The sequence below is a fragment of the Falco peregrinus genome, chromosome 4 (genome assembly GCF_023634155.1).
Source record: "Falco peregrinus isolate bFalPer1 chromosome 4, bFalPer1.pri, whole genome shotgun sequence".
Classification (NCBI taxonomy): domain Eukaryota; kingdom Metazoa; phylum Chordata; class Aves; order Falconiformes; family Falconidae; genus Falco; species Falco peregrinus.
The window spans coordinates 88849546-88921634 of NC_073724.1; the positions used below are offsets into that span (position 1 = coordinate 88849546).

General features: G+C 41.6%; 1 protein-coding gene across 2 annotated transcripts; it reads left to right on the forward strand.

Annotated features, from left to right (window-relative positions):
- The first annotated feature begins 5312 nt into the window (after window positions 1-5312).
- On the forward strand, window positions 5313-30613 carry TNFSF11 (TNF superfamily member 11). 2 transcript variants are annotated; one of them, XM_055802771.1, is made up of 5 exons: window positions 5313-5701; window positions 13804-13971; window positions 20600-20645; window positions 20725-20823; window positions 28210-30613. In XM_055802771.1, the coding sequence occupies exons 1-5, from the start codon at window positions 5480-5482 to the stop codon at window positions 28629-28631; spliced, it is 957 nt and encodes a 318-aa protein (XP_055658746.1). In that variant the 5' UTR covers window positions 5313-5479; the 3' UTR covers window positions 28632-30613. The 2 variants fall into 2 exon arrangements, with proteins under 2 accessions (XP_055658746.1, XP_055658747.1); XM_055802772.1 differs by lacking the exon at window positions 5313-5701 and adding an exon at window positions 9250-9435.
- The last annotated feature ends 41476 nt before the right edge of the window (window positions 30614-72089 follow it).

Below are 72089 nucleotides of genomic sequence, written 5' to 3' on the forward strand. Positions count from 1 at the left end.
CTGATCCAAAACCTATTAGAGTCCTGAAGTCTTTGAGCTTTTTAACAGGCTCTGAGGACTTTAACTACTGACAAGCAATGTGAGGGTTTTTTTTGGTTTTACCAAATGTGGACAGAAAGAACTGTTCTTCCTTATTGCCCAGAATTTTCCCCACCACCCTGTTGCTGACTTCAGCTCTAAAATAATGTAAGAGCACTCCTGCAATTTCATTGCAAGCATTTTCTTCCTGAACACAGAAATAGCTATTTCTACTACCTTAACGTAAGAGTTTTTACATAATCATAAAAGACTTTAATATACTAATTATTTCTGTTGAGATTTCAAAATCAGCTTCATCGCTTTGACCTTTGTCATACTCACTAGACTAGAAAGGAGCAGAATGGCAATTCACTGGGAAATTTAAATGACATTTTAATGCATTTTTCCACTGTTTTCAAATATAGCAATTATTTCCTGGTATATCAATTGCTGTTTCCCAGCATTTTCTAGAATGCTATTTTAAATAAAAGCATAAATTTTCAGTAAGGCGTTCTGTTTTATTGGACATATTTTGCCCCCTTTCTTCTTAAACTTACACATTTACTTATATTAATCACTGTATAGCATGTGGAGAAGTGAAAAAAATGCTTAAGTCCATTTCATGACATTTTTAGAGGTTATAGAATTTCATTTCCTCCTAACATACATGGAAAGCACCTCTCTCTATATTTTCACTACTTGCATCAAAATGTCCCTATTCACACTCAGTAGATTAAAGTTTCAGTATAGGATTCTCTTTACATCCTCCAAAGAGTTTATTACATTCCCTGGAAACCTTACTGTCCAAAACATGCTCAAAATTGATACATCTCAATTAAACATTTGTGCCAGGTCCGAAACAACCTTTTGTTGATGAAGTAATTTTGCCAACAATATTCCAACCAATAGTTACAGCAGAGAAGTTAGTTATGAGCATCTCTCCACAGAAATTGACGGTGTAAGAATATAACATTTGTTTAACAATGCTTGTTTAGACAATGATGCGGCTGAATGGATGCACTTACTGCTTTACTGAAATGTAATATTTCAGCAGCATAATCTCTCCTGAGTTAATAATGCTGCCTCATTTGAAGGATAAGCTGGGAGAAGAACTTTTAGTGATTCTCCCTATGTTGAAGGAGAACAAATGAAAATAATAAAAAGGATTTCTTTTTCTAACATTTTACTTTGACCTGCAGGCTTGCTGCTCTTTGACATTTTCAGATTTTTCAAGTTTTCGACTTTGCAATGAGAATTGACTTTGCAATGAGAACCTACTTTCAAAGCAGCCTTTTATGTAAACATTATGTTTCCTGTTTTGCTTCAAAGCAAAATGATGAAAAAATCCTAGCAGTTATGCAGTCTTATCACAACAGGTAGTATATTCACAATTTGTGTCTGCAACACTAGCATTCTACAGATGATAGCAAAGAGCTGTATTCTGCTCAGGGGCCAAGAGTTCACATTATAGAGCCAGGACCTGGTGCACAGGAACTGTTACTGATGTCATTATTCCACACAATACAATGCAAGCCACATTTTTGAAGAAAATATGTTTTATTATGCCAACAGATACAGCTGGATAAAGCAGATATTAGATAAAGCAGATTCATTTTCATGTAGATCAACTACTCAGGGAGTCCAAAACAGAGACTGAATATGAAGGTATTTGTAGTTAATTACCCTGAAGTACACCTAATTGTTTTAAGCAGCTGGACATTTGAGAGAAAAGTGTTTGCTATTTTGGGAGCAGAGGGTGATCCTGACCCTGCTAAGAGTATAAGTGGTGACAGAAACTAAATGATCAGAGGCAACAGTAATTCCCATCAAAGAGCAGCAAGACTCGAGATGTGGGGAAACTCAGAGGTCTGTCTCGAATCCATCTCATGTGATGTCTGGTACCTGACAGAGTTATACATTTTAGTTCTCTGGCCCATCTTTGATCTTGCAGTGTCAAAACTGCAAGGTTAGAGATGGAGTAGTTGTTTTGGAAAGACAGTTTTCCAGCTGGTAACTGGATGTTGCTATTCTTTCCTAATTAGGTAGCACATGGTGGTTGTTTGGTTTTACCCATAGAATTCCTTAAGAGCAGTGAACACATGATGTGATGCTTATGACATTTCAGGATGCACAGTGTAGGATCTGTGGATTTTGATGGTTCTGGTGTAGCAGGTGTTTATCATGAGGGTGGTGGCAAGATATGAATCTGATTTTCTTGAGCTATCTGGTTTTAGCCAGCATATGCCGGTCTGCTGGGAATTTGCTTTCAGTGATGTAGCTAATGAGGACGACTGCCATTTCGAGGGAAGGTGGGGTGTTTCTAGGAGAAATCATTTCAAGGTATGATTTGCTTCCAACATAGGCTGCAATTTGCTAACATTTTCCAGTATACTTTTCTTGCATACTGTGGTATGAGTGATACTCAGTACAGGATTTTCTCTCTGTATTGTTGTTCAGATGGCTTCAAATATGTGGTCCTAGAAGAGTGTCACTGTTGGATGAACATCATCTGTAGCTCTGTGAGGGTGTGTCATGAATGTTCTCAGAGCAAATGAGGTGATGTCTGTGGGTTGGTTGTATATCAGTTTTTCTACTGTGTTTTGGATAGCTGATGGTTTGTGGAAGGAGGTGTGTTGGTCTGTGGATTTTCTGCATATGGTAGTTTGAAGGTTGCTATTTTTTATGTTGACCTTGGTGTCTAGAAAGTTGATGCTGATGTAAGTTTTCCAGAGATAGTTTGATGCAAAATTCTGGTTTCTGAATTTGTGGTAGAAATCAATGAGGGAATCCAAGTTTTCAGTACAGATGTCATTATGTATCCCTGAGTATCCTAGGAACTCACACTGGTTTGCTGGGAAGGTTAAAGTCTTTTTCTTGAGGTGACTCCTGAAGTCAGATATTCTGGTGATTGCATACAAGTACCTCGGTGCTTGTACTTGCATCTGTGATTTGGTGAGGATGAAATTGTTGTGAAGATGAAATAGATGGCCTTGATATATATAAGATACCAGCTGGAAGACTGGTATCACTTAGGCATGCAGGTCAGGTGTAATGCTTCCCTGGTGTAGCATAGTGATGATAATATGAAAGATGGTGCTAGTAAGAAGATAGTTTATGAAGCAGTGATCCTGGAGGAAGCATGCTTTTCTGAAGAGGATGCTTTCATCTATAACAAAGTATTTAAAGATGTTGTCTGCAGGCAGATCCTCATAGCTCTTCAGTGAAGTCTCCTTGGGTTTCCTTCTGTAAGAATATAAAAGAGCATATTAAAGTTTTAAGGTGGCAAAAGAAGAGTTTACACAATTTTTTCCTTCCTCCTGAGGAAGAGATTTGTGCTCCAAGGTGAAAAAAGCAGAGGTATTTCTTGAGTTCTTCTCATATGAAAGCATCAAAAATCATCTGCTAGCATCACCGATGTTATCTGAACTTCTCCTTTATAAATTCTTTAATAGCTAAGTGGTGACTGGATTTCAAAAAAACTTTTAAAAAACCCAGTTGTATCTTTCAAAAAATTATTCCACTGTTATTCCTCTCCTGAAAAAATTGTTATTGTAGACCAATGTAACATTAATTCAGGGGTGTCCAGCTCAGTATAACGTGAGATTGTTTTCATGGTTATTTTACAGGGGATGGTGACTAGTTTACCTTCATTTTGTTTTCAGAAAGGTTGAGACACACTTAGAAAAACAACTCCTCCAGTTCTCTACAGACCACAATGCTACCAAGCATAAATGTAAGCATTTGGAAAGAAGACATAGGCGTAGCCATTCCACGTTGGGGAATTGCTCCATGACTTCCTGATGGGTGATGCTGGGAAGCAGGTGCTCTCACCATCATTTCTCAGACATGTCTCATTGTTGGTGAAGTAATTGTTATTGCCCTATTTGGGTCTAGTGTTAAATGCTATCAGCTTATTTTGATAGTAATTTGTTGCATGGTGGTTTGGTGTATTTCAGAGAGTTCTCTTTAATTTGCTGGAGCACGTAATCATGTCTTGTTCAGTTAGCCTCTTTGGGGGGTAAAGTTTCTCAGTTTCTTAGCTTGGGCTGACCTAAACAGGATATTCTGTCACGTATCGAGTCAAAAATTAGACTGTTTTTCTACAGTCAAAATGACCTACATGGATCTGTGTTATTCTCCCATGTTCTTCAAAGCCTGAGCTGGACTTCCAACTCACTTGCTTTTATGTCTGAGCCATTTCCCCACTGAAGTTTACAGGGCTGCAGACCTAACATACCTGCACTGCCTTTGCAACAAGCACTTTCATAGGGTTTAGGAGAATGTTTTCTATGAAGTGGGCTAATTAGACACATAAGATGGATCTATCAAAGAGACAGCTGTATCTCCAACGGTGTAGATAAACTGATGAGTGAAGGTCCAGGGGGAGGAAAGACTACATGGAGGCAGGAAAGACTGTAAATAGACAAACTGTAAATAGACAAACTCTAAATGAGCAAGTATGGGAAGGGGAGACTCGACCTTAATGGCACCCCCACAAGAAAGACCATGAGAAAGATCCTACAGACTGTAGCACGACTTGACAAGGAAGAGTTTTCAGTATTGAATGCAAGCTGAGGAGGTGTGGGGAGCGCAGGAAGATGTTGTTCCCAACCAAGCATTTGGAAACGCCGCTGCAGCAGACAGGCTGTGTGTGCGGAGATGGGGAGGCTCTCAGCTGGTCCCAGCGGCAGCCGGTTGCCAGCACTTTCCTGCCATTTCTTTAACCCAGCCCTTCAGAAGGACTCTGAACTGTGCTGCCTGGACAGCACAAGCCAACACCATTGGTGCTCATTTTAGCCTGGCCTAAGTGAGGGGGCTGACAGGCCTTTGGTCCCCTGAGGAGCTGGTCCCACCAAAGGGGCCAAGGGATGACCGAGGGGGCCACCCGGGGTGCGTGCTGCCTGCAGGTACCCAGGGGTTTGGGGGGAAAGGACCCTCCTGACGCGACCACGGGCTCAGAGAGGCCTCGGCTGCATCGCAAACCTGAGGGGGGCAAGAGTGAGGAGGGGGCCGAGGGGGCGGCGGGCAACAGCTGGCCAAGGGAGGCAGCCCTGCCCGCGCTCGGTTCGCTCATGGTGGCGGGAGGCGAAGAGCTGCGCTCCGCGGGGAGGAGCAGAGCCGACCGCGAGCTGGGCGACCGGCCTGGCGGTGGAGCCCGGGGCGCCGGGGGCAGGGGCGGGCCCGACCCGACCCGACCCGACCCGGCCCGGCCCGGCCCTCCCGCCGCCGGCCGGCGCGGGCCGTTCCCTGCTCGGGGAGGGGAGGCGAGGAGGGGGCGGTGGCGATGTGTGCGGCGGCGGGGAGGGGGGGCAGAGGCACGCTGCCTGGGGCTGATTGGCCGCCCACTTTATAAGAGGTGCCCGGCCGGGGCGGCGGGGCTGTTCGTGGAGGTTGGGGAGCTCGGCGGAGCCGCTGGCCGCCTGTGGAGCCGTCCGAGCGGAGCGCAGCTGCCCGCGCCGCGATGCGACGCGCCAGCCGAGACTACACCAAGTACTTGCGCGGCTCGGAGGAGCTGGGCAGCGGCGCCGCCCACGAGAGCGCCCCGCCGCCGCCGCCACCGCCGCCGCTGCCGGCCCATCCGCACCCGCCGCCCGCCTCCCGCTCCCTCCTCGCCGCCCTCGTCCTCCTGGGGCTGGGGCAGGTGGTCTGCAGCGTCGCCCTCTTTCTCTACTTCCGAGCTCAGGTAAGCGGCGCCTCTGCCGGCGCCCGGAGGCGGCGGCGGGGTGAGGGGGCCGGCGCGGCCCCTTCCCGCCTTCTCGGCGGGCGTTGGGCGCCGGCAGCCGCGCCGTGAGGGAGCGGCAGGGCAGGGCGGCAGCGACCGCCTCGCACCTTTCAGAAGGGGCTGAAGTTCCTCGCGTCGGGTGGGATTGAGGCGATTAATTAAAAAAAAAGTCAGAGAACGCCCTTATCTGGCTATGCGGTTGGCCCAGCTTTGGGAGGCTGTCGGGCTGGAGGGCTGCCCGTACCCTGCCCGGCTTGTGCTGATCCCCTGGTCTCTGGAGCTGCTTAGCCTGAGGCGCACTAGGTAGCGTGCCGGCCTGGGGTGCACGCTGGCGGACAGGGTTTCTTAGCCAGGTCGAACATGAGGAGACCCTGAGCTGGGAAGCAGCTTAATGAGCCGTCGTCTGAAGTCTTGTGGGCTTTGGTAATTCACCGGAGAGGGGTTTGACACGGCTTGGCTGCCATTTGTGTTTCACCAGTGGGAGAAATGTCTTTAAGGAGAAAAAAGAAACACAACAAACCACCACACAACGCCGCTTGGGATCGTTTGCCCTTTGGTCTGTGCAGGGCACTGGGGAGCAGGGTCTGTGTGTTAGCGGGCATCGGCTGGGGGATGCCTGCGGCGTGCAGCTCAGGAGCTGGTCTCAGAGCCAGGCCACAGGCCTGCCGGGGGGACACTTCAGGAGAGGCAGTGGTGCGTGCAGAAGGGAGCTCTGAGAGGTATTGCTGTGGGGGCAGATGAGGTGATGAGCGGTTAGGCTTTCGGAGAGATGAGGAGTCTGTTTCTTGGAAATGGGTCAGCTGGCTGCCTGGATTCACTCTGCTGTGCCTCTTACCCGACGGGCAGAGCCCTCTCAGAGGAAGTGGGGGCCTGCTGGCTGGTTGCTTCTTGGGTTGGGTGTTAGCTTTTTGCTTGGCTTTTTCGTTGGATGCTAATTAGTTCTGTTAATAGGGGCCTCGCTGCCTTCATGGAAGTGGTACGTCTGCTGTGTGTACCTTTCATTTGAAGTCAGCAGTGAGTGGAAACCCATTTCTTTCGGTTTACTTTCTAGGTAGATGCGCTTGATCTTGATGTAGCAGACTGGATTTCTTAACAGAGTGCACTCTGAAAATATGTTGCACAAATGTATGCCCACTTAAACAGATAAATAACTATCAAACATACAGTAATGCTGCTGATCACTTATTATGCAGACCATATTTTCTTACTGACAATGGCTTTGTGTTTGCCATTTTTACAAAATAAAATGGAATGGCAGTACAGTACTTAGTTATATCCTGCATGCTTCAGAAGAGTGTCATTTAATTTCTGGGACTCATTGTAAGGTAGCTTAAAGCTTGTGTGACAGTGAAATAAATTAGTGCCTGTTTCAGCTTGTGGCAGAGAAATGGTTTTCACTCCAGATCTGCACAAACTTTAAAAGACATCATTGTCAAAACATATCGCTTAGAAATGCATAGCTATACATTGATTAGTAGGCTAGAGAGCCATTGCAATCAAAACAACTAATCGAAGTACACTTTTTGAAAACCCTAGTTCTCAGTTCTCTTTACCTTCCCCCTCTGTTGTTAAGATCTCTTCCTGATCATGTCAGTGCATCACACTGCCTAACAAAGGGTACAAAGAGCTTTCTTACCATAATGGCTATTTTTCTTCTGCTTTCCTAATTTGAAAAATTATGTAATGGGTGTAATTCTGCATTTGGCAGCTTAATTCTCTTGCTGGTTTCTTGTTCCTGTAGATCTGGATTAATGCTATTGGATAGAGTCCTTTGTAAACTTGAACTTCTGAAATATCTAAAAGAGATGATGTAGCTAGATGTAGACTTGACTGAAGTCATTGCCTGAAAATTCTAATGGAGAAAATGTCTTCTTTGCCATCACTGAAAAATAGAATAATAAGTATACTTCTGATGTAAGTATTTAATTCGCAATAATAAGATATGGTAATCCATATTTATTCACCATTTTTTAAATTGTGAAATAAGTCTTACTTAAATGTCTTGCAGATTGTTTTATTGACATGGGACATGATCTGACCTTTTCAAAAGATTGCTGTCAAATTTAGTTGTATTAAGCTATCTCAATTTATACTTTTCAGTATAAATTTCAGCTATCTAAATTTGTACTTTAACAGAACTTAAGTATTGTGGTGTATTTTGTTAAAATAATGAGAAGTTAATAATGGAAGCTGTGCATCAAAAGACTGGAATTGTTTGGTTGGTGAATTAGAAAGATTTGACTGTGTAGGCTGATAATAAGAAATTGTTTTACAAGCTCTTTAAAACTGTACTTAAGAGGCTGAGTAAACTCTGACTCAGTTTTACCATACACATTTTCTCTGTATTTGCATAAAGTTATTTGGGCTGGATCATGACACAATATGAGCTGAGACAATAGTAGAGGTTTTGGGTTTTCCTTAGTTTTGTTTATTTTGTGGCTTGAGCATTTGGAATTTCACAAGACACATAACTAAAACTGACACTAGATTTTCACGGGTAAACACATGTTCATGGCTAAGAAATAATGCAGCACAATGCAAATGAGACAATAGTTGATACATCAAAAAAAAGATAAAATTCAGTTCTTCACTTTTTCTGATCTCTCGTCGTAGTGTTTTGAAATATAAAAACATAAAAATGTTTTGGCTTTTCTTTTTGGACTGTCTTGTGCAGTGTGCTGAATCCAAGAAATCAAACACTAACAAAATGTATTTGTCATAAGTGTTCACTTTGCTTATACTTCATGAAGAACACTTGCTCAAGATCAATGAAAATGCCATGAATATATAGTTAGATACTTGGAGCAGCTGGAGATCATCATGTAATAGTCTCATGCACAGCACAAGGTGAGAGACCAAAGTATTTAGTTTAACTGGTACATGCTAGAGTATAGTCCCCAAAAGCTTTCCTTTTAAACTTTTCTTTCTGGCTCACTTCCTCAACGTACTTAGGTCATAAACTGATAGGAGTTTGGTCTAGCACTGACTGGACTGGAGGGCAGTAGAACAAGCTGGATGCACTCAAAACCAAATGTGGGGACTGGATGTCTAACTCCCATATTTTAACCTAGAACTCCAAGCCTATCCATTTTTCCCATTAGAAAAAAGGTCTGTATTGTATCATATTGAAGAACTCACACTTGGATAAATGAGGACCTGGAAGTCAGATCTTTGTTGGTACTTTGTGGGTCTGTGGAACTCTGACTTTCATTACAGTATGCTTTTAAACAATTGCCTTTCAGATTTCATCTGAAGTTTCATGAGCAGCAGCTAACAGAAAGCAGCCTTCTGGGGGTCATTAGCACTTTTTAGAAGCTTGGTGGTTACACTCATGGAGTACAAAGTGATATTTGATAATCTGGAAATTTGTTTAAGTTTGAAATTAAGTGCAAATATAAAGGCTAGATATTTATTGTAAGGAGTAAATAGACTGTGGTACTGTAAAATCTCATAATTGAGGCAAAATTTAATAGGTAAAAGTGTCTGGAATGTATTGTATCATTTAAAATGAAACTGAATCCTTTTAACATCGGACAACTGGTACTTAATTCTGTCAATTCATTTGGTCTCACCCTCAGTGCTGGAGTTCATTTTGGCTGCCCTGAGTCAGGTGAAAAGAGCCCAGAATTGCAACTAGAATGATGAGAGATGCTGAAAATCAAGGGACACCAACAGAGATATGGTGTCAGACCAAGGTCAGACATGATTCATGTGTACACAGCAGTAACATAGGAAAAATAAGCTAGACGCTCCTCTCTTTTAAATAAGGTAATTCCTCTGGGGTATTTAGCTTGCTTAGGGTGTTACAAAGCTTTCTCCAATATTTTTTGCTGCATCTTGGTATTTCTTCCAGGTATTAAATGTTTAGGACTTCATGCTGAAGGTCTCTGCCTTGCAAGCTTCTTCCTGTAGAACATTCCAGTATTTCATCTGGCTCTTCGGAAGTTCTTCTCAAAACACTTCCTTGAAAGTTTTTTCTGTGCATCGCTTCTTGCCCACAGTTTTGGTCTCCGTGTTTGGTAATGTTTGTTTACAGCTATGGCAGTTCAGTACATGGTCTTTATGAGGATACAAGATGTGGGATTTCTGAGAATGCCTTTTCAGACAAGTGAGCCAATTTTCATGGTTGAAGGTGGTGAAGTCTAGGTGTTCTTTGAAAAAGATAAGGGCAGTCAGGTAGATTAGCTAGTCTAAATTCAGAGCTTCAGTTTTCAAGCACTACATCTCTAGAGACTTACAGTTTGTCAGGGTGGGATGCATAGCTTTAAGTTGTTGAAGCTATCATTTACAGTGTTTCCATTAAGACTTACAGCTGTATGTGCAGAGATTCTGCTTTTCTGTCTTAAGCATTCAGCAGATAAACTATAATCCTAGTAAGTGCTTCTGTACAATCTGCTGTTACTGTTCTGGCACAGTGTTGTGTGACACATTTGGCTGACTGCTGATGGGTGATAGCTGTAAGTCTACGCTGTGCATTGAGAGGATAGATTTAGATTAGATATTAGGAAAAAATTCTTTACTGTGGGGGTGGTGAGACACTGGAACAGGTTGCCCAGAGAAGCTGTGGATGCCCCATCCCTGGAAGTGCTCAAGGACAGGTTGGATGGGGCTTTGAGCAACCTGGTCTTACTGGGTGTCCCTGCCCATGGCAGGGGGTTTGGAACTAGATGATCTTTAAGGTCCCTTTCAACTCAAACCATTCTATGATTGTATGATTTCTCATGCTGGATAATCAGGCCTTTTCAAATTTCATGATCTTCGTGTTGTAAAACGTAGTTTTCTTGTCTGCTTTTCAGAAGATGTGTTTAAATAAATCCAAAACTGTGATAGTAGTCTCTCACTAGTAGAATTACTGATAAAAATATCTACTGACAGTTATTTGCTGTGGCTTCTATCTTCTGTGAAGTGCGTGGAGGGGAGAATACAGACACCCAGATCCTGCTGAAGACACTTAATTCCCTCAGGTTCTCTAACAACCCCAACATAAGAGGCTGTATCTGGAATAACAGGTCCTATTTGGGGTCCCTCAGTACCAGAGGTGTATCAATGAACTGGAGAGTCCAGCAGAAAACCACTGTGAGAGGTAGGGACTGTAGTGTGTCAGAAATGGAAAACTGGATTCTTTAAACCTAAGGAAGAACATACTAACATGAGGGAGGCTAATAACTGTTTTTAGCTGCCTAAAGATGGAGCCAGCCTCTTCAGAAGTGCACAGCAAAAACAGGCAGTCATAAATTGCAGCAGGGAGAACTCTAGCTGGACATCAAAACCAGTGTTTTTAGACAGAGTGGTTAAATTGTAGAACAGTTTGCCCAGAGAGGTGGAAAGTCTCCATCAATGGAGATTACACAAAGCTTGTCTAGACAAGGCCTTGACCAACCTGACCTAAGTTACAAGTTGGCCCTGCTTCAAGCAGGGGGCTGGACTAGAGACCTCCAGAGGTACCTTCTAGCCCAGTTAATTCAGTATTAACTGCCTTTTAGCAGCTGTTGGTGAACATTTTGTGCCTTTTTTTTTCTTTCTGTTTACAGTCGATATTTCTGAGTTCTGGATACTAGTAGAACATACTGGGAGAGATGAGTTGAGGGTGCAGTTCTGCAGTTGTTTCTTCTGTTGCTGCTTTCCTGCTCTTTCATTCCTATGCCTGTCCCTGTATGGGCCATGATGCTTGTGTGATACCTGGAGTGGGTTGGTTTCAGGATGCTATTATTTCAGCAAATTAGACCAGCAGTAATTCCTCCCAGGTTATTGATTTAGAAGAGGAAGCTGAGAACCAGGAATGAAATTTTATGGAGAAGAAGGGTGACAGCACAGAGGTGCTGGTTTAGATCTGCTTAAACAATTAATGGGGCTGCACTGCACTAGCTGACTTCAGAAGTCATTAGGGTAGTTTTTGGTGATTAATTCATAGATTTTATTTTAGGTTCAGCTGTGTCAGTCCATCTCAGGAAGATGTTAGTGTCTCCAAGCCATTCTGTAACTAATCTCTACCCCTCTGCTCAAAGCTGTGGCATCTGCAGGGATAACAGAGATGGCTAAACCAGGGCACAGGGGCTGATGATCTGGATGAATCCGGCAAACGTCTCTGGTCTGGAGACTTCAGCAGAAGGGTGGTGATGGAGGAAGCAGCATTTGGTGTTGCCATCTGTGCAACAAATGTTTCTCTGCTGTGTGTGTCTGTTGGATGGCTGCCTGACTGGCATACATTTAAATTCACCTCTGTAATCTTACCCTTGTGCTTTTAAATTAACTTGGTTCTTTTTGGGTGTTAGGGAGTCAGTTTTATGTTTGTGTGAACAAATGATATGTGTTTGATTCACTCTTGCTGTTTTGTTGTTGTTTTGTTCAGTGCTATGTTAAAGGAAACTGAACACTTGTCAAGCGCTATCCATAATGTCTTGGCGTTCCCTTATTGTAATGACAAATAATGTATTATTACCTTTTGTAATTCTCAGATAAAATTGTTCCTTCCTCCTGATGCAGAGAGAAGTAAATGTTCTTAATTAGACCAGCTGATACAGTTAGAGAACTTAGACAAGGTTTTGAGTGCCCAAATCCTTCAAGCCTTAAGTAAAAGTGGCTTAAATACAAGTTGATAGTAACTGCTGAGAGTCTTAGGCTATCTCTGAAAGATATTGGTTAGTATCTCTTGAGTGTAAAGTATATGGAGTGTGGAAATAGAGGGTGAGGTGGTTTAAATAACATTTATGCAATTAAATTCTGCCAAGGCATAATCCTAATCCTTGGAATGTCCTTCTGGTTTATCTAACTAATAGAATTCAGGAGTATTCTAAACTTACAGTTTAAAATTATAATTGATTCAATCAGAAAGGCTGATGGCTAAGAATATCTTGCAGATATTCTGAATTTACCAGTCTTTGTCCCATGAAGCGGAATTGTTTTGTGGTACAGTTTTATCATCCTTTCGTCTTTCTGAATTTGTGCCATCTTACTTGGTGACTGTTTAATGCAGCAGTATCTCTTGCCCACTGCATTGGTTTAACCCTGGCCAGCAACTAAGGACCACACAGCCACCTGCTTACTCCACCCCGCTGTGGGAGAGAGACTTGGAAGAGTAAAAGTGAAAAAACTCGTGGTTGAGATAGACAGTTTAGTAGGTAAAGTAAAAGCTGTGCACGCACAAGCAAAGCAAGGAATTAATTCACCACTTCCCATTAGCAGGCAGGTGTTCACCTGTCCCCAGGAAAGCAGGGCTCCATCATGTGTAATGGTTACTGGGGAAGACAAATGCCATCACTCCAAATGTCCCCTGCTTCCTCCTCCTTCCCCCTGCTTATTTGCTGAGCATGATGGCATGTGGTATGGTGTATCCCTTGGGTCAGCTAGGATGAGCTGTCCTGGCTGTGTCTTCTCCCAAAGTCCTGTGCTTCCGCAGCCTACTCGCTGGTGGTGTGGTGTGAGAAGCAGAAAAGGCCTTGGCTCTCTGTAAACACTGCTCAGCAGTAACAAAAACATCCCTGAATTATCAACACTGTTTCCAGCACAAATCTAGAACATAGTCCTACACTAGCTACTATGAAGAAAATTTAACTCTATCCCAGCCCAAACCAGCACACCTACAAAATAATTTGTGATAACTGGCTTCTGCTCTTCTGTTTTTCCTTTTGAAAATGATGTGCTAGATATTGTACATACTTTCCCAAAGTTTGACATTTGCTTGCCACCTTGCAAACTATAGTTTTTACAGGCAAGGTGACAGTGTATGTTGCCAGCGAAAATAATTGTGATACTGCACTAAGTGGTTGAAAAATGGAATTCAGGATTATGTATTTTACCGTAAGACTGGGATTTATCATTAACTTTTGAACACCACGCATCTAAACTAACGAACTAGGCAGCTCAAGAAGTTAAATAATTCTTCTGTCACATGCTTCTTGAATGAAATAAACCACCTTCTCTCAATTTTTTACAGTAAAAATTTAGATAATAAACTTAGCTAGGTGTCAGACTTCTTGGTGGTTGAAAATTCTTCCTGAATGAAATGCTTTTAATGTCTCTTGAACAGAGCCTTAAAACTGGTTGTACTTATAATTTTGTTTCAGATGGACCCTACTAGAATTTCAAAAGAACATGCACACTGTGTCAGAACACTTTTTGGACATCAAGAAAATACAGATTTGCATGATACATCCTTTGAAAATCAAGAAGCAAAGTTGATACCAGAATCATGTAGAAGTATGAAGCAGGCTCTTCAAAGAGCTGTGCAGAAGGTAAGTGACAGCCAGACTATTCCTTTATTTTGTGCTCCTGTTGAACTTAAAACAATTTTTCCAACATCTGTATTCAGAGGTAAGTTCTATGACGTGTTTTCTAGTGTTCAAATAATACCTGAAGTTCCATCCAAGGTCATGTGGTCTTTGCTCATGAGCCTGGTAGTAGTTAACCAATTCTGTATTCAAACACATTTTGGGTTTTACTTTTTTAACAAAGGAAGACTTGAAGTTGCATTGAGAAAACTATAACTGCATTTAGTTGATTGGCCATTCTGACATTTGGATGGGCCTGAAGGTAGTAGTTTATCCTACTGTTTGTACAGGTTTGCTGACACTTTGGATTTTCATAAAGGACAGTTTAACATTTTTTTTTTCAAAGTAGTCTTCCTGTTTCTGACAAGATTCTCCCAAGTCAAGATTATTAGCAGGCAAAATATTGCCTGAAAGACAGAGGAGATAACATTTGCTCTCATTTGCTCTTGTTTCTTACTCTTTCTGCAGCCCAAAATGAGGGATAGTATCTCCTTTTTTATTTTTTTGCTCACTGCCAGTTTTCTGTTCTGTGAAGACCATTCCCACTCTGGCAGAAGAGCTGCTTTGCTATAGCATAACTGGACAGTCTTTGCCTAGCAGTTGAGAGTGACAGCTTGTTCCCAAACACAGATAGCAAAAGTAGTCAGCTAAAGAAGTCAGCCCTGCTGCAGTAACTGGCTTTGATCTTTTTGTGTGATGGTGTTTAGTGCTAATTATAGGCTATTTAACAGCTGAATGTCTGAATGCTGTGGTATTTGGTTTTCCTGGCTTACCAGGTCCATTATAACTTGGCTTCTTTACATCTGCATAGGACTGTCAGTTTTTTGTAAAGGTTATTACATTAGGTTTGAGCTGAACTCACACTTCACAGAGTGAATTGTACTTGAGTTAATTATATAGCACTTTAATTGTGCTAATGTCATGTTTGCTTTTAAGAGTACCCTGAGTGACAGATCTTTTTGTGCACAAACCCTAAAAGAGTTCATGTCTTGTCCCTTTTACTAGCCACCCCCTTTAAAAATTTAAGGGGGGGGGGGGGAAAGACTAACTCTGTAGGATTAGTTCTTTCCTTCAGCATTTTATAGAAACTCTCACACTACACCTACTTTGCCCTGTGTGCTGGTACTAGACGGCTTGTTCATGCAGCTCCCATGACAGACTAAGGAGCTTGTTACAGTAAGTGAATGGGCAGCCCTGTGTGTCTGTTCTGGTCATTTGCTGCTGGTTACTCAACAAAGGCATTGGCTTTAGCTGAGACTGCATATCCTGCCGTTCTGGATGGAGGTTAAATGCTGCAATGTCCGTGGCCAAGATAAGTAGTGAGTAGGGATAACTTTTTTGGCTGATGGTCATTAGTTTGGGAAAAATAAAATTTCCCTTGCCAAAGTAATCAGACTCTGAATTTCCTTTGAATGCAACGGAATGTATTAAGCAGCTGTGTCAGTATTCTGGGGTGTTTTGTCATCATATATGGATGACACATAGAAACATAAAGATAGGAAAATGCTCATCTGGACCTACATTTGCTTCTTTTTGGTATATCAGAGAAGTGAAAGAAAAAGTGTTAAGGCAAAATTATACTTTACCATGTTCTGTAGGCTCTGCCTTTTGTTGGCTCTGCCATAATGAAGGGCAGAGATGCACCTGAATCTTACTTCCAGTTGTGCTAATCCTCTGTGTTGGGAATTTGACTGGTGTGACTTGAAAGTGGTTTCCTATCATCTGTGCTTTCTTCACTTTACTGAAGGAGAATCTAACCTGTGTGTGTTTTAAGAACCAGTATCCTTATTTGAATTGAGCATATTGAATTATTTGAATTCAGCATGTTAAGTGACTGAAACAGAATGCTTTAAAATACCGTTTACATTTTGTGATTTTTCAAATTTTGTCTTTTGCAATTCAAGCTGTTCAGGAAATGAAAATAGACAACTTGCTTTTACTCAGGTTTATGGTCTGGCTACAGCTTTTAGCTTACTGCACTGGTTCTCATCTGTTTTCCTTGCACACCTGTAGACCTAGTGCTTAAATCTAAAGCAGGCATTGACATGGAAAATGAAAGTGCTCTTATGAAAACCAACATAGTAGGGCTGCAAGGTCAGGTCTAGATTTTCTTTTAATGAAAATCTAATGTTGAATTCCTTAATATATTCCAGGATAAAGATACTGCTTAGGGAGCAGCTTACTCAGTAGACAGCATATTTTCAATATTGCCCATAAACTTTCAAGCAGACAAATAATACACTTTCCTAGCCTGTCTGCTTACTTTTTCTTGCATGTAATCTTAAAAACCTTTTGGCACTCCACATGTACTAACCACAGTTCTTGTGAAGTCTGTTATGAGCCTGAAGTAGAAAGGACTACAAACATATCTTGGGTCAATTCATAAGTAACTTTTCTTGGCAATACTCCCAGCTTCTAGCAGCTTGGGGAATTCAGGCATAAACTAGTCTCCCACATGGCAACGGAGTACTTCACTAGACCTCTAGGGCAGCACTTACAAAGATATCTATATACTTAGCAGACATTTAAAGTGCATATAGTTATAGACAAACTCAAGGTTTCATGAGCGATTGGTGTAAGTTGCTAAAATTTCACTGTTTCTCTCCTGCAACCTTACATGCCTTTTTAGTTTCTGCAGGCAACAGAATACTCATTTGGGTAGAGGTTGTAGTGCTACTGATCTCTGAACTATCTTCTGATGAATATTGGTTCATGTGCTTTCTATCTAACTTCCTTTCTGATTAGCTTTCTTCAGATTGCTGAATTTCCGGCAAGATAATCAGATACTTCCTCCTGGTATTAACCGGATTTAAAGCACTAGGGTAGTAGAAGAAACAACTGCACAAAAGAGCTTTAAGATCACATTTGAAGCAATACATGAATGTCCAGAGGGGTTCTTTTCTGATTGGTCTCAAAAGGCTGCTTAGAGCTGCTCAAAGTAGATATTGTGATACTATAAAAGCCAAAGGGGAGAAAAAACTGTTTGCAAATATCATGTCTGCAAACGTAGCCTTCTCTGTGCATCCTCAACATCGGATGTAACTTGAAGAGGAAGAGTTGTTTGTTTTGAAGATGCTGAGATACTAAGGGTTAAAACCTGCAGCCTGCTGTGGATGAGGAAAGAGCAGTTCCCAACCTTCCAGGCACTTAAAGCATGATTTTATTTTTTAAAATGTGACAGTTTTTCAGCTTCCCAATGGCCTCTTCAATTTCTTGGATGAAGGAAGACACATTTTTCATTTTTGTGACCGGCTGCTTGTCTGTTTGAACAGTGACTGTGTGAAGGAGGTTGGAATGTGGGAAGCAGGCCAGCAGAATTAACTTGGTGGGCAGTGAGCAAATGATGCAAAGGTGTAGAAGTGCAGCTTTTTGTAAGACTAAGTGGTTTGATTTCTGTGTACAGTTTTTCTAAAAATAGCTCAACAGCTTGGTAGCACTCATGGTTCTGTGGGTGGCAGTCTTAAGAAGTCACTGATAATATTTTGTCAGCAGTTCTTATGCCATTATAGCAGTGTTCTAGTGACAGGTTCTGTTAAGCTGTTTCTGCTGTCTTAATGGTAGTACATTGTTATTAGGTATGAGATGCTTAAAGACATTTAGGTGCTAAAGAATGCAGTTTAAAGATCTGGAAAAACCTAGCTCTTAATTCCTTGCAGTAAGGCTACCAGGGAATTTTTATAATCCCACTAAGAGGCTATCTTTAGACAACTGGCTATGTGCAGGCAGCCACTGAAAAATGTGGTCCTTGAGTCTTTTGGAGTCAAAAGCAAGTATGTGCTGAAATGCTTTGAGGTAGGTTGTGTATCAGCACCTTGGAACTGTAGAAACATGAAGTAAAAAAAAAAAAATCTAGAGAAGTGCTGAACTACTTACTTTTCAGGAGGAAACCCATAGGCCATCTTTATCTAGGGATTAGTTCATGTATTTCAGCTTCCTTTTGGAAGCAACAGAACAGAAAGGAATATGAAAATTTGTGGGGCTGGTCAGAATCCAGTAGAGAACTTGGCACCAATCCAGTGTTTGGAGAACTGATGAAAGATTTCTGTTTACTGGCCACAGGTTAGTCACTTCTAATCCAGTGACAAGCACACAGAAGAGTCAATGAACATGAGACAGTTTCCAGCTCATTTCAGTGTGTTAGTGTTGGGCTCACTCTTATAATCTCCCTTTTGTTGTAATGGCACTTGCATTCCTAATTGCATAATAGCATAGCTTCAAGAGGAGTATAGGAGAATATTCCTGTCGGAGAGAGATGCTCCTGGTATACAGGAAAGTAGGCTCAAGACAGTCAGGACAAGGAGAGTTGTTGACCCAGGTCTTCCTGGGTAGTGGTTCTGCTTACCAAGTGGTGATGTTGCAGATGAACAGCACCACCAACAGTCAGAAAGAAAGCAGCTCAGACTGCATTTCATGAGGACCACAGCTGTTCCACATGGCAGATGAGCAGTCAGGCTGCTAGGTGTCAGAAGGTGAGGTACCCAGATGTTAAAGCTAGAGCATCTTTGGAAGTGTGCAGAAGCAGAACTCTTTACTCCTAAAAAAAACGTAGGTTAAGAGGAGGATAGAAATTGGTCAGTTCAAGGACTTTAAGGGGTGCACAGTTACCAAATGTGGGATTTATTTTTTTTAGTACTGGTTTAGATAATAGGAGATTAAAATGTACATGGCTGTTTTTTTTGGATCTGCCTGGTAGGCTTTTCAGGCAAGGATGTTATCACATCCCCCAGAAAGAAAAGATACGAAAGCAGGCTCTGCATCTGAGAAGTTGCCATTAAGAAAGCAAGAAAACGAAGGAGTCTTCCCTTTACAGGGAAAGGATTGGGAGTAAACGTGGTCCAGTAATCTCTGATAGTGTGGTCCATCTCCCAGTCTTTTAGCTTGTGTCTTGTTCTCTTTAGAGGCTTTTGCCACTTTTTGTAGTACCTAGTACTTGCAATTTTTTGTCATCTTCCTACTTCTGATGAAGTTAAAGAGTGTGTGGCTAGAGGCTGGTGCTGGTGTGTAGCTTCTAGAATTGAGCTTCATTTCATGCACCTAGAACTGACATTGATGTAGGAAGATCAGAGAGGGAAAGTGAATGTAAATGGGGGAGGTGGACATGCGTTTTGCTTCTTTTGAAGTTGCAATTCTGAGTTTCTTCTTGTCTCTACAGCAGAAGGCATCTTAATGATTTTTATCTACAAAATCAGCATATCTCTGCTGAAGAGTATGCTTTGATAGTCATACTACAACTTCCATACTGCTGTGGCTTTTCATATTGGTTTAGCATTTAAACACCTACTGAAAGGGGAAAGTGAGAGTAATAAATGTACCAGCTAAGGCATTACAGATTTCACCGTGGCTGCAAAATTACATGAAAGCAAGACTTTGAGTGTTTTGAAAGTAGGATTTCAAATTCTAAAACACGGCAGTGATTGAGAGCACAGTGGAACATTGCTGATCTGGCCAAATCTGAGCCATGTTTCATATATGTGGTATTGAATCAGATGAACAGCAATATATATGACACAGACAAAAGAAAGGACCTCTCTTACGTTTCAAAGATGAGGTATGATTTTCTATCCTCAGCAAAATGTTTCCTTTCATTAAACATTTTGGTGCCTTCATGGTATGAGCTATTCTGAATAGCAAGTAGAATATTACCCCTGATTTTTTAGAAAACATGAGATGAAGAGAGTGATGGGAGAACAAGGGACAGAACTGAGGACTGAATGTTACCAAGACTCAGTCCAGGCTTGTAACAAGAATAGGCTGCTTAGACTTTTGAAAGCTGCTGTTTTTATGTTTTCTCAAGATGAAAACAGGTATGGATTATTAAAAGCAAGGCTTTTTTGTGGTGCCTGGTGTCTGTTACTTGCACTGTTCTTGTTTTTGAGTAACACTGGTTTCACGTTAAAATTTGTCTGCAGTTTTGTAGAATGCATATTTCCAAACTCTGGCACCCAGTCCATTTGGCCCAGTACCGGTGTGGAATATGCTTAATCCTTCAGTTCCTGCATACCTTGTTAGATGTGAGCCTTGATTATAAAGCCTTGTAGATCTGCAACCTCTTCCCTGTTAGTGGTCAAGTGGGAGGGGTGGAGGTTTTTAATTTACCTCATTACAAGTGAAATTCAGAGCTTAGCTTTAGTTATTAGTGTGGTTACACACTAGTCCCTATGTAGAACTGCTGCTTTCATTACCTTTTGACCCCAAGTAATTAAATCAGTTCATAACTCTGTTTTATGTGGTGCATTCTTAGCAGCTATTGTTCCATTATACTTTGAGAAATATTCCAAGTGCAGTAAGTAAGAAAGGTTGTAAATGTCCTGTGAGCACTACTTCAATAAATAGTACAGTGATCATACACATCATCATTCCTATCCACCTTTATCAGAAGTGTTGGACAGAGGAAGTAATTTGATTTGTAGCAGCTAAACTGTGTGTTAATATTATACATCGTGTAAATATGAGAATACGAGTCCCAGGTATCTGAATATACTGCAGTTAGAACAGCCCCCATGTATACATACACACAGTGTGTGCAAACTACCTGAAGTACATGATACTACAAAACCAAGGCACTGAAAGCAGTGACTCTTTTTCATTTTAGGAAGTCCAGCGTGTCATGGGAAGAGCACCACCAAGACCAGAAAAAGGTAGGTGCTGGTTTACAAATAAGAAATATTTCAGTTCTAAACTTGTCTTTCTGAGGTAATGTGATTCTTTTATCTCTAGCTGCAATGGAGGCATTAGGAATGGATCTGTACAAGAGAAACAAACCTGAGAAGCTGCCATTTGCCCATCTCATTATTGATGATAAGAATATTCCATCTGGTAAGTTCATTTTTAAGAGAATTGTTCCAATGCTACTATAAATGTGTTAAACAATGAAGTATATGAAAATAGTTCAGCAATACCAGCAACAGACTGGGATTTCAGAAATGGCTTTTGATAATGAGAATAAATTGGTTGTGTTAAGGAATTTCAGAGGCAGCAGGGGTAATGCTAACAACAGGATAGCTTCCCTTTTGCCTCAGGTATCTTACATCAGTCTGTTATGTGCTGAATGGCCTCTATTTCACATGACCGGTTTTCATGATCAAGCTGTGAGGGCTTGGCCTACCTCTTCGTGCTGTCTTCAGGTGAGGAATGGAGGTAGGCGTTGAGTGCTTTCCTCATTTCTTATTTTTGTTGGGCTAGTAAGGCCCATCTGGAGTTCTTCACTGACACTGGACATCAGCTGTAGGTATACATACACACAGACATGTGTACATACATACAAGGATATATTATACATGACTAGCCATAATCCAGATGTTGCAGGTTGGAAGATGTTTCCCTTCCATTGAATCTAAGATTTTTCTGTTGTCAGATGAAGAAATATGTTGTTTTCTATTGTAAAATTCAAGAATGTCTTATGTCCATCTATTCTACCCTTCACAGCAGCACTCCTTTTGTGTGCTGAAGTATAATTGGCTCTGTACTGGGTGACACAACATTTGTCTTCAGGGTGGATTTGCAAGCTGAGAATCTTATGTGAATACATAACGCACACGTCAGGTGCCCATCAGTGTAAAAACTTGCCATGAAGGAAGCACATCTTTCATTTTGGGGTGTTGAAGGCCTAGAACTGCAGTCCCAGCGTCATTACAATTTGCCCGCTAGTTCCCTGCCCTCTGTGGGTACGCCCATAGCATAGGACTGAATTTATAGCAAGTGTTTCCTTCTGCTAATGGCATGTTGGAAAGGTTTTTGTCATATTCCATTCATTATTATGTTGCAGTGCTGCTATAGACTTTTTCACATCAAGACTCTCAGGGCCTTCCTGATGTTCAGACATGCCAAAGATTCACAAGGGTCTGTCTGTATCCACCTAGTCTGTTAGCAGGAAGGTCAAAGATCATGGCATTGTACTCTGAGGAACAGGGTTTCTGTTCAGTGTGTTGACTTGGATGCAGTATGTTTCTGAGCTATTGAGTAGGGGGAAAAAAGAAATGTTTGTGGCTTTTATTTGCCCCTATGGTAAGAGGATGGCATTCTTTTATCTTGCCAGAGCTCTTGTTCTCTAGCCACAGGTACCTTTGGATAGCTTTGGGAATATTCTCACTAGTACGATATGAGGGAACAAGGCATGATTCTGCCTTGGAACACACTCCAGAGGAAAAGATTAATTCCTGCAATTTTAAGATATCTTAGTATGTTTCTTTTTTTGCCCTGGGGCAATGTCAGTTGAGATTTTTCTCTCTGTATTCTCAACACAGTGATCATCATTGGTGTGGTAGAAGTAAACCAGAGTGTTTTCTGAAGCTATTAGAGGATCTCAAGACAGGAGGGGACATCGATCACCACTGATTTCTTCTTCTGAAGCTGTATACTTTCTGCAGTGCTGAACTTACTAAGCTATGTGCATTCCTTTTCTGTTTTATATGACCAAACCAAGGGGGAATGCTGTGTTGAGGCTTGAAATCTTAGATTTTTAGCAGGCTGCATAGTATAATACCTTGCTCTTGCTCTTGCTCAATTTAAAGACAAAGCACTTTTGTACAGCTTCTTGCCTGTAGGGATAGGATTCTTTCTCCCTTCAAGTGCATTGACATTGCCTTTATAACCAGAGAGCTTAAGCAGCTTGTCAGATGGCAGCCAGAACTTCTACAAGCTTTCTTATTAGCTCAAATGCCTCCTGACAAGCTTCTGTTTCAGTCAGATATTGCCTTTTGACATAGGTCAATAGTAGAAAATGCAGTATCAGTAAACTTGTCTTAGCATTTTGTCTTTGGAAGGATTCAGTTAATTTGCTAATCAGAGAGATCACTTACATCTACAGAAGTGGAGAGTGTCAGTGTCCCACTTTGAAATCCACCTTTTCCCGTGGGGAATTTACTTGCTGTCTACCTGCATGTTGCAGTAAACTGTATTTTTATCAGGACTAGTAGTGATAATTTTTACTGTTGTGCATCACTGCATTGATCTTCCAAGGAGTGACATAGCACATCTGTGAATAATATCAAGGGAGGCATTGCTTGCTCTATTCATACTATTATTTTTTTTTTTAATAACACAGTCTGCAGGAGCTATCAGAAATACATGTGTGGCAACAAGCTGCTCTGTTTCTCCTTGGAGCAGATCAACCCCTTACCAATGTGATGACTTGAACATATTACCTCCTGATCTGGCGCGTATGACTTCTGACTCTTTTGGAAGAGCATTGGCCAGGATGTTAATTGTGAGCACAGCTTCTGCGGTCCTTGTGGGCATTGCAGCAGTGAGGGGCTGTGTCAGTATGGGTGGCTGGAACCCTGGACCTCTAGTTGTGGGGCACTTCAGTATTATGCTGGCTGGTATGAGGCAGTACCCACTTGGCTGGGTGGCAGAGGTTAATGACAGGCATAAAGGATGAGGAATTTGCCTGAAGGTCACCAGGAGTTTCTTTCCCATTCCCTGACTGCAAATAGCAATTTCTGTTTTCTTCCCCGACTCCTTAGCCTACATGTCTGAAATCCTTCTAATCTGAAATCCTTCTAACTTATTTTATGCCATCCATGAGTCTGGACAGATCTGGTCATAGTGTTTTAAGGTTCTCTGCTGTCATCACTCTGACCCAAAGAAAACAATGTCTGGGGGGTGGGGAGAATATTAATTCTTCATCACTGTCAAACAGGATTTTAAGTAGTTTGCCACTGAACACCTTTCATGAAGGGGCACTGAGCAGTGTCTGAGGGAACACTTTTATTTTTTCACCTGGTTCACAATAATATCAAGCTCCACATGGACTTTTGCAGCTAGGGGGAGTATGAGGAAGGGGGAAAATAACCCTTCCCAGATCTTGGTGTCCCCACCCATCATTTGGCTGCAGAAGCCATAGTGGTTTGGCTTGCTGTGTGTATTTTTTAGGTTTGCTGCCTTAGGTTAAAGCTGGATGCTTGCTGGTTGGTTTTTACCAGAGCTCATTATAAATGCTACCTAGGTTTTAAATGAAAACAGTGAATTTTGGTTTATAAATTGATTACAGAAATTACTCACAGTTTAAAGGAGAAAATCACAAACAGAAATATAAATGTTAAATATATAATTTGGAATGTGAACTGATACCTTTCACTGTCTTAAGGAAATGCTGTAGTATTCTGAGCTATTTACAGCTAGAGGTTCAGCTTAGTTGCCCTTTTTCTCCAAAATAGTTTTTCAGAGCAAACAGTGCTTTGGTCCTTCCCTCAGGCTTAATTTATACCTGAAAGCTACTAGGATGCAAAGAAATTATCAGTACAGGGCTACTTTCTCCTCTGGTCCCCTTGCATCATATTACTTCTCAGTAATTAATTTTATTGAAACTCATTTGTATTAGTTCATGCTCACAAATATACAAGACATTGTTTTGATTTGTAATCAAAACAACATTTACAGAAAGACTTTATCTTGACTTTTTTTATAATGCTTTTTACTATGTCTGGAATGTTATCTTACTCATTATGCTCAGACATCTTCCTTCTCTGTCAACATGACTGACTTTGTGCTGTTTTTTTTTTCATGGCTCATAGTAAATTTTGTCACAGAAGATACTGTATTGCAGAGTTTCTGACTGTCCCGTGGCTTGGGTTACATTTCAGAGTTTCTGCTATACGGACAGCTGACTTTCCACTTGCATGCTCCAGTTTTCTCCTCTGTCTGTGTCTTGGAATAGTGATTGGTTTTGGTGTCTCCAAATTTAGGTGTATTACCACCAGAAGTGCTGAGAGCCTGCTTGAACCTTCCATTAAATGTTGCATGGCGTAACTCCTACCAATGTATCTTTGTGCTGTGCCAATGACTGTGGTGTGCCTCTTCCAAAGCTCTGAATTGTGGCAAAAAGGCAATCTGCCTCAGTTAATGCAATCATACATGCATATATAAAATGATGATATATCTATATAATATATATTATATATATAATATGTATAAAATATAATACAAGCATTATCATTTAGGTTGGAAGGAGCTTCCAGAAGTTATCTAGGCTAATCCACTGCTCAAAACAATAAGGGTCATCTTCTATCATCTTTTGGCTTGTCCCTCTATGTGAGTGTGGATGAATGATGAGTATTGCCCTCAACACCAAAACAGTGTGAACAAACTTCACCACCTCAGCACCTCAATTACAAATGACTGTGGCACCTATTATCTCTTTCCCCTTCTTCAGCAGAGAATCATGCATTCCCACTGAAGATGTCTTCAAAATTTCTACTTGTTTAACACTGGCAACTAAAAAGTTTACTTGCCGGGTAAATAAAATCTGACTAGCAACTACCCAGTGGGCCACCAGTCAGTCCCAGCACACCAGCATGCCTTTCTGTTCCATCATATGTATACATTCCTGTCCCATATCTCTGAATTGTGTCTCCTCTGATCCAAGCAGTGATTTCTTGCCTATCCTCCTGCAGTTTTTCTGGCAGAGTTAACACTGTACACAAGAAGTTCTACAACTTCCTCAGCTATCCCCAGTGCTTCAGAGGTGTACTCTGGTACCCCATCTAAGCATCTCTTGCGGGTGAATAATTCCAGACAAGAAGAGACTTAAGATCTTGGTGTCGCTTCCAATTAATTGATGGTTTTCAGAGGTTTTTGAGGCACTGCACAGAAGACAGCTTCTTTGTATGATTTTTCTTGTATAATTTCTACCTGCCTGCACTGGAGCCATAAGGGAGCAAGTATTTATGATCTGCCTTTGACAGCCTGTGCTTCACTCAAGTCTTTGTGGAAGAATGCCAAAGCTTTTTGTTCTGGACTACTATTGAAGTATTATTCTCATACGCTGCAAAAGTTACTTGCCCTTGGCAGTTAGGGAAGACTCATGGCTCTCAAATTCCTGTCCCTACTTCCCCTCACTTTTTGTGCAAACAAGTCCAAGAGGCATCTTTTTAAATAATGAAATGTACCTGGGGCTTTTCCCCTGCATGCTTCTGAGCATTGTTTCTGGGGCATGCCTTGATATATGCTTGGAGTTAGAGGGCACTGGGCGCTGACATGTGCCATGGAAAGTTTGGTGGGAATAGGTTGTTTTCGTTTGATGTTGGCAGAATAGAGTACTGAATATTCCAAGCAGGCATTTAGATGCACTGGGAGCCTAAGGTGTAAGGTCCTCTGGTGCCTGTGTGGACCCACGGCTGTGGGATGGAACAAATAGTTAGTCTTGTGTGGTGAAAATTGCTAGTGGGTAGGAGAAAAAGTTGGGCAACTCTCATCTGTTGTCTTCTGCCCTGTGCATTTCACTGAATAAAAGGTAGTGTTAGTGGCTTGTGCCTATCAGGAAGGGTCAGGGCCTGTGCAGCTTTCTCAGGACAGTGCTGTTTCCTCTGCGTGTGTGTGCCCACCGGTCTTGCTTGGATCTCTTCCTCCCACTGTTGCCTGTCCCTCTGTTTTTTGCAGGGCTGTGAGATGAGGTGGGTGCTATAGTGGGGTGGTGGTGAAGCTAGGGAGGTGATAGGGCTGTGGGATGTGTGCTGCAGGGCATGTTCCTCAACAGAAAATACTCTGAATCTCTACATAATACACAAGCTGTAGTAGCATTGCTAACTGGGCTGGTGTTGCAGATCTGCTTCTTAACACTGTGCCACCAAAACTAATCCGAGGGGTCAAACATGACCCGATTTGGAAGGAAGACTCAAATGCTCTCTCTCGGTCCCTATCTGACCTGCCAGGCCATCTCTTAACACAGCCTCAAATAGCAGGATTTAAATGAAATGAGATCTGAGACTTGACCAGCTTGTATCATCTCTTGGAGGTTTCAGTGTGGCTACTTGATGACAGCACCCAGGAGGTGCCTTTTGGGCCAGGATTCCTGGGGGGCATTAGAACCTGTATATGCGAAGTTAGCTTTCTGTGACAGTGCTGAGCTGAAGAACTAATCTAAACATCTCCAGTCTCTCAGCACCTTTTTGTCCTCTTCACAAAGCACTCAGTCACCTTAACAGATACAGCACAACTTCCTCTTTACCAGGCCATCATCATGCAGGCAGAGCTGAAAGGATTTGTGTTAGAAGGAATTCAATAATGCTTCTTTACATATGTTAATTCTATTAATCTATCTTTTTTGATAGTCAGATTTAGTAACTGTTACATGTGTATTTTGATTCTCACATGCATGATGTTCTATGGAGAGGCAGAATATTATGATAATTTTCTTTCCTGATTTGTGGATCTCCAGTTTAAGACTGCTTGAAGGGGACCATTCTCCTCCACGCATGGCATATCGGCTCATTGCTTCTAGTTTGAAACTTAAGATACTTCAAAAAGAATAAAAATAAGAAAAGGAAAAAAAAAACAATATATCCAGAGTCACATCTGTTTTCCTAGAGGATTTTTTCTAAGACTTTCTGCGAGGTGTTAGACAAAGAATCTGAGTTTACCTCCTGAACAGCTGTGACTGCCCAGCTGTAACTATTTGTACACTTCTCAAAGAATAAGGATTGTGCTGTGGGCCACTATCCTACATATCTAGGGTATGATTAAACCAGATTGTGGAGCCTTATTCCAGTATATGCAAGCACTGGGTTAAATCTAAACATTGTTTTTGCATAAAAAAAATTTGTCATAAATACTTGAAGTGCTATCTAAAGTGTAGCCAACTTACTGTGCAGTACTAAAGATGCACAAGCATACTGACTTTTTTTTGCCCTTTTTTTGCCCTTTTTTGGGGGTTTCTCAAATGAAGATGTTTACCTTTGTACCACTACAGTCACAAGAACATGAAATATGGGAAGGTTTCATAAGGTTTCTCTTTGGAGAATTTTCAGTTTAACATCTTTTCAGATTTTGTTTAGTTATTCCTTACAAACATTTACAAGTTAAAGGCTAATAACAAGATTAGCAGTTTTTTCATTAGCAATTTTTCCTTTCAAATTCCTCTCAAGTATTTGTTACTCAAATGAAGTTTTAGGTGGAACGCAGTTTCTGTACTGAGCTTCTTCCATGATTGCTTAGCGTAGTCAAACTGTTGGGCAAGTGTGTTGTACCATGGTCCAGCAGATGTTCTAGTGGCAGGGCAAACAGGTAGAAATAGTAAGCCAAATATGGCAGCTCATGATGGAAAAAAGTATCTTACGAATTTCTATTATAATTGTCTGTCTAATCCTCACTTCAGGCTATATAACTCTAGTTGCTGTTGATTCTAAAACCCAGAGGTTGCTTTCTAAATGTTGGGGTTTGTTAAATGTTTAAAAATAATAATTATTTTTTTTCTTCCCTCTTCAGGAACTCGCAAAGTCAACCTCACATCCTGGCATCATGACAAAGGCCAGGCAAACCTATCAAATATGACGTTCAATGATGGAAAACTAATTGTTAATCAAGACGGGTTTTACTACCTTTATGCTAACATTTGTTTCAGACATCATGAAACTTCAGGAAACCTGACTAAAAGAGGGCTTCAGCTGATGGTGTATATGACTAAAACAAACCTTAAAATAAGGCGCTCGGATGTGTTGATGAAGGGAGGAAGCACCAAATACTGGTCAGGGAATTCAGAATTTCATTTTTATTCTGTAAATGTAGGAGGGTTTTTTAAATTAAAATCTGGTGAAATGATCAGTATCCAGGTATCAAACCCATTGCTACTGGATTCATCACAGGAAGCAACTTATTTTGGGGCGTTTAAAGTTAGGGATTTAGACTGAATCTTTCCTTAGTGTGCTGAAAACTGTTTGCGTTTTTAGTGGTCCAGAAACAACTTGAAGACAGAACTGAAAGTCTTTTGCAGCCCAATTGCATCTGTATAAGCCATATATCTCTAAAGACACGTTATTGCCCTGTGCAGACTCCAGCGTGAGTCCCACAAATGCATAAAGGGCAAAATTACATAGTTCTGATTCAGTCTTATAGCAGTTTTACTTCATATGTCTCCACTGGCTTCGGTACAGCCGTTACAACTTTCACATTGGCATAGTTGAAATCAGAGCAATTAGTATTGAACTTCTGTTTCCGAGTTCTGCCCTTTTTGACCTGTGCTACTTTTACTAGTTTTGGTGCAAACGTAGGACAAGACAAGAACTTGGCTCCCAGCTTGCATTTAGGCCTCAGTTTTGCTTGGGGTTGAGCATTCTGACCCTGAGATGGCAGAGATTACAAAAGTATGACTAATCCCATGCATTTGATGTGGCTTTTCACATGCTTAGTTAAGCCTGTTCTTGCTTTGCTGGATTAGGGTTGGAGAGTTCAGGCTGTGGCAGAAATGAGTTGCAGAACACCTAAACAGTTCAGCTTAAGTTTTTACCTGATTGAAAGGGTTATTCCAGGAAGAAGGGAGATCATCTGGCCTTGCAGTTCTAAAAGGTTAATTACAGGTCATTTTTATTATTGTTGCACAGTTAATTGCAAATATAGATTGCCAAAATACAGTGTGCCTTTAAAGTATTACTTTGTGCCAGAACCTGCAAAGACATTTTTTAGACAAAAAGTATGTATTTTTATATTCTGTAATATCTAAAGTTATATTTCAGGTGTAATGTTTTGTGTAAAAAAAAAAAGTAAATTATATTGTCCTATAGTATTTGATACAAAATATTTAAAATCTCTTGCTGTTTGTATATTTAATGTTTTAAACTGTTTTTAATGTACAGACATGTTAAACTGGTGCACTTTTTAATCCCAATGGGAAAAATTGCAGCTAAAAGAGGTTGTTTGCAATTAGCAAATGTAATATATATCTTTGTTCTTTTTAACTTAATAGATTTCTGTTAATCTTGTCAGTATTATAGGGAGGGGGGGAATCACACCGATGTCATGAATAATTACACCAGAATGCTGGTCACTGGGTGCCTTTCAAACCTCAAGGGTAATTGACATTACAAAGCTGGCGTTACCTAAATAAAAAAGAAATTTTAAAAATTAATATGTAATAATCCATTGAAATGTAGGGGTATTTATAGTTACTGAACAGGCATATTTTCCTACAACAAAATCTGCAAGTTGTAAATTCTGCAATTAATGACTTTTTTAGCTTAGTTTCCCAAAAAAGTGAAGCTTATGTCATTGCATTGCCTGTCCTTGTCTCCCCTTCTAGCTTCGAAAGCTCCGCGTGCTTCTGCCAGCTCAGGCAGGTGAATGGCAGTGTTAAGAGATACTCTTACAGGTTTTATGAGAACAGACAGCTGAGAATGACTCAGCCATGATACATTATTTGTCAGTGGCTGGCCACTGTTCATATTAGGCAACAAATTAGTACAGGGAGACTCCTAGCTAGCTGCAACATGTGTTGTTGCTTGTATAGTTGCTTGGCCAAAAGGGGTAGGTGCGTGGAACCTGAGAGGTGGGTATGTGGGATGTAGGGGAGAGCTGAAAGTACTACAGGTGATGTTTAGAGCACATCTGGGCAGGGAACAGCAACTTGTTGGGGAAGGGGTGAGGGAGGTTTTAGGAGTGTTTGTCTGTGCTCTAAGGGTGATGGTGGGAAAACCCGCTCTTCAGTGCGGTAAGAATCACACAAGGCAAAAGACTCAAATCTGTAGGAATTGAGGCTTCATATAAATCCTCAGGCTTTTTTTTTTTATTTTTTTGGTAAAGAACCATGTTGAATTCAAGCAATTATTTTATACTGTATAATAAACTTTTCTTGTTAATGTTAATACTGTTTTCTTACAAAATATATTTCTAAAAAAAAATTAACTTTGTGAATTCTTTATTTTCGTGTGTCCCTGTATTTCTTGTGCAGCTTCAATCATTTTGTTGAGACTTCAGAACATACAGGCTGAGTATGGTGTAACTCACAAGTGAGGCACAAATTGCTATTTTGAGACAATTACAGTGAATTTTATGAAGCTTTGATTTGGCTCCAAACATGCATCCACCACTTTAAAGTGGAGTTACATCATCAGGGATTGGAAATTTAGCTGGAAATTAGGACTTCCCATTTATGTTTTACACCAAACAGTTGTCAGTTCAAGACCAGGTATGACAAGAATCTGGGGGTTTTCTTTCAAAATTTCGAGAGCTACAGGTCACATCAATCATATTTTTTCCACTGTAGAGATGTCCAGTGGCAGGCTGGGAGAAAAATGTCTGCTCTGTTTCTGTTCTGGGGGTTAAGCCCTGCCCTGCGGGGAGGTAGACCGGGGGTTTGAATGATTTGAAAGTTGAGTTAGACTTGGTGCTTAGGATTTAACCTTAGCAAATGGGCTGCCCGTGGGTGGTGGTATGTGAAGGAGAGGAACCACCAGTGTTAAACGTTATCTGCGTGGCCGCAGCTGTGGGCTGTGAGTGTGTGCTAGGTAAGGTCACAGCATGGGCAGCGTGTGTTGAGCCCCTGGGTTGGTTACCTGTGCATCCAAACCCACCGGAGCTTAAAAGAGGGCTTCTGTGCCTCAGCTCAGCAGCACACCTGTAGGCACCAGAATTTCACAAAGCAATACAGGGCTTTAAATTTTTCCTTGGGTGCTGACTTCTGAGGCCTAAAAGATTTTGGGGTTGTGGTGGGTTTGGGGTGTTTTTGCTTTTGTTTTGCCTAAGCATCCTTTGAATGCAAAATTGTCTGGCTATGTGATGAACTAGGTGGGAGGGATGTGGTAAAATAGTCCTTGTGGGGCTGTATAAGTTACCATGGGGTTTATAATTAGAAACCGAGCTCTGGCTAGTCTCGCTCACTGCAACATAGAAAGCAAATGGAAGGTCCTGTTCTGCCTGTCTTGCCGTGGCCCTTGTGCCTTCTTACCTTTACATGCATTTAAAGGGAAGCCAGAGGCTGCGTGTGGAGCTGTTAGTACAGTTTGATCTTGCTCTTTATATCAGATATCTGAGCAGCCACAGATTGAAAAGCTTCAGTAGCGTCATTGAAGGCAGCCTGGGCCCATATGCCAAGGTGATAAAGTAAAACTACCTGCTGTAGCACTGACCTTCCTAAAACCAAGCCTTCCCCAGGAAGTGTCTGTTCTGTCTGCTTCATTTATTTGATTGCTTCGTCAGGACACAATTAATGAAGAGAGTAGACTAATCAGTTAAGAGAGTTACCTTGAGAAGAAGGTAATGCTTTCTTGGCTAAGAAAGGTACATGTGACTCCTAGTTTGTAATCTTCAGAAGATAATTTTGGTCTGTGGATAGAGGATGATTATTGGCTGAAATTTGAAGTTAAAAAAATCTTACTTGGCAGTGGTTTATTTGGAATTCAGTGTGTTTGCGTGCATGTAAACATCTGTATATTCTTACTGTGTTCTTGCTAAAAAAGTAAATTTCATATATGGGGTTACGATTGCATATTTTGGCACCTGGGTACTCCCCCCTCCGCCTTCCCAAGCTCTTTCCAGCCAGTGAGTGTTTCTTTTTCTGTCTATCCCACTTCCTTTTCTCTGGCTCCTTCCAGCTGCCAGTGTCTCCTGCTCACCCCACTCTCACTGACTTACAGCTCTTTATTCCTGGTGGTGGTGACAGCCTTGGGTCAGATCTAAGCATATATCCCCTTATTTGGCCCACTTTCAGGTGGCTTTGCCATGTCTTTGGATGGAAAACAAGAATTATGTTTGTCAAAAGATTTCTGAAGCATTGACACAAAGGCTGAGCTGGATAGGGAGAAAGAGAAGCTGTTGGGGAATAGGGAACCAGCAGACTGGACACACAAAGCAGCCCATTCTGTCCTTTGGTTTGATGCACCAGCTTTGGAGGGCTCCAGACAATTATTGTGTGCTTATACTTTTGCTGTGACGAAATTAGTCTCCAGCAAAACTTCACAGACGTGACCGTATGCAGCATTTTGCTGCAGTGATTTGCAAAAACTCATGCCTAAACCAGAAAGTGTTCTTACATGTGTATGCAGGCAATTTCTTGTTCTTTCTCCCTGCCTGTATTGGTGTCTTGTCCGGTATTTCCTGGTTGCAAGTATTTGAGATCATAACCTGTGGACTTTGCCAACTGTTGGTGAGCGCGCTGGGGTCTGACTGTCTAGATCCCATACCTTTGTGTAACGTTACCATTTGTGACTAGCTCCAAAGCAAAGCTCAGTCATGAAAAGCTGAGAAACCCGTGTCACCTTGAGGTGGTTTAAATCAAATTTCAGAGATTTCTAGGTAACTTCAGTTGTTTCTTTTTTCTGCTTTTTTTAGCCTTAAGTCTGCATGTGCTGGGGTTTTTAGCTGGGTTTCCAAGGAAGTATTTGTGCTGGGGTGGAGGTGAGGAGCTGGATGTCTTTGATTTATTGCCGTCTGTTCACAATCCATTTTATGAAGTTTAGGGAGGGCATATTTTCCTGACATTTGTTCAGCGTTTGAGCCATGTGCTCTCTACCGCCTGCCCTCTTGTGTAAGACACGTTGCTTTTCCCCAGACCACGCATCACCAAACTCCAATCGATTTATGTTTGGCTATAACAGGAGACGAGCAGGAACTCCAGTTGGTTTCAGCTCCTTACGTGCTGCAAGTCACAAAATTATAGATTCATTTTTCCAACCTTCTGGTTCTTGATTCATTCACTGCGTGAGAGATCACTGGTTCTTCTTTTAGCAGAGGGTGCCAGAATCCTTCTTTGACCGCTGAGCTCACATTTTAGGTGTTGTCATGTATTGGTAGCCATGTTGTAACTGCTGCCTCATCCCCTCGGTTCCCAAATCTACTACCAGATGTGAGCAAAGCTGCCTGGTGGGCTGTTTTGGGGACCCTGACTCCATAAGGGGGGGGGGGGGGGGGGATTCACAAACAGTATCTTCTCCCTCTGTCCCCTTCCCAGCAGGCTGTGGATTTTGGAGCACTGAAACATAACTACATGAAAGGCAACTGTTTGGGAAGTTCAGGTACTCTCTTGTACACCGTGTTTTTACCTTGTGTCCCACTAGTTTGAAGGATTTTAACCTACTCTTCACTGTTAGTTGGACTGACTGAGTGAAATGCTTGGAATGATTTTTTCCTTACTGTGTCACAAAAAAAATGAAAGTCGCCAGAATCACAACTTCTGTGGACACAGATAAAATCATTTCACTGCAGATGTTGACTATGAAGGCATAGAGCAGAGCAGACCTTCACTGCTAGCCCATGGTTTATTGCTGGCTTGGTACAGGTCCGTGTGCCTGCTCTGACCCCAGCGTGCGTTCCCCACCCTGCCCGCACACCGGGGAACTGATGTACGGCAAATAGCGTAGCCTGTACATACTTCCTTTGCCTTCTGGGAAGTAATAACTAATGACACTGCTTTAGTTAGCAACAATTTGCAGACTGTCTACTCTTTTTTTGTATAAGCACCTCCCAAATATAATGCTTTATGGGTTATACAGAAGTTTGACTAGCTCCCTGGTTACCTGCAGCATTTTGCAACATTAGTGTCACTAAATATTTTTTCTGCAGTACAGTATCATATGCAGTAACACAGCTTAAGCAAAACAAGATCCATCTGGCTTAATGTTTTATCACTCCTCATGGCTCCAGATCTTAGCTCTGGAAAAACAACTGCAGTTCTGGAAACGGAGAGTTAGGTTATTTCTGTCCTGCTCACTGGAAGAGGGCTGGAGTTACGAGGCACTGAGTGGCGTACAGCCTTGCCGCTTAAGCCAGCCTCCCTCTTAGGCAGAAGATCCTACCGAGCTGCAACCCACTAAGAGGTGTTTTTATCGCGTGAAACTGAGCGCATGTGCTGCACACTCTGGGGCTCGGCATGGACGACAAAACCTCTCCAAGAGGTCAAAACCAGAGCCAGCAAGAGAGCTAAAATAAAGCCACGTGGGCAACAAAGGTCGAGGCCTGAGCTTCTAACTTTTTCTTCTTTGATCTATCGCTGTTGATAGAGAGTAATAAATTGGAGCATAATCTGGTAGCACAGAACTTTTATTTGTTTATTATTTCCTGAAAGCAGCTGCTGATTTTACCATCTATTTTCACCTGTAAATGTATAGTTGAGTTACTACTCCTATGAATCTGCATTTTCTTGCAAATCTACCAGTCCTATTATACTGCTATGAAAAACATGAGATAATTGTACTTAAACCTCATTGGTCTTATTATAAAAAGTAATATTATAAATGGGTAACAAGTGTGTTGGACTGCCATCCAGCATTCCGCTGCCCGTGGATCAGAAGCACTTTCTTCCATTTCTACTTTGTTATCTGGCTAATTTTTTTTCTATTTGACTGAAAATTACATTTAAAAAAAATTTTAATGAAATTATGAACCAAATAGAAATGCTCCCATGATTTATTTGAAAATATCCAAACAAATTTCCTCAAGTTTGCTCTTTTTCTCTGGTATATGCCATCTGTACACTTGCAGGATTTTGCTGATGTATGAGATTGTGAAACAAAGCAGCTCACATAAAAAAGATAATTGAGAACTCTATTGGCCCAGCTGTGCTGTGAGACTTGCTGAATGTGGAAAATCCCACTCAAATACATAAATTGCTTGTTACAATTCATTCAGTTTTATTAATCTTAATATTGTACTGTTAAGAAAGGGCTTAGCTTCTTACTTTGAAATCAGTGGATGTTTTCCTGCTGACATCAATGAGATTAATATTATAAATAGTTTTATATGAGACAGTTTCTTTTTAAGCCTTTTTTAGGAGGTGGCTGTTTTAGTATAGGCTGGTATTTGTCACTCTGTGCAGTATAAACTGCTTTAAAACAGCAACAATGCAAGTAATGCTTCTTCTGTGTAAGATCCATTAGTTGTATCTATTTCAAATATAGCGTATATAGTCTGTATGTAACTGAGAGCAATATTTGCTCATTAGTGGCATATCTTATCTTTGTATCTCTTGTGAGATCTGCCAGGAAGGAAGATTGTAACCTGTTTTGGTGTTTCTGTGCCTGTGTTAAAAGGATGATACCGCATGACTTTGACAGCATTATCAACGAATGAATAGGTGATAGAAATGCTTTGCTCACCAAATGTCCAGGATGACCCATCTCTTGTCATCATCCCAGCCTGGAACAGGAGCAAGGACTCGTAGTTGCTCTGTCCTAACTCTTGAAGCCATAATCTAGTCAGGGAGAAGAGACATGATGCACCTGACTTGCCAGAGACTTTCACATTGCCTTATCATATGTGCTTGTGCAATGTGTGTAAAACATGACCTAAGCAGAAATTCTGCCACAGTGGTAGGGAGGCTTTTTTTGCTTTATTTTTGTTGGTTTTGCCCAGGTATTGATGACAATCACAAAACTGAAAGGCGGATAGCAGAGGAGGCTCCAGTCAGCATCCGCTGTCCTCTGCTTGCGAGCCAAATGCCTGGGAGCACAGATGGCCTTTATGACCGTTATGGGCTGGAGACACATTCAATGAAAAGTAATTTAAGTTCTTAGAGAAAAAAAAAAAAAAAAAAAAAAAAAAAAAAAAAAAAAAAAAGAAGTATATGAATGTGGGTTTGCTCCCAACACGAGACAGTCTGAATCAACAATGGGAATGGGCCAGTTACCAAAGAGTCTGCTGGAGCAAGTTCCTGCTGCCAGGGCAGGATCTCCTCTCCCTCTTGGCCATTAGAGGGAGGAAAAAATAACAGACTATAAGAGCCACTAAAATAAGGACCAACACCAAGAATGTACCATGGGTTTAATACCAGCTCCTCCTCTCAAAGTAATTATAGCTGATGTTGCCCAATGGTTACCGATGAACTGTCTTCCATCGCGGTCTTTTGTTCGCAGTCAGTAGTTTGGGTTGAACATCAAGACCAGCACACACCAGTTGGCTTCTCACGGAGAGTAAAATAGGACCAAAGGTGACAGTGAGTGTTGTGCTGCTTCAGCCATGAAAACAGGCAGCTGAGTTTGGGCTAGACCAAAGCCCTTCCTACGTCTTTGTTTCACATTGTATAACCTTTACCCAAAAGTTCACCACAGCACTAATTTTAAAGTGAGAAAAGTCCAGGTTAAATGAAATACGTGTATTTCTCATATTAATCAACTCCTGCGTGCTCGGAAATGTGGTACTTGCTAAAAATGTATTGGTAAACTCAGAAGTTTTCTTTGAATTTCTTGATGTGACCTAGATTTAGGTGGTGCAAATAACCCTTGCAATACCATGTTCACCTAACCCATTCCTATTTATGTGCAAAGGAGATGACATGTAACCATCACCATGACTCCCCCATACCCACGTTTGTAGGGCAGGTTTTTTTTGTCCAGAGGAAAATCGACTCTATATGCCTCTGAAGGCTCAAGTTCTGCACTGCTCTTAAATTTCAGTGCCACACGTTTTGGTGTTTCTGCTGCTATGGCAGTGAGTCATTCGTTAGATGCCTGGCTCGTCACTCCAAAGCCACTGATGTGATGGATGTGTTCATGTGTAGCTTTCCACACAGTGGAACCTCCGTTTTAATTACAGCAGCACTTCCTTGGTTAATCAATACAAACTTTCCTCTCTAATATTACTCCCGTTCTTACTCATCTGTTTGGATGTGACAGTGAACAGTGCTGTCTGTTATTTCCAGTGTTTAAGGCAGAACCTTACTTAACGCAGTGAAAAGTTCGGAAAAGTAGTGGGAGACCACGTGGAGATCTCTGCAAATGGCAGTTAGTACTTAGGACGTACTCATTAAGGTTTCGATGCCTTTGATAGAGCTGTGATGTGCTCTGCTAGCATCACAGCATTCAAAAAGAAAACTGCTTCCAGAAAACCCACAGACCATTTCTGTGGAGATGGACCTACCGTCACCATCTGTCTTTGCTTTTAAGGATGCAAATTTTTCTGATTTTGCACATGGCCAGAACTGCCCCCATCTGAGCAGCTCCAGCCTAACCCAGGTAGAGGTGTAGAGAGAAAGCTCGCTGCTGCTTTCTGCCCCAGAGGAAAGAAGACAACTGCTGTACTGAGATAACATCAAAGCCAGGAGTAAGCCCAGTCTCTTTATAAAACAGTGTATGTGCTCTATGTTTAGAGATGCTCAAACATTCTGCCATGAAGCAGGGAAACCAGAAGAGCAGGGAACATTCTCTTCCGGCAGCTGTGCTCTCCCCATGTCCCTCCACGTGTCTCCCAGGTTGTTCCTGTGTCAGCAGTGCTGGCCATTCATTGTGCCTGAGCTTCTCAACCACTGGGCAACCCAGCCATGTCTTCAGCGGTGAACTGAAACTGTGGCCTTCAGATGGCCATCCTTTGCAGGGATTTACAGAAGAGCCCCCAGACCTTTTATTCGTTGGGGCTGGGCAGCAAACTATTTCTGAGAACTTGAATCTAGGATATCAAGTACCTCGAATTTTTTTTTGTCCTGCATTAGGCAATGCTGTTAACTTTTCAGGGGCCAGATAAAAAGGAGCAATGATTCAAGGTGGCAGCCTAGCTCACTTTTCATGAAGAGATTTCCCATTTTTACAATGCTGAGTTGAGCACAATGGGTGCAGGCTCCCTGCGAAACTAGGTCACATCTTCAAGCTGTAATTTAAACTAGGTCATACTTTCTGACTAGTGAAGAGGGGGAGTATGAGTTTCAAAAGCTTGTAAATTACCATTTCCTGGAAAAGACCCGACTTCATTAAGTGCTATCCAAAAAATCAACCAAGCCAGCTTGACACATAAGAGGAAGTTCATAAAGCATCACTTTATCTTCCTCCGCTTCATGAAAATGGAAATGTATTTCCCTTTCAAAATAGTTGGCGATGCAAACATTGATGCTGCTTGTGGTTTAAGCTGCTACTGAGTCATTTAAAGTTTTGTGAGCAGGAACATTTGACACAGACTTTTCTGGGTCCGTTCCCATAAATGGCATAAGTAAGGGGGGAGGTTTGCTCTGCCAAGCTTGAAAGTCACTTGGGTTTACAGGGGTCAGAGAAATTTAGAATTTTACTTTCTAAATTGATCAACAAATAATTTTAACATTCATAATCCTCACAATAACCATGCTAAGTATGTAGCTCTTGGAAATTATACATCAAAAACTAGAATACTCAGTAAGTTCTTTAGACTCACTAATGGGAATCAGCCTCAGATGCCCAGCACGTCCGTGGAATCAATTGACCAAAACCAACTCTTCTGACAATTTGACACCTCTGCTGATTCCTGCAAGCATTGATTACTGTACAAGAAAGGCTTGATACCTGCAGGTTCTTCTTAACATTCCCATTGTGTCCTATCTCAGCGTCATAGCAAACAATAACTGAGACATTGTTTAGGATCCTAAATAATACACCTGGCTAAAAGTATCTGGATACAGAATAACAACAGCAATGAATAATCTGTCTGAGATTTTTGAATTTAAACTCGAGGGTTTAGCTACTGGTTTTGCTGAGAGCTGAGCACTGAAATTCCTTCACTGGCTCAGAAAAACTCAGGCTAAGCTTTTCTCCTCTGAATCTTCCTGCCTGCTGTGTGGAAAGAAAAGTGTCCAGACTGATGTTTGTAAGGGAAGACAAGCAGTGCTGGGATAGCTGTTGGGGAGAGATAAAACAAGGCCACATTTTCCTGAAATAGTACTTACCCTCCAGCTGGTACAGGGACACCCCTTTTTACTCTAAATCCTCTCTGACTTGCATGGCAAAGCATGTCTTCCCTCTGCTCAGGGTTCTGGGGAAACCCTGCAGCCAGGAGGCTTGAGAAAGCATGCCAGGGACTTATGCCACCTTCATTTTCTCTCCCTGTGCAGACAGTCTGCTTGCTTACACCCTGCTCCTTGTGGCATCTCTGCTACCCTATCGCTTCACCTCTGCTCGGCTCTGTTCCTCCTGTCCTCCATATCCTGGCCTTCTCCCTCACTCTTCCTTAGCTCGCCTGTCCCAAAGCAGCTTCTTTCCCACTCTGCAGAAGCCCTGCATCCATTTGGCACTGATATAGCCTTTGCTGTGATGACTTGTTTTGCATCTGCTGTGTGAGCCCTACCTGCCACTGCCAATGCCCATTTTGGGTACGGGCTTTAAGGAGAGACTGCTTCCTTGTGTCTGTGTAGCCCCTAGTCCAGTGGGGTCCTTGGTTAGTCCTTAGACATTGCTGTAATAATTGTCATTAAAGCTAAACTGTGACTTACATGGAGCTGAAGTAACTTGCCCTATATATATGTATATTTTTGACTCCTGTATCTATGCACTGGAAAGCTTTCCCTCTTTTCTACGCAGACAGGACAGCACACATCCCTCCAAGGGAAGTGGGGGGTACTCATCCTCCCCTTTTCTCCCCCAGCATTAGTGTGCTGGCTTAGATGACAAAGAAAGAATGAGTCCTCCCAGGACCTCCCCATGGTTAGGGAGATGTTAGCCCCACTCCTTCACTGACTGTCCCTGGGAAGACCCTGCCTCCTTCTGGTGTTTTGTGTCCGAAATCCAAATAACTCGAAGATCCAAGTGGACTCCTATTTCTTACTAATCTCCTCTTCGCCTCAAAACACACAATACTTCCCCAAACATGATGTACCACAAAGGGTCCAGGTTTAGGTGCCTGCTTTTGCATAGTGCATTGGCAGCTACTTCTTAGCAAGCAAGGGGTAGATATTGAGATATTTGCAGTATCTGATTTGGCCTCAGTTGCAGAACCAAAGGAAGCATCTGCATTAACCAGGACTTACACTGCTTATCATACTCCGAGCCAACATCCATAGTGCTAAAACTGCACCAGAAATCAGCCATTGGCAGACTGGAGTCGTATAACACAGCAAGGCAGCTGCACTACCTAGAATTTCCTCTTCGTTTGAAATGCATAATAAAAATCTGAAGCAGGAAATGGGTTATCTGGTGAAATTTCAAATGATGCCGTTATCTGGTATAACCTCAGCGCATGACCTGCCTTCCAGTCCTTGAAATCAGCTCAATTGTGATGAGCTGTTTTTCATTTAAATTCTCCTAGGAGAGGTATAGACATGCACACTTTGCTCTACTTTATTATCTGTGGGTTATTTCTCCCAAATGCCACTTTCAGCTTTCATCTAGGAGCTGTAATTTGCAGGTGTCGATGTAAATTAGCAGGATTGTGATGAAATACACATATGTACATGTATGTCCTTACGTATTTTCTAGATGCACGTTTACAAATGAAAATTTTCACTTCTGATCTAACTGTTCATTTTGTTTCCCTGTGACCACAGCGACACAAATGGGACCAAGAAAGTTATTGTGCTGTCTGATAAAGCACATCCCTTAATAAAAGTTTAAACGCTACAGATGTTATAGAAACACTGCCATTAACTAACTAGATAAAATGGGCGACCATCAGTAGGGCACAATGGTCCTTGGCCTTTTGAGTGCCGGTCATGTGAGAATTAGGTTTCTGAGACATTTTTTAAATCCCATGTAAAGACATAAATAAGACCAAAAGCTGTAAGAAGAGGTGTGGTACCTGAAGAGGTAAATAGGCCTTGGGCTGTCCCTCTCAAAGGAGGTGAATTTTAACAGAAATCGACTTAAAAAGAGCATCATATGATGCCAGCTTAGTGTTGAAGCCACCTCAGTTTCAGCCATCTGAGGCATGTGTCCAGGCCTCAAACAGCGGAGACAGCAGATGCCCTAGATGTGGACCAAATCTGCTGTAAAAGAAGAGGTGGGAAAGGTGGGAGGAGGCTCCTTGTGAAGGTGTCTTTCTCTGGCTCACGGAGGCTCCATATACAAAATTTTAGACACTTCCAGGAGACTTCTCTACCCCACCACAGCTATCTAGATGGAACTGTTTCCTCGTGGTGAATGCAGCTTTCAGTGTCACTGACAAATCCCAGATATCTGGGGCCACCCCACAGAAGCCTTCCAGCACAGCCTGAGCTGGCGGACAAGTTGCTGATGGTAGGAGGAAACGGACTACTGCTGAGCTCCCCAAAAGATGAGAGCCTGGAGGGAGAGATCATCTCTGTCAGTGGTGGGCAGAGTAAGGAGGGCTCAGAAGATCCTGCAAGATCCCCCCGTCTGCCAATAGCATCTATCTTGGAGTGGTCTGCAGCAAGGTACTGGTCTGTGCCAAAGAGTGTGGTTGTGCTGCTAAATAAAAGAAGGGCAGGAACCAAGTTTGAGCACAGGCTCCCTGATTCTGTGTGCTGCATAGCTGTGGCTCTGTTTTTTGCTGCTGCAGCTATTACCTCGCACCAAAGAGCCCCGCTCTGCGCAGGGCATAGCTCTCTGTAGGATGGCCAGGAGCCTGCCTGTGGGCTTGGCCTCAGACTCATCCCTGGACCTCTTTTCTGTAGCAGTGTAGATGTGGCCTGAAGGATGTGGCAGAAGCAACTTGTGGTCATTCTGGCCTGGAGGCTGGTGGTTCCTTAGAAGGAAAGCCTTTGTATTTAAAAAAAGCCCCAACAAACACAACATACGAAGTAGAGGTGAATATTGCAGAAGGGATGTCAAGAACCAAAGCAACCTCAGGGGGAAGATTTCTGGCTGCTCACCTGAAGGCTTTTGGTAATGGGTGCCAGGTGAAATCAGCTGGCAGCTTCCGCAGGGCTTGGGTGCAGGAGGAGCAGGGACTTGGCCTCCACAGCTCCAGCAGCCACAGCAGGAGCTGCCCACCTTCCCCTCCTGCCCTGCTCGTCGGAGATGTGCTGAGCAGGAGCCAGCGAGGCAGAGGCGTGGGGGACTCAGCCTTCCCTGCTGGACACTTGTAAATGAGGGAGATAAGCGGGCTGAAAACCAAAGAGGATAAATGTGGCCTTTAGCTTCCCCCTTGGCAGGCTTTGGTTGATTTGACTTCTTGCCACCATAAAACACAGCTGAAAGAGCTTTCCAAGTCAGCAGCTGGGCTGCTGTCTGCTCAATTTGCTTGACAGAAAATCAAAACATTTTGAGTGAAATTGAAAATTTTCTCATGGAGAATTGCCTTTTTGTGAAGACAGTGTTATTTTCCCACTAAAATAATTCCAGCTACCTCTGTGTTATTGGTACAAGGCTGACATAATAAACTGTGAAGCAACAACTCTGTGTGGGGTGAATCTCTCAAGGATGTAGAAGCCCAGAGAGTCATGACCGCCCAAGTTGTTTTGCTTCTTTTTGCCTTTCATATCACTTTCAACCATACTTCCCTCTGGCATGCTCTGGCACTGTCCTTGTATTCTTTCCTGATAGCCTGTCTCTGCTCCCCGCTTCTCTATGTATCCTTTTTGGCATTTGAGTTCTTTTGGCATTTTCGTGTTCCACCAGGCTGGCCTCCTGCTGGATCAATGCCATGTGCTCTGTCTTGCACATTGGGGTGGACTGTTCTTGTGAAATGAGGGGATCGCTCAGCCAGCCCTCCTGGGCTTTTTGAACAGCCTTCCACGGGATCTTGCCTACCACTGCCCTGAAAAAAATGAATTCCACCCTGCTGAAATTCATAATAATTTTTGTACTATCTTCGGTTCCTTCAGGATCTTAGGCTCCACCATCTCATGGTCCTCACAGCCAAGGCTGCTATCAGCTGTCACATCCTTTATTAGTCTTTCATTATTGGTCAGCAGCTGAATTGGCCAAGCAACTCCCTATTTGCCCTGTCCTGTACCTGTGTAAAAATTATCCCCAACATATCCCAAACACCTCCTGGCTTGCCTGAGCCCTACATGCTGCCCTTCCAGCAGATGCTGGAGTGGGGACCTGGAGAACTAGGGCCTGAGATCAGGAGACTTCAGCCAGTTGTTTAAAGAAGGCATCACCCACTCCGTCTTCTTGACCAGGCTATCTGTAGCAGATATCTATTGTGGTATCCCTCTTGCTGATCCTGCACCTTCAATATAGCAATACTATAGATGAGAACGACCTGAAAATGTATCCAAACCACACAGTGTCAAACAATGTCTTCTTGTCACCAGAAAGTAACCAGGTACAGCATCTATTATTGAGGACCAATTTGAATAAAAGACTCTGCACACAGAGACGATGCATGTAAGACAGTGAAGAGTCTGCAGATGAAAAAGATAATGATTTATTCTTGAGAGTACACTTCAGTTCTGATGAGATTTTGATTCTACCGACTATGACCTCAGGCCAGGTTGGCAAACACACAAAACCTGAATTTAATCAAGCCTTTCACTGTTTGCAAAGCAGCAAATGATATGCTTGGTAAGCAGAGTAGACGTATCTGTATGCAGATCTCTCTGCAATGTGCAATGTGTGCCATGTGCAACTGGGCTGCAGCTACTGCTGCCAAACTCCTCTGAGTAAATGAATGGAGCATATCAATTTACAAAAGTAAAGAGAACACTTCAAACTTCCCTGTATTCTTGGGAAAATACTAACAAGTTCAGCAGCTGGGGATGGTAAGAAAAAAAAATGCAGAGCAGAACAGTGTTAGCTAGAGAAAGTTTATCTGAAGAGAGAAGCATCACCTGGACCATAGCTCAGGTAAAGAACGGCAGCGGGAATCTGCAGATGTCAAAATTCAGTGGGTTAGTTCTGGACCCCTGGCTAAGTCATGGTGCTTTATAGTCTAGTTCTCCTTTCCCCGAAATACCACCTTCTGTGTAGGGCTTCCCAAAAGAGGTGTTAAGGAATAGTACCTTTATCTGGAAATGTAACAGAGTACAACTACCTTTCCAGCACAGAGCTGTGCAGGAGAAAGGAAGGAGAAAGAGCACAGAGACAGGAGATCAACAAGAACATGTCTGTCAAAGAAACCTGGGTGTTGTACAGCTGCACCTCAGAGATGGCCAACCCTCACTGATTTCTCAAGATTTAGGAGCCTGAACATCTTCAAAAATCCGTGCCACAAAATAAGTTAGTTTCTCCCTACATCTTGAGCTCAGGCTTTGTCTGCCTGTCTGTATTTCTGCAGTTCCTAACTGCAACATTTACCCTTTCAAGTCTCTAGACAACTTCCGTCTCTGAATATTCTGCCTTATTGTCCACACTTACCTCTGGTGAAGCCAGAGACAGGACTCCAGTGCAGCTCAGTGTCTGTGAGATTTAGTGCTTGTCTCTGGGGAGTGAGGTCAGTGAAGAAGCTGCTAGGCCTTCACCTTCTGGTCTTCATAGTATACTCAACTGATGCAGAATCACCAAATATTAAATCTTTGAGAGGTTATGTTATTCAGGGCTAAACACAATCTTGATCAAAGATGCACATGCTACCCAAGATAGGTACAAATTATTATTTTGCATTTATCTGGGAGCAGATTGACTGCTGTCATATGTCCTTATACAGTCCCTTCTTGGCCAGAGTGCTCCTGGATATTTCAAGAACTGCTTAATCTCTTGTGACAGTGCAGAAAGCTTATTGCTTGCCTACAACCAGTCGTGATGCTGCCCACTGTAAAATGGTGGTGACTGCTGTAATGCACATGTCACTGGTAAGACCAACACTCCTCTAACATCCTGTAATTAGCCCTTAACCTTGTTTAACTCCTTCTGTGGGTATCTTTTTTGTAAAGTGTGGCTGAGCATCCAGTCTCCTTTCAAGGTAGGATCAGATTCTCAGAGCTATTTTGAGCACCCGTCTCCTATTCAAATTAACACTGGACATGTGAATACACATGAAAACCTGTGTTTGCCTTTGCCATTATTTGTACGAGCTGTTGATTGCTAGTGGAATTTGATGTCATGTTCAGAAAGTGTTAAGACAGTGCCTGGGGGGCAGAGGTGGTGGTGGTTATGGTTTGGGAGACTCAACCTGATGGGGCTGGAACTTGTTCAAGGCCCACCTTCTGCTCATGGTTGCAATGTATTGTAATAGTCAATCCCAGCAGTGGTGGAAGTGTGGTTCACAATGGAAAAGCCTGTATCACTCAGGGGGTCAGTTACCCATGCAGCTTCAGTTGGCAAACCTACTGCAGAGGTTAACAGTCTGATATTGCATGTAATTCATTTGAACTTCATGTTGGTAAAACACACAGAAATGAAAATACTGCATTTCCACCTTACTCTCATATTCTACGTGTTTTGAAATAGAAAAAATCTCAAGGGATGCTCAATCATCCATCTGCTTCTTGATAGGATTTATATCCACCAGGGAGGTGTCACAAGCAGCTTCAGAAACAGGCACTGCTCTGCACCCCACACTGCAGGAGCCTGGGATGCCGCAGCAGAAAAGTGGTCAGCTGCACTGAGCTGGATGGAGACTTTCAGACTTTGAGTCCCTATCGCTACCTCTCAAGAGACAATAAAGCTAATACCCTAAAGTCACCTGCCACACATAAGTGTGTATGTGCATTCCTGTGTAGAATTGGTACATTACATGTGTCTGGAATTTAATAAATGTGGAGTTTAAGCAGTGCCCAAAAGATGGCACTGTTTATTTGTGGGTTTTTTTTCATTCTTAATTGCACACTCTCTCCGAGGCTGGCATATCATCTGACAAAACTGATCCTGGATTTATATACTTTATAGAGAAAAGCGGTACAAATCAAACTATTGCCTCAGCATGGCCTTTCCTGTAACCTTTAACGTGCATTATTTTAATGGAAATGGGCATGTTGATGTTATTTAATACTATAACCACAAAGTGGTTGCCCTTTTATTTCCATCTAGTATTTTCACTGTAGATGATTTAATCTCATACATTTCATTTAATACTGGTGACTGAAGAATGAGCTTCAATTATTTAAAAGAAGAAAGAATTATTGACAAGAGATGGACCAGAACAGGAGTTCTGTCTTGAGGGTCTCTGAAAGTTAGCATAAGCACCTCTGCCTGTGCAGTGATCATTATCCATATGTGCTGAAAAAAATCAACAAATGCCAAATAGCATGACAGACAGATTACAATGAATCGATTGCCCACATTTCCATTTGAACAGCTAAATCCCAGGTCCAACCTTAACAGCTTGTTGCAGCCATAGAACAGGAACAAATCGGGAAATACAATTTACCTTGCAGCAATGAATTTAATGAAAGTTTTGCTGGTAACCATAGCAAATGACAACATTAATCCCCATATCAGCTGTCAGGTTTCTCCAGGCCTTTACAGCTAGAAGGTGTGCCAAACAATAATAGCAATACCTATATTAGTAATAATAACAATAACAACAGTGATAATGGCTTATTTTATTAATTCAAAGCTCTTCGCAATCTCAACATAGGAATCACTTCACCCAGCACTGATATCCAGCCATTTCCAAGGTAACAAACTTCAGGTATCAGAATACCTGACAGATGACTGTGGTGGCTTTTGACTCCACATTTTCCCCATTCAGCTCTACATTATGTTGTTTGTGGCTGCTACGTAAAACCAGAGGGTACCAACCAGTGATGTCCCAATGGGAAGAAAAACTCCACTGCCTCTGTCTCTTTCCAGAGCCTCCCCTAGGTGTGGTGCCTCTTGCGCTGGATATAGCTGGTCAGTTAAGGTAAAGTCCGAGTAAAATGTGTGTTGCTGTTGCTCTCTAGGCTGCACAGCACCAGTCCAGCAGGCAGCTGAACAACTACCCCTCAGACATAAAGCCTGAGACTTGACAGGTCTGAGTGGGTAATAGCTACAATTGCACAGACATCTTTCTGGTCCCTCAGACCTCCATGGGGTTTCATCACTAGCAGCAACCTTCCTGGTACATTTCTCCTTCCTCTGCATCCTCTTCTTCCCTCCTCCTGTTCATATTATTTTCTTGCTTTCCCTCCTGACTCCACTCTTGCTCAGCACTACCTGGATGTGGATCTGAAAGAAATGTTGTGGGCTCAGATGTGCAGGACTAAGACGTTCTTCTGCTTAAAACCAGTGACCTGTGAAGCAATGTGTGAACACAGTGCAGAGCTGTGCCCTGATGATTGCTTCATCGGGATGGGCCTTGCTTTTCAACATGAGATGCCCATGAGGCTGTGTATGAAGAGGAAGAGGACAGAGCAGCCAACCAGCCAAGCAGGCAACAGAGATGGGTGACCCCTAAACCCCACCTTCCTTCTGACTGTGGGTACTGGTTAGCAGCTCTGAGACAAGGGAAATGGGCATTCAGTTTGCCTGAGGGAGACTTGCTTCTTTGCTTCTAGATCCATCCTCAGCATGAAGAAGTTAAAGGCTGTCCTTTATCAGGAAGACTCCTAACCACCAGGCAATGGGGTTGGAGAGAACCACTCTGCTGAAAAGCCTTTCAAAAACAGAAGATGCATTCAAGTCCCAGACTTCTAGTGGTCATTCCCAGCAAACTGTGAACTCACTTTGACAGTTTACAGCTCAAGGAGCCCCAAAGCACCAAACTCTGGGTCCCATATGCCACACCAAGAACTGGGACATACAAGCCAGGTGCTTTAGGCTTTAGTTCCTAGGGTCCTTGTATTGCATGCATTTGGTTCTGAAAACCCGGTTTGTTTGTTCATTTGTTTGTTTTAACCAGGTCTTTTCTAACCAGATATTTGCTAGGCTGTCCTTTGCTTCGTTTTGCAAAGAACAGATATGGTCATGTTTATTTTTACTTTCAATTAAATACATAGACGATGCCTAAAGAGATGAAGTATGGGTTATGTCAGGATGTTCAGTTATTTAACTGCCTACAGTCATGGGTGCCAAAATTTTTGCTCACAATACTGACAATTGGTTTTGAGAATTTAGTTCCACGTGGTGTTAAAGTAAAAAATGAACTATTGGTTCTTCCTTATCTAAATTATTCTTGCATTTAGATGCTTATTTACTGTTCATAGAAAATATGTTCCTTTTTTTGGGGCTGGTGGGCTTGGATATATTTTGTTTCAATTGCAGTTTCAATAATCAGATGGGTATCAGGAAATTACCCCCTTCCCCCTTTTTTTTTCTCCATACATCTTCATTGCAATAATAAGGCATCAGAAATCAAAATTTAGCTGGCAATTTTGATGATGTTGCAAGAAGTAGATATAGCTTGCTCTTCAGCTATATTGGCTCTGCAGTACTGAAAGCAGTAAGAATTTGATTGTGTCAATAAACTGAGCTGATAGATCTTGGAAGATACATATGGGCAAATTTTCAAAGTAATACACGGAGCTCAAGCTGCAAGATTCAGTACTAAGGGGAAGTGAATGACAGTACTGAAAACTTCAGCCACAGAGAGCAGATCTGTGCAGCAGTGTGGTGGCATTTTAAAATCACTCAAATCACTACTATTTAAGGAGCTGTTTTTCTTGGAATGAGGGTTTTTTTGAGGGTTAGCGTAGCTAGGTTGCAGTGAGCTGGCTGCATGCAGAGCAGGATGTGCAAAGGTGGTGGGTGCTCTGGCACTGCTCCCATCCTCATGCCTGCAAGGGGTAAGTCTCCCTTCCCAGCATCAGCCTCCCTAAGGCAGACCTGGGAGCTCAGTATGGTGAAAACCTCTGGAGGTGGCTGATTTTAGAGCTACATACATGCACAGGCAGACTGGCTCGCTGGTGGTGGGTAGCAGCAGAGGAAAAACAAGAAGGGATGCTGGCCTGAGGAAATGCAAGCCCCAGGAGCTGGCATCTGCCTACTCCCGCCCCCACAGCAGGGCTTGCTCGGCTCTCCCTGCTGCTGCCTTCTCCTTTCTGAGGATCCTCTCTTGTTGCCCCAGGGCCTGGAGCTGGAAGGAGGGTTCAAACAGCGGCAGGAAGGTGTCTTTGACTTTGCTGTTTCACGACAAGTTGCTCAGAGAAGTTGTGGATGCCCCAACCCTGGAAGTGTTCAAGGCCAGGTTGGACGGGACTTTGAACAACCTGGTCTTGTAGAAGGTGTCCCTGCCCATGGCAGCGGGGTTGGAACTAGATGATCTTTCAGGTTGCTTCCAATCCAAACCATTCTGTGATTTTATGATTCTTTGACAAGCGCCTCAATTCCCATATAAACACCCCCAACTGAGGAGCACCCTTGCTTGACAGGCTAAATTATATTTAAACACAGATTCTCAGCTGGTCTCTTTTCCTCACTCAACTGACAAAGGCACAGAGTGAAAATAGCTTGATATATATCAGCTGAATCTAAGCTAAAATCTTGTCAAAGGCATTGCCAAGCCTGAGAGGAGTGTTGGCTCACTCTCGGATAGGTTTGGTACATGGGCTGGACACAGGAGCATGGCCAGCACAAATTTGAGGCAGGGCTGGTGTGTGGTTTGCCACATGTAGTCAATTTTTACTGTGCACTGCCTTCTTTTGGAGTATGTGCTTCAGTGACTCACCTTGTAAATCAACTGTGGTCATCAACTGCTTTCCAGTGAAATCCATCTTTTTTTGGGTTACCATGCCATAGGGGTGTATAAGGTGCCCTCTGTTAAATCTATGCTTCACTTCCAGACAAGTCTTCTCTGTTTCTTTTAAGGCTGCCTTTCTTTGATGATATCAGATACTAAAAGGATTGTTCCGTGCCATATCTACCCCCTCCAAGTAAACAGAGGTATCACAGGGCTGCTCAGCTCAAGCCAGATGGCACAACCATTCCCTCCTGCAAGCATTCCCTCTCAGCAAAAGGAAGAACAAAACATAAGACCTGCATCAAGGCTTCCACTAATGTCCTAGTGGCTGTCGGGCACTAAGAAGTCACAAAAATCCCTCACCTGACCCCATCCCTGTTGAGGAAATTAATCTTATGAAAATACATCCGATTTTCACACACTGGGACATCAAACATCTGAAAATTATTGCTAAATCTGGATTACAAAGAAAAAGAGGGGAAAAAAAGAAAGGAAAAAAAAGTGGCATTAGACTGTGCTCTCTCTCTCTGCTATTTAACTACTATTTAACACTTTAATCCTCCTGAGGCATTTTTTTCTTTTTACTATAATCCCTGAATATAGTCTACGCTGTTTATAATCATTCTCCTTTCTCACACTCTTTAGGTTCCCATTTAAGCTACTCTCTTTACCTTAATTACTTGGCTAACTGTAATCTGTCAGAAATCATAGGCACACGAGAGGGCAAGCCCTTATGATCAGGCTGTTCTCTTGCCAAAGGAAAGCTACTCACTGCAGTCTGTTTTGTTGAGTTTTATTCAGTAGTTGAGGCTTAAATGACTAAAGTCAGGAAGCTTCTACCATTTTCTTTGAGATATTAGACTGCAGTAGAATAGAAGTCAGTGTCGAGAAAATTTTCTCTAGAAAATTGCAACATTGGCGTTTTGTATCTTCCCTGCATTTACTATTGCCAGGTAGTCTCAGCTGCTGGCCTGTATGTCTCAAGTCCGAGATCTGAGAGCAATCTTCGTCTCCAGTAAGACCTCATGTGTTCATGTTGTATTATCCCTTGGCTGAAGAGTTGAGATAACAAATTACTCCTGGGAGGAACAGACCATCATCCTGGAAGCATGGAGACAGAGAAGAGAACTGACAGCAGCCAGCAGAATGGTGGTGATGTTGCTGAGTGGATCTGCTGGCTCAGTTCATAATAAATGGAGCTGGTCATCTTAGGTGATGTAGTCTTTGATTTGTGAGAGCTTTGGTGAATACGGAGTCTAGTGGCATAAGGCATAAGAACCCCACCATGTGCCAGCATGACACTATTTTCAATATCTGCTGAGTGAGATATAATTTATTGTTTTGTTTACTGGCTTTCTTTAAATGATGCTTTGGATAGTCTGTGTGGCATGCAGCTGTGTCTATCACTGCAAAGTCGTGAGCAGGAGTAGGCAGTGCATTTCTGTAGAAACGGAACAGAAATGAACCTAATAACCACAAAATACCTCCTGGAGCAAATAGCTCACAGAAGTTTCCATTCCAGAATAATATTTTGAAATAACTGGAGATAATTTCCTACAATGTTCATCACCTTTTCTGGTACTCAGAATGACTCAGAACCAGCTGCAAAACTTCTGTAGTCCTGGAAACACTTGAAAATGTATGCTTTGCACCAGCAGCCGCTACACAGTCATAAAATGACTTGTATGCTCTCAGTACCTCTTCCTGTGATCCATCCCTCACGGCTCAGGAGATGTTTGTTGCTAAGTACTTGACATTTGACAGTCCAGGATGTGTAGGCCTTCTGTTTATGTGCTTTTATTGTCATCTCTAACACTCATGCCCAGATCCAAAAGTACACTTAGATACTTCAAATGCCGCGTAGGTGGAACCGAAACACAAGTAATGTGCCTAACTCCTCAGTAGAAGTTAATACTCAAGTAAGTGCTTACTCTTTTGCCTGGTCTTGGCAGTCCTGCTAGTACCCATTTTCAGAGCTGCTACCTTCTCAGCTGAGTGTGGGATTAGTCTGAAGTTCCTGTGGGATCCACAGAGCCTGCCTAGGCCAAAAGCCTTGAGCTTGAGTCAGGTTTGGTATGTTTGTTCTTAGCACATATAATTCACACTAGCGGATTGGACTCTGTCTGAAGCAAAGGAACCACTGCTACATTTTCATTTGTTGGTCTCGCCGGATGGTGAGCCATCAAAGGTGGTTCTGTTCAGAAGAAAGAGAACGAGACATCCACCTTCTATAAAATAGTTGGTGGCTGGAGTATTGGCTGAGGTGGTAGAACCAAGTTTCTGGTGTCCTCTGCTGAAAAGGGGTTGTACTTTCTTCTCTCACAATCCAGGGTACTATAGGAGGTTTCCAGTTGGGAGGGAAACAGGATAAAGATGAAAACAGGATCATTTTACAACTGAAACTGAAAAATTTATGAGACTGTAGGGACTCCTTGCAAAATCGTCTTATGATAAGGGCATTCACTGGCAAGTGTTTCTTCCCCTGTTCTCACAATAGTTTATGTATTTTTATTTTTTTTGTATTTTTGTATTTTAAGAGTTTCTAACATAAAATTAATGCCCAGGAACCTGGCTGTTCCCTTAGCAAACAAACTCCGTAAGCATTAGGCTTTAGAGTCTTTTCCATTCCACGAATCTCCTATTCTTGCCTGGATGGTGGTTGAGTTTCAAGCAAGGAAAGAGCAGTGCTGTCAGTGTGATGGTTATGGGCTCTCCCTGCAGTCAGTGTGAGCTCCTGTTAGATGCAATTCCTTGGTCTGTAATCCTCTTGGTACACTATGTGATGCTTCAGGAACATCTTTCATGTGCAATGAAGTGCAACACAGAGGCACAGAGGCGCAGAGGCACAGAGCCAGGGCTGATGGAGCAATAGCTGGTCCCACCACAGTGCTGTGCCTGGCTGAGAGGGAGGACTTCACTCGGGTGCAGCCCCTATGGATGCACAATGTTAATGCACCAGGTAACGGACCAGCTAGCTCTGTAGCAGCTCTGCACTGCACCATTGATGGCTGTTTTAGGTTTGCATCTTCCATGTGTCTGCCTGGTAGTCACCTATTGCTTGGTATCCCCTCCACTGTTATCTTTGTTGATGCACTACTTCGTTTACAGCCTGTTCCTGCTCATTTGTAGGTGCCTTAATTCCTGTGAACTCAAGGGAGGGAAAAAAAAAAAAAAAAAAGACCTTCATTAATCAGTGTTTGTACAGTGCCTTGGAAATGTAAAATGCTGTACAAATGATAAGTGCTATTTGCTTCAGAGCTAACTTTCTAACCTTTCCTTTATTTTGAGACCCTTTGTTTCTAGCTGTTCATTTCCTTAATTGCATCTCAAGCTTCCAGTTAAAAATGCCTATATATACAGCAGTTATACCATACCCCAGGAAGAAAACATTACGGATGATGTTACTAACTCACCAGTCACAAAGCCATATCCACTGATGTTCTGTATCCCTCCCTCCATGTAGCCATGCCTTGTCCTCAGTTCTTCCCACCACCTCGCATTCATATAGCTGATATAACCATTGAAATCCCGGGTTTACACTGAGCTTAATAATGCTTTCTCCTCTCATGTGACTTCTACCTACTCATTACTTAGCCCTTTGGTCCTTTTTATAATTATCTCAGTCACATACTTGTATACGTTTTTGCCTCATTTAGAGTGTGTTGTAAACGATAAGATTTTGATAAATTAAGCAATAATCAGAAAACATTACCAATATTCTGTAGATTTCCATTAAATTACAGTTATAGTGACACAATTTTCTCTGCTACAGTTCACACTGGCTTAGCCTTGTTTTCATTAAAACTCTCATTATTTAGAGATTTATAACTCATCCACAGAAATTTGCTGTAGGGTGAAACTTGAGTATGTTTTTAGCTCAGAGGAAAACTTAAGAAAAGTTCATTTGGGTTGTGTTTTGTGATTTTGAAAGAAAATCATTCTACCTGTTTCAAGCTTTTTGTGTTTTTATAACTCAAAATACCCTCAATTTAAGAAATGTGCTATTACTTATAATGATTGCTATTATTACAAATTCTACTTATATAGAGAAGATAGCACTAAACAGTGCAGACAAGAATAAAATCATGGTATTTACTGCATAACTCACACCGCCCCACCCCACCCCCCATTTGGTAGGGGACTAAGATTAATTGTTCCTACTGCACTATGCTTCCCTATGGAATATTGCAAGACACATACATGGAATTAAGACATGTTGGTTCGCACATTATTTGCCAGAATGGTTTTCCTGAGGATTTGGACCAGTCTGCACTAAATAGTGCTTTTACCACTATTCATTCCTTTAGTTGTATTTGGATAACTCAACAGAAAGAAAGAAGCTTTGAAACAGGAATGGGCAATTGTTAAAGAATGATCAGGCTAAGAGTACAGCATTTGAGCTGCACTGGTAGGCAGCTTATAAAACATGGAAGCAGGTGTATTATGAAAACCAAGACCGTAAATGCCAGTGCAGAACATGTATGCTGCAAGTGTATTTTGGGATTGTGAATGAAATTATCAGTAGTCTGTTATGTCTGGTGTTTATATTATAGAGTCCCTGGTTCACAGGGGTTTATAGTCTTCCTTCATACATGGCCTCAAGGTGCTCCTGAAGGATGAGGTCCAGTGATGGAGTCCTAGATCCTGCTAGGCTGGAAAAATGATGTCATGATAGCAAATGTTAACACCCTTATAGGCCAACACATCAACATTGCAAAACCTTCTGAGTGCTCCCAACTGTCTTGGGAGAATTTGTTCACATTTGGGGGATCTGGACAGGTTCCTGTTCAAGAAAGTCAAAGTTTTCATTCTGGCCTGTTTCCTAGCGTGACCTATTTTGCACCAAAAATAATTTTGCAGTGTTTCATATTAGTTTGTTGACTGTAGTTTCAGAGCCTGCCATACTTAATATTATGTATGCAGCAGACTCACAGTACATTTTTTTGAGGACACACATTCAGCCAATTTGAGTTCACAAATATGAGTTCTGTGTTCCTACTTGGGTGGGTAAAGTCATTTGTGCACGACAAAATTAGACCACTAATTATAGAGACTATCTTAAAACTGCCTGAAAATTTGGTACAAAGCACGTATCCCCTAGGCAAAAAACTGGTTGGATTTTGTCAGTTTGTGAACATGTGACCTGCAGGAGAAAACTAATCCTACACAAATTAAGACCTTGCTGATTTGTTACATCAAGTATAAAATATAGAAGCTGCAGTTTCACCATCTACCATATTTCCAGGTTTATAAGAACAGAGATAAAAAGACTTAACATTTTGCATAGATGCAGTGACTAATCCTGAGGGCTGTGTCTTTATGTTCCTAATAAACTCTTGCCAGCTTTTTGGGTTGGAGTAGCTGGAAAACAACCTTGTCAGCAGAAACTGAGGAACTAGTTATCTTAGTGAATAATGGAAACATCTTGCCTCCATCTATGTAGCAGATTAATGGTACCCAAGTGGAATGGACTCGGCGATTGTGAAGACAAGTAATACTCGAGACTGAAATTTCTGTAATGAACCTTTTAGAAATGGTAGTACACCAGGAAGTTTGTTCTATGTACATGTGTGATATAAAAGAAACACTGATAGTATTCAGATATAGACTTGGTTTCAGTGTTATATAAACAGTTATATAAACAGTAGTAAACCAGATTTTTCTGAAATCAGGACAAGGAGTAGATTGGTTTTAAGTCATGTTTGGGATTGATACTAGGGGGGGAAAAAAAAAACCCAACTAACCAAAACCAAGTGAAAATTATTTATGCAATAAAAAGGAATTCAGATATTATTCTCTATCTCAACATATTTTCCAGGCAAAGTTAGAAAGGCAGGATTCTCTGGGTGAGTGAACTTTAACTGTGGGTGTATTTGGGGTTCAGTTTTTAGATGAGCATTTTCTGACTTTACCTCTGTTTCCACTAAAGTCAATGCCTTTGCTTTTACTGACTACCACTGACTCAACAGTAACACTTTTGCAATGTTGAATTATCCTGCAAATATCACTTTTCAGGGATGGAAATTCAGTTTTTTGAAGGTGTGTAGGAGTGTAATTCTCTGTAATCACCTGCATATTTCTGAGGATCTGAACTGGACCTGTCTGTCTGCACATGTAAATTATGCATCACAAATATTGTGGCATCTGGAACACGGGAGCAATATCTGCCTGTTTTCAAGGACCATCCCAAGGGAAGGAAAGAAGCTGCAGTATCTAAAATAGGCAGGTATAAAGAAACTGTCTGAATATGGCTCCAGCAGCCTAATTCCTAGGATCAATAAAAACTCCCTGAAGTCACAGGGAGGCAATATTGGACATTAAAGAAAGCAAAGAAGAAAGAAAACAGTTTAGCTTCTTTCAGCGTTATCTTTCAGATTTTCAAGCTAATTTAAATAGAGGCATGCAGCAGTCAGCTGTTTCTCAGAACTGGATCTGCACCGTTTTGGTGAACCTGTAGGGACTTGGGCAACTGCATTAGTAACATATCTTGCCTATGGGCTTTGTAATGGAGTCACTCACCTCTTGATGAGAAGAAAATAGACAAGGCTATCACCTTTGTTTTGGGAAGCTTTGGAAATGCAAACCACTGAAGGCAAATGCAGTAATTAAGATGGATGCACAGCTGTGCTTTGTTTCTGCAGGCAGAGACAAGAAGGGACCAAAGGATTCCTCCAAGCACCCACACTTCTCATGCAAGATGAATCAGCAGAGTTTAGGATGTGAAGTTCCTTGTGAATCCTCCAGATAAAACTTCTCCCTCACATGAATCGTCGGCCAGCTTTGTGTATAGCACTATGTCAAGGCATAGCTGTCTCTTATAGCGGGGTGGCCCGATAGCCTAGGTGGTCTTTTCCTCCCTGAGGCCTCACAGTCATAGACAGGAAAGGATTAAATTTTTAGAAGCTGCCACAAGTCTTCTTAATGTGTATAAATCCATCTGTGGATACACTGTGATCTCCATACATACCAACAAGAACTCATGTGCGGGAATTTCCATAGTTATGTTCCCAACAGCATGTTTTTAGGGACACAAAACAAGACTGTTGCAGAATCCCTGAATCCCCCTGCTAGGCCAGCTGCTTCAAGCATATACAAGAGGGCAACTGCGGTTTTGGCATTATCTTTCCCCGTAATGGGACTCATACTGATAGTACAGATGAGGATGTCTCTGGCTCTTGGGGTCACAGAGAAAAGCAGGGCAGTTGGATGGGGTCCTGTCTACTGGGGGTGGTGGGTGCCCTCACTGTGACAGCAACGCTGCCCACTTCACACTCCCGGTGCTGTAATGGGGCTGGATCACCCACCAGCCTTGCCAGATCCATGGGATGGCCACAGTCAGCTTTAACTGTCTTTGCTCTTCCAAGCAAAGAAGTCCCCTCTCAGGCCACCCACTACTCAAGGCAGCTCAACTCACTTCTGTACACAAGAGGGGGATGACAGTGGAAGGATTGATGCATCTGTGAGTCAGACAATACAAGACTGAAGAAGAGTTGTAATTTTTTCTGAGTAGGCAGGAAATTGATGATTTAAAAAAAAAAAAAAATGTTTCATTTGTTGAGCTGGATCAGGGAGCAGGGGAAAATATATTACCAGGCAGATGTTGCATGATTTGCTGACAAAGGAGAACGTTTTCTGATGGAGTCCTAGTTAAAAATTTGGCAGCTTATTAGATGAGAAATGAGATGCTTCAGATGGAAGGTGAAACACCTCGTCGTATTTATCTGAAGTGTCAAAATAAAGATCAGTGACTGGGTGGCTTAGCCCTGCCATGCGATTGATCACAGTTTATTCCAGAGACAAGATTTTCCTTGCCATGGAAGAACCCTTTCAAGGACTGTTTATGACAAAATCTTCAAACTAATGGGACCTACAAAGGATCTCCTTGGAGCCTATACCTTGCAATGACTCTGCCGTGAAGTGAATTCCCTGGGATGAATATGCAACACCATGTAAGGAGGAGACATCGGGTCCACATACCATATGGGACTTGTGACTGCACCACTTCTGTGTAGTCACCACTTCTGTCACCTGGGCTTGGCTTACTGCACCCTCACCCAGCCTGGGAAGGCAGATTCCAGCAAAGTAAGTTTAAATAAAATAAAATAAATAAAAATAAAATAAAATAAAAAGAAAGTAAAGTGCATGAGAAATGTTTTGAAGGGAATCAGAGCTCAGTTAAGAATAACTAAGCGAGGTATTGCTCTGCTAAGTTACTGTGACAGCCTGAAAGCTGAAACAGCTGAGTCAGGATGATTATACCCGCAAAGTATAGCGTAACTATTGCTGATAACAATTAGTATGATACATAAAATTCAAATGAGTACATGGGATAACAAGCTCTTTATCTATTCCATCACGGTATTCCCATCATTTTTGTTGTTACTTTCAAAGATTTAGCTGTTTATTCTACAAAAACCCTCGCAATATAGAAGGTAATTTGGCATGATTTTAAGAAGTAAGAAGAAGTTCCAGTCTTAAGCAGATTTTTACACACGTTATTGAAAGAGGACCTTGAAGAAGGCTGTCCTATTAACTGTGTGGAGTAGAAGTATAATTGCGGGGGTGCAGTTGAGGCTGGTGGCTCCCCAGGGACAGGTGCTGTGGGGGGGCCATCAGGGCAGGGCCTGGCAGCCAGGGTCTGTCCCCCTGCCTCAGCCCGGAGCAGGGCAGCTGGGGGTACCGGGGCACCCCAGCCCTGGGCATCGGTCGTGTCCCGGGGAGGGGCCAAGGCTGGGCCGGGACATGGGCCCGGGGTGGGCCCGGCTTGGTGGGCCCCACAGCCTGGCCGGGCACTGGGAGCTGGAGATGGCCCCGCTGCTGCGGCCTGGGGGGGGCTGGCAGCCCTGGGGGGCTGGCGGGGGGTCCCGGCTGTGGGCAGGGTTGGGGAGCCCTGGGGGGTGGGCAGGGACAGGCAGGCCCGTCAGGGCCCCCAGGGCTCTGGCAGGGATTGAAAGTGGGCTGTAAGCAACAGCGGTAATAGGAAAATATAGTCATTCTTGTACCTCTCCCACTCACTACCCACATGCATACTTTATTCTCACATATGTAAACATTTGCCAGAGAAGCAGAAATGTCTTTCTATTAAAGGCTGTTTTGGCCCAAGCCTGCCACAGAAAGGCTGTTCAACCCATACAACTGGAAGAAGCCAGTTTAAGCCATAGATCAGCCTCTCTTAGATGTCACTTATCCAAGCTATATATCTGCATTTAGTCCTACGAATATTTCTCTTCAGGACATTCATCATCCTGGTACTTTTTGCCTGGATGCTTATCCATAGTTGACATCTTTGGCAGTGATATACACAGCAGTGACATCTGTGTTCCAGGGATTTGTCTTCATTAGAGAAGTTCGTTAAGTGTGAATGAGAGCTCCCGGGATGCCTTGCTGAGTTACCACCCTTCAGCTGTAGCCCAATGGATGTGCCTTGTGCTCTGCTCCTACCTGACAAACTTGCTTCCCAGCGAGTGGCAATGTAACGGTGAACTGAATTTCCATTTGCAAAACATAACATAATACACTGTATTCACATGTTTTCAAAAAGGGAATGGAAAATTGCTTCTTGAAGGCTCCTCTGTCCACCAGTTAAAGAAATAGCGAAATACAGGGTTGGAAATGAAAACTTAGCAAATTTAAGAGTAACGAGCAACTTACCAAGGCTTGTGATGAATTCATAGTTGGATTTTTTTGAGGTGAAGATGGTATTTTTATTTTAAAATTATGTTTTATTTCCAAGAGGAATTGAAGCTGGGCATGTGAAACAGAGGAAAGACTGGGATGCCTTCCAGAATGAATACAAGGAGATAGAAATGGAATGCGTTTTGACAGTACAAAAGTGAAGGTCACTGCTTCAGTACTATTAGCAAGAATTTCTGGTGTAAAATGAAGCTTACCAGCTAGAAATGAAGAAAATCTGACTGAATAAAGCTCTGGACAACCTGGACTGCTTTAATAGCTCAAATAATACAAAGTAGACCCTACTTGGAACAAAGGCTGGACAAAAGGTCTCCCAAGGTTCTTTCCAGCCTGATTATTCTCTAATTTGTACAATTCTAAGATTCTATGAAAGAAAGGTCCTTGATGTGTTAGCCATTAGCCATTATACAATTAGTGGTATAAAATGGGGATGCGGATTCAGATACCCAAATCTAAGCATCTACAATCTATGTGCCTCAATGTGAGCTGGGTTGCTGAGGTCTCAATATAGCCAACAAGGATTAAGCCATCACACAAAATGGAGGCTGCAGAGGCTCATTTAAGGACAAGATGTATAGCTGTTTAGGTGCTATTGACTATAATATAGATGCACACATACAGACACATAAATTTTGGAGTCCAATTCTGGAGCTGCATCCCATCAGCCAGAATTATGATATGGCTATGAAAAAGACAAACACACCCTCAAGAATGTTGCACAAAATGCTCTTTGTAAAAGTAAAGTGCTAATGTTATCTTACAAGGTCTTGCAGCCCTTTCTGTTTTAACTGCAGTTAACCATATTCAAGTCAAATGGAAGAGATAAGCTACTGAAATGATCAGTGGATTCTCACAAAAATTCCATACTGTCTGTAAGGAATTGGGGCTCCATTTGACTTGTTTATTATAGCAAAATGAGGAATGTAGTTTCTGTCTCTAAATACTTCAGGAGTTAAAACCATGATGAACATCAAGGGAACAGTGCTGACATCAAATGATTTAACCATCAGATTTGTTTGGGATTAGATAAAACTTAATTACCACTCAATATTTTTGCTAGAGTCAACCCTGCCCAGGCTTACAGAAATCATTACAAACTCTGCTTATGTAAGCAGAGTTAAAATTCTTTAGCACTAATATAAAAAAGGACAACATTACAAAACAAAATCTTGATTGTAATTTGCTAACGTTCTTATGTTAGCATACCTCTACTCACACCTTTCTGGGCCTGGCAAAGCCATAAAATCAACAGATTTCAAAGGTATAATCCTGAGAAAACTCCCAAGTGTCTTTAGACAGGTCACTTAATGCCCCAGCCAATTAAAATTACATATTAATTACATACATATCAGAATATGTTTGGATATCCTCTTCTATCTGTCAAACATAATTTCCATATTTTCAGCAGTTAGGGGACTGTGGCCTTACTGGTATCTTAAAAAAACCCTTTCTGTTATTATTTCCAACCTCATAAACGTCTTCAAAGAAACATACAATGAACCATCTAAACTCATTCTAGTACAACAAATCAACACATTTCAGGGATTTTTTTTTAACCCTTGATAGGAATAACAGAAAATAAATATCATCTTCTGTGACAAAAAATAAAGCAAACTGTGGTAGCTGTATGCAGCGTTCTTCCAATCTGGGCACTTTTTTAACATTTTTTTTTTCCAATCTGGGCACTTTTTTTTACAATTAATATCCACAGCTTCCTGGTTATTCCTGCTTTGGTTTTGCTTTGCACTGGAATGTTCTTTTTGGCTGTTCTTCTCATTCATCATGGATAATTAACCAAAATTCTTCCCACTTGTTTCTCTAGTGGTTGCCTCGCTCTTAACCATTGGTAAATACTGTTCCTCAATTGTAAACTATGTCCATATCTACAAACATTTGAGGTCCAAGTTAAGCCTTGCAAATCATGTGCTGGACTTAAGATGTTTACATCTTCATGATACATTAGAGGTGGCACTGCACTTGTACATATTTTATGTAGGTTCTGTTTTTAGCGAGACCACTAAATAGACAGTTGCCAGTTACATAAAAATACCTGTATTTGGGCCAAACGTTGGTAAAGGCATCGTGAATGACGCATATAGGGCTTCTTAGTTCAAACAACAATAATCGTTGTGGGCATGGGGTGTAAGAGTTCCCCAAACCCCAAATGTTCTTTGAAGTGTTTTTGTTATATCTGTATGCATTTAATTATCACTCTCTTTTTATGGAGGGAGATATATACATATTTTCTTAATTGTTATCCTTATTAACTCATTAACCTGATTTTATATTTCATTAAGTTGACGGGCTATTTAATACATAATTAAACTATAAAATCTTAATTTGTCATCAACACGAGTTGCACCCCTGCTTTTGTGCTCTCTTTCATTTAGATAGTCTAAAACTTTTACCACCTAATGTTTAATTTTAATTGCAAGTTTAGTTCTGTGTGAAATTGCACAAACAAATGCTATGCTGTTCTCATTGACCAAACACATATTTTAAGGTTTCCTATACAAAATTTTGGAATACTAAAATAAGGGAGATAGATAGCTTTCCCCATTTTCAGCTATGGGAATATGGGAATGCAGCAGAGTTAGCAAAATCAGACTTGTGAAAAATGCAATGTAAGTTTTTGTGGCTTGGCCCCAAGCTTCTGAGAGTCTGAGCTGCAAGTAGAACTTGACCTCTAAAGAAGGTCTCACAGTAAGTTCTCTTTCCTAATTCAGAAATTTACAGTCTCCAAATGTATGGTCATAAATTGGCCATGAATAGATTTGAGTTGGAAAATTTCCTAGTGACAGAGATATTGGGTCCTGGAACAGATTTCAAGAAGAAATCGTGAGGCCACACAACGTTTCTTGCTTAAAAATAGAACTTTACAAGTTTTATATGAATATGCTTTGTTCAGTTGTCCACAAACCCAAGACAGACTCATCAGCTCAGCATGTCGCACCTGCTTCTACATTCTCTGTTGCTAATTCAGAAGAATCCCTTCTGTTCAGTTCTATAAAAGTCAGGCTCACACACTGTGGCCCCTCTGGACTTTACAGGTTATGAATTGTGCTAAATAGGAACATCTCATTTCACTATCATGTTACTTTCAAACTATTTTGGTTTGCTTTCTAGTACAAACAGATGTATGTATGAAGTCAGTCATTTACAACCAGTGAAAAAATCCACAGTAAAAAAGAAGAGTCGCTGAAGGTGGTCTAACAATCTTTACCCTGACACTAGGAAGTAAGTCAAGGAAATGAGAAAACTGCATAAATATTAAAAAAGATTTTCCAGCAGCTAGATTTTATTAGATTGTGGAAGAAACTGAAGATGTTAATTATACCTAGGCTTAACACTAATTCTTGTGGCTGCCCACTAATCGCCTTCCCACAATTTGATGAATGTCTGGTTATCGTTACCCTTTGTTTATAGGCCTCCACACGAAGGAGGATGTTTCAAGAGAAGAAATGCTTTATTCCATTCCTGGTCCTAAGAGAAACTACACCAGTGACAGCTGCTCTCAAAGAAGGAAATTGTTTGTGCCAATTATAGCCAGTCAGGAAGGAAGCCAGCTAAAACCTCTTATAAACACCAACAAGACTAAGTATAACTGGTTTATTCTGCTTACTATAGTGAGGTCAGCTTTTCCTGTCCCGTTTTTGAAGAACTCCATGCCTATCAGGCAGAATGGCAAGATTTCACCAAATTATACTGCAAAATGCTGTCTGAGAATTTAACATACATTAACAGTCTTCATCTGTTTTATTTTGTTCTAGTCAGTGAATGAAATTGGCCCTATAAAAAGGTCCACAAGGATTAGCAAACACTTCAAATCCTCCTTTGTTCCGATGTTGGGAGCCTACGTGGCTCCTGCTTCAAACAGTTTTCCATCGGCATTGTGAAGTGTTTTTCATTTGAGTTTTTATCATGCAATGGAAAGCTGCTTAGTTATAAAGAGCAAACAATGATGGAATATCTAAATATGTGGGTAGGATGATGGGAGAAAGTCTGCCTCTATTCCAGAATTCCCGGAGCAAATCCCTGTTCTGCAGGGGTGGCATTGTGCACCAGCTCTGCTACAGCCTGGAAGTTTGATCCAGTATGAATAAAGTCTGAGTGAATAACTGAGTTTTGTTTCAGAATCCAAGTCAATAGAGCTGATTTAGATAATGCTGAAAAGAAAACAGTTAGGTTTTGTTGTTAAACAGAATTAAAAAAAAAAAAAAAGAAAGAAAGGAAAAAGAAATCTTTGTTTTGTACAGAAAAAATGGTTTAATTTTGTTTTTAATAATAAGCAATTCAAAGCCTCATCTACAAAAGCAGCACAGAGGTAGCTATCACCACCCTCCTTGGTCAATGGTGAGGGCACTCCCCCACACTGTGGGATGCCTAAATAGAAATACTTTTTGCTGCCTGATAGGTTTAAATTGGAGCATCCCACCTCCAAGAACGATTACATTGTGGACACATTGGGGCAGACACTATTTGCATAAGCAAGAACGCTTTCTTGGAAACTGGGCTTGAAACCCTATTTATTTCTTTGGCGGTTTGCGCAGCAGGTTATAGGTTCTTTCATGCACATAGAGTGTGTGTGTGTCATCCCCCCTCCTCCCTTTTTTTTTTTTCCACCTCCAACATAGTGAATAAAGTACTTGATCCACGACACAGTAATTTTCACAGGAGAAAGTAGGAAATAGCTCAACCTGGAACAGAAGACAACAGGGCATTCACTTAGGAAGATCCAAGGACTCTGGTCTTTTTGGGCAAAGGAGCAATTCAAACCCAGTTTTACATACTAAATAAACTCTTTAACTATTGAGTAGATGGTAGAGGAGGAGGTTTAAATCCTAGTGAATAGGAATGTTCTACTTACCCACAGTTTTGATCCATCACAAATTTACACATATTTTCAGGTTGCTTATGTTTTTGTATTAATGTTCTTAGGGATGCCTGATGCTTGTTTAGGGGGACTAACAATGTTATACTTTTTTTCTTGTACAGGTAATTTTCATTAATTTCTTTGTTCATTGAACTGCACAATTCTATTCCTGCACTTACTTTTACAACTGCTTTTCTCGATTCTAGACACAATAAGAAGACACAGGTTTGATTTTACAATCAAAGGCCCAAACAGAGCATTATAATAAAATATAATCAACAGCATCAAACACAAGGCTGTTATTTAGAAGGTGAAATACAAGGAATGCTGTCCTGAATAATGACAGCTGAGGTAAGGTAATACCTCTCCAAGTGGTTTGGAGACTGTCAAACTCAAGAAAAGTAAAGCGTTGGTAAGAGTTAGTATGAGGCATTTGTTTCATTAATGAATTTCCAAGAATATAGCAAAATTTGGATAGGTCTTTCCTCTGAAAGGTGCTGCTCTGTTCTTATTTCAGGATTTGGACCATAACCCAAATCTTCTCTTCTTTAGAAAGCAATTCCCACCCACTTTTTGTGCAGAATGCTTAAAAAGCCAACTGTTTCCTTGAATTAGAGAGCTTACTCCCTTTCCCAGCAAGACCATAGCTCTTGGGGTCAAAAAAAGATTTTACTCTGTTATTTTTACCAGTATTTTGCACCATCAGGCTCTCAACTTTGCTTAGTGCTTTTGTATGTTACTGTAATAAAAGTAATTGTTTATAACATATAATTTGCTGAAGTCACCTGGGAAATCGCTTGCAGGGGCAATGCTTTTAAGCATTTCAAGAATAGCTCATTATGTTCCTTCCCTTTCTATCATTCCATTCAGAGCCTGCTCTCACCTTTCAGAGGAAGGTTGGCAAGGAAAAGATTCAGATCCTTGGAAGTGACTGAGAAAAGATACAAAAAATGTAAACAACTGAAAAAGAAACTTTCAGAAAACAAAGCACACTCCTTCCCAGTCAATAAAACTGTAGTTGAATATGTATTTTTAGGAAGTGATTTTTAAGAAATACATAATTTTCAATTATGCAGACAGAAAAAACAGATTGCAGCTATTTAGCTATAAATATTAATAAATATTTTTCTATAAATATATATATTTCTTGGCATACCCAAATCCTGGATGAGCCACTGGATGTGTTAATTGTCATCTAACTTTAACTAGGGTACAGAAGAGCTTAGAAAAAAAGCAATGAAGTAATTTGCTGAATCATGGCAGAGAGAGAAACAGTAAGATTTCCTTTTCTCATGTTTTAAGCCATTGTTCTTTTTTTGTTGTTGTGTTTTAGTTTGGGGATTTTTTTTAATGTCTTTTAAAAAATGCCAGAAGCTTACCACCAGATGAAATGGTGTGTTCATCGGTGGAACTGTGATCATGCTGGGAACAAAGTTGTTTCATTCTATTCAAATGCTCTTCAGAAAGTCAAAAGGGTAATGCACAAAGCTGAGGCAGGCAGAATGAGTAAAGTTTGGAAACATCAGGCTATCAGGGAATGGAGCATTTGCATGCGTTGTAAGTACCCATGTGTGCAGAACTCAAACCCCTCTGTTGATGAGGGAATCTTCATCTCAAACAAGTAAAGCTTGCAGGATTGTTACATTCCCTTCTCACCCTACCTAGGCAAAATACACCCAGTTTCTTTACTACCTATCTATCTACAAAATGATGCGGAGCACAAAACACACATACCTGTACTGAGGGGCTTACTCCTCAGCAGGCTGAAATCAATGAACATCTTTTGTGAGTAAGTGCATTTCTTCTTTGGACATTAAAAGGCAACTCTGAGGAAAATAAAAGAACATGAAAGCTGAGATGCTGCACTACTGAATTATAAAACTTCCTTTCATTTTATAATCCTTTAGTTGTAGACAGATTTTTAGCAACAGCTGGTTTCATCAACTCCTTTAGCTTGTTCTAAAGAATTGACCAAAGTTACCCACAGGTGCCTACACAGAGAACTGGTGGGATATTAGTTGTCTCAAAATGGACACCAGGTGTCATTTTAAGATACCATGATTGTCCTCCAGCTGTGGCTCCAGACAAGTACAGATGCCCCATAAATCCTGTGATGTATCTGCTAGCCATGTGCAGATATGTCAAGTGCTGTAGGGAGTCTAGAATATCACTGAACATCGGTGTTTAAGCAAATGAATCCATCTTCATGCCTAGCTGTTCTTTTAAAAATTCGTTCTTTTTTTTTTATTTTTTAGTTTATTTAACCATCCAGTAAAAGAAGTACTTTTAACTGCTTCAGCAAAAAAATGTGCATTTACTATTTGGAGGATGCAAAAAAACCCCAACCCCATTTAGCTGTTCTGTTTCCTCAAGAAAAAAAATCTGTAGCTTCCAGTGTTTGCTTGCAGTTATTTCTCCCCACAGCCTAAAAGAAGCCTGATTTCCCCTAGGATGGGGACTGGTAGCCTTCTCATCATTTGAATGAACAAATGACTTTGGCATCTCTTGGAAAAGCTTGCTCTGAAGATTGCCCTCAAAAGACGATTTTCTGCCACCTTAGCACAAAATTCATGTGATACTTGGTTCCCAGGTTCAAGGAAGTGCCTGGGAAACTGTAGAAACCTGGGGCATCACTGTCATGGTCAAACAACACAAGGTAAGGGCAGGTTCAGGGTCTCAAGGACTTGGGAAATGTGCTGTGAGGGGAGGGTAACTGCTCTTTTTTTTTTTTTTTTTTTTTTTTTTTTTTCCAGTGGCATTTTCTGTATCATACCAAAATCCACATGGCAAAAACTTAAGACGAATTCTCTTCTCTTTCTCAATTTATTCTTGTTATATGAACCAAGAGCTCTGATGAACTGCCCACTGCGTTCTTGGATGGTTCTGCATGAAAGTTGTGCCTGTTATCCTATTTTCTTTTAATTTCCAAACGAAGATTCAATTGCAGTTGAAAAGGCTTTTCTTCCTCCCATGCACATAACTATTATCTAGTCAGGGAACAATCTTGCATTTGTGTCAAAATTAATTTTTTTAGTTACTTTAAATGTCCTCTCTTGCTGCAATTACAGCATTGTATAATGAACCCTTCATGTTTCAATATCCAGAGGGAGTTGCTTCAATAAATATTTTTAATTGCCCTTTTTGTGATTCACAGAGGTGAGATTCCCAGTATGAAAAATGTCCAGAATGTCTTATTATACCCAATTCTTTCTCCCATATTAATTTTTATGGTACCATCCCTGATGGGACATTACCATTTCCTAGGTGAACACAGATCTTCTGTATAGGCAGCCAATATTAGAAGCACCATACAAGGATTTCAGGGATGGGCACTTGGACCTATTATTTGATGCCAGTAAAACATCAGTTTTCATCTATTCTATTGTCTAACTCAGTAACATGCTGTTTATCTGCTTCAAGAGGCCACTTGGTAAATGTTTATCTTTTACTTTTAGAAGCATGAGCTGTTTTCATGTGCAATTATCATTTTCAATTGCTTGCTTTTCACAAAAATTCTTTGTCTTTTGGCAGGTTGAGTCAGATTTACAAAGTGACGTTTTCTTGCTACTACGCATTAATAATTTACCTGTGTGCAAAACTGGTCGGCAGCTTTCACATGACTTACATTCGAGGAAGAAACAACCACATTTAAAACTGAGGGCTTTGCAAGTTGAATTTCCACTGAACGTGGAACCAAAAGATCTCCCTTGCCTTCCCTATTTTTGTGGCTTTTAATAAAGCAAGTTCTCTGCCAGTTGAGAACTTTACCTGGTTCCTTCTTTTTATCCAGTGTCTTGCTAATTAGGCATGGTTCTACCTCTTCCCTTCCCCTTTAGGTTTCCAGGCAATTTTCTTTCCTCCTTGCTGGTTTCTAACAGATACAATAAGAACACAGATGCTCTTGTCACTTCTCTTTTCATGTGTTTTAAAGAAAAAAACCCAACTAATTCATAGGTTGAAATTAAAATCTCATATTTCGAGGGTAAGAAACTAGTAAATGAACAATATACATACAGAAATTCTCACAACTAACAAAGAAAGTAAAATAAAAAACAGCGGTGGAAAAAAATGGAGAAAAATGGAGCAATAGACACTCAATGGGACTGAAAGACAGTCTACATCCTTCCCTTCCCCTCCTGTTCTTTTTTTTTTTTTTCCTAACTTTTTCATTTTTAATATGTTTATTGTGAAAAAAGCTGTTTTGTGACCCCTTGTAAACTGGAAGATCAAAACTGAAGGATGCTGCCATGGGTCTTAGCATTGAAGATGACCAGGGAACTCCCTCAGAGTCAACAAAGAAAAAAAGGCCACCCAAGAAGCACAGATGGAGGAGGTCGACAAGTTAGTTCCCGCTCATATAGAATTAAGGGGAATTTTTCTGTTGAGTTTAAAGGAAGCAGAAGCAGGTCAAAAGGCAGCCAAGATGTGTTTCATGTAAGAGTTCCAGCAGCTATCTGGTTCTTGTACACGTGTTTTTAGCGCAAAGGGAAGGATCATGTGTGTGCAGGGAAGGGTGGGACACTGGCTCCAAAGAAGCGATAGCTCTCAGAAGCCCTCACTTCTTTTATCTGTCATCAGAGTGGAAATGTCAAGGCACATAATCATCCTAAAGCTCAAACATTTAAGATGGGAAAGACTGATGGCAAGAAAAATTGCCTCCATCTACTGAATCATGCCCTGTTTATGCACTCCTGCACAGATCTGCAAAGGGCAACTTGTAATGCTTTGTCTAGATAACCAACTGCTATTGCCTCAGGAGCAGTTATTTTCCTCTAGGGAGAGAGAGGGCAGAAGGGGTATGCTGTTTGTATGTTGAAATCATCTGCATGGATTTCTTTTCTTGTTTATAATCCGGTTTCTCGCTTACTGGTTGTGTTGTGGTAAGAAAAAACGAAACAACATTGACATTACCTCTGATATTTATGTTTCTTCCATTTAAAAACGATAATTGAAGTTCTACGGCTTCTTTATCATTCTTAAATTCATACGGGTGTGTTATCTTGTATCTTTGTATCAAACTATTATTTTTATGCAAAAGACAAAATACTATATAGTCCCAGAAACAAAATTCCACAGGACTTAATTTAATATGTTGAATAAATTTTTCCATTTTACAGTGCAAAGATCACTAAAAAAAAAATTCTGCTGAGAAATCTGTCTGTCTGCCATTCAGACAGCTTTTCTATTTTGATCAAGGTCCCTGCAGTCTAGGACTCCTCTGCCCAAATGTAGGTATCAAGGAATCCATTCTCCCGTTAGGGTTGATGTAGAGAAATGCAAATACAAAGGCAGAAGCAACACAGAGAAACGCCTGAGGGAGGTTCCTCAGCACCTAGGTTAGGCAGTTAAGGCACACCAGCAGAGCTGCCTTCCAGCGTGCTTATTTCTCTCTCCACTATGTTAGATTTTGACACCATACTTTTAGATTATTTCAGGTTGGTGGATCCCACCTGTAGCATTGGGAAAGGGCGTGGTTCTCTTCTGGTAGAATTGTCAATTACTACTCACTCTGCCCCAAATGGAGTCAGAGACGGGGTGCTGTCATGCTCCTTGATGCATACGAGTGTTTTCTTTACTCTTGCTGTTTCTCAGCCAGTCATGCATCAAGCTAGTGATTGGGCATGTAAGGATGCTATAAGATTATCTTTATGTGAAAAAACATAAGGCAACAGAGTTTAGAAAAGAGAAACTGACAGACGGCAACTTGACTTCTGGAGAAACAGCACAATGAGGAAGCAGAGAGAGACAAGATAACCAGTCCCAGCTTGGGACCATCTGGCCAGTATATAAATCCATCAGCTGGAGAGCAGGGGGAAAAAAAAAAGATAAATCTAATTAAACAGCTGGAAAATCTGCAATTCAGTTAACAATCAGCTGCATAATAATTTGCTAAAAGCCTGTGAGATTGTAGCTGGTTTTGCAGAGACATTCATCCCTTATTTGGGGCTGTCTCCCACCAAATCCAGCAAGAGCTCTGCTGGAGAGGAGAGAAGGGTAACACGTGTGCCCACACTACCCACAGGGAACACCTGGTTGCCACCAGAGCAAGAGCAGGAGACACTCTTAACTTTGGTCACTGATTCAGAGCTAACCTCCAGCTATTTAAAAATCCACGTTGGAGGCACAGACGAAGGAGCAATGCTAGCCCTGCACCCTCTGATATGTCCCTAGACCTAGCATTTACCAGCTCAGTGACCATGATGGAACTGCAGAGAGGTTTTGTATGGTTTATAGATGAACACACAAAAGAATTTGGATGATAAATGTTTCTTTCTTTCCCTGTAGCCTTCTTCCTTTCCCCCTCTTCCATCACATGCTCTCTCTGTTCCTTGTAAAGCTGTTATTTAGAGGCACAGGTCTACAAAGCTGGCTAGGATCTTTGGTGGCCCTGACATCCCTACTTTGCTTTGTGTCCCATTGTCACACCTACACCCACTTCAGGGTTTGGACATCCACTTAACAAGGATTCAGGGAACTTGTTTATCTCAAAGGATAGGCACTTGTAGGGTGAGAATGCTGTGAAGTTCTTGAATCTTTAGGGTTCTTTTTCCCCTTGTAATTATTACTGGCAACAGGAAAAGGCTGTGGCTGCCCCTATCGCAGCTAGGAGGAGGCAGTGGGCAAAGACAGTTCTAGACCATGGGCTGAGATTGGTTTTGCGTTGGTAGCAGTGCTTTATATCTATCTGTACGTGCACATGCAGTAGGTGTGCAGCGCACAGTAACAATCTTACTGAACCTCGACCAAACGAACATGACACGGCTCTTTACGACCACCACTAGATGGAGAGCTTTAGATACACTCCGCATCTATATGCAAAGATTCAAATACTGGCAAGGCTGGAAGGTAGCTGTATTCCGCTGAAGTCTGAGCTCCAGCAAACAAAGAGTAGAAAAATGTACTTGAAGATTTCTGTGTCAAGGTCATCCTTCCTTGCTTTCCTGAGAAGCAAAACATAGCTTCTCAGAAGACAGACATCCTCTATTTCAAGACTTCAAACGTGAATTTACTACATCCATGCTGAAGTTGTTCAAATGGTTGTTCGAAATATGCTGTTCATTTCTCATCTGCTTCTTGTATGTCTGGATTTCTATCCGTTAAGTTTATACTTTTAGTTGTTTTAAACATAATGTCTATAGTTTATAACTAAGCTTTTATCTGCATTTTTTAATCTCTGACCCATAATACCCTGACCTGATGTGTGTAGGAGTTGTCTGGCATTACTGGAAGATCTAAGCGCTCTGTATGAGTTTTAACACTTTGATTTTTTAAAATGCATTTTCGTTTTAAAAGCACTAATTCCACACTTAACACAGTTTAGAAAGGGGGAAAAGGCTTTGCTAAAATCTTCTGCCATTAATTTAACAAATTCCAAGGAGAGTTCAGTGCTGTCTGGTTTAATTTAAGCAGGGTTACCTTGAAATGCAGCGTTCATGACTACAAATTTCTGCTTCAAAAAGAGGCTGAAAATCAGTCATCAGATTGTTCCATCAAAGTCCAAAGCAATGTTAACAACCCTGCTTCTGTCTTGGTCATTGCTAGTTCTGCAAATTACATGCATTAGGAAGCTGAATCCATATAGTTGCCTCACTTCGCCAAGTCTTTTCATCACAGTGCTTTCACTAGAGGCAAAGAAATATGGATAATATAGTAAAGGAGGATTCTCACAACAGAACAGCTTTCTTGCTATGTACGTTCTAAG

Bases quoted from the DNA above. Each gene is read 5' to 3' on its own strand.
- TNFSF11 (XM_055802771.1), top strand. From the start codon at position 5,480: ATGCGACGCGCCAGCCGAGACTACACCAAGTACTTGCGCGGCTCGGAG. The intron at 5,702-13,803 runs GTAAGCGGCGCC...ATTTTGTTTCAG, and splicing joins TTCTCTACTTCCGAGCTCAG to ATGGACCCTACTAGAATTTC. The intron at 13,972-20,599 runs GTAAGTGACAGC...TTTTCATTTTAG, and splicing joins TTCAAAGAGCTGTGCAGAAG to GAAGTCCAGCGTGTCATGGG.